Raw genomic sequence first — 65,200 nt, 5'->3', positions numbered from 1 at the left:
CGGGGTATTTATAGTGTGAAAGTCATGAAGAATTAAAGAAGAAAATAATTGAAAGTTTGATTTTTAATCAGCCACATAAGACTCCCTTTAGTTAAGGGATTCAAATTCAAACGGGTATAAAACCAACTAAGGAAAGAAATTAATCAAACTCTTTGTGCAAAGCATGCAATTGAGGGTAAATACATAAAAGGTTATTTTAAGGACAAGGTTTTCTGAAAGTACACGGTTGTATAATTAAGGAAAGAGAATCAATTGACAGCCACGAAATCACAAGTCCAAATATTTGGTGTGAAGAAAAAGGTTTTACTCAAGAAAAATTAGTACAATCAATTAAAGCCCCCAAAAAGATTCTGATTCAATTACTACTTGAAATCCTTTTAAAGAAAGATTCAACACACATATAAAAGCACACAGACATGCCTAAACACGAAAAATTTTGCCATGACCTTGTAAAATCAGTAGAAAGAATCGAATGCGGAGATGGAGAGGCAAGTAGTAAAAAACAGGCTTAGTGGCTTCTTTTAGAAGCTCATAAGAAAGCACGCAAACAAGTAGAAAGATCAAAGCAAACAGAGTGAGGAAACTAGTTTCGAAGCGTAGTGAGGGAACAACTGACAGTAGAAGAAACAAGTAGAAGAAACATACATGCTTATAGAGGATGAAGAGCATGGTAAAAAAAACGGGAATCATAGCGTAGAAAACACAGTAGGAGAATATTCCAGGACGGAGTATAGAAAACACAGCAAAAGAACATTCAATCACGGAGTATGAAACTCAGTAGAAGAACACCTAAGAACATAATAGAGCAAGTATAAGAACATAGTGGAAAGCGAGTGAGAACATGATACAGGAATACAATAAGAGAAACAATACAAATAATAAAGAAAGCAAAAATCATAAAAACACTTGAATACTTTCCAGAAACCCTAAATCAGAAAAGATGGGTTTTGAAAGCAATTTTCAAAGGAAAACTTAGGGAAATCGTTAAAAAATTCACGCATAGCATAGATACATAACAGGTCTAAAAGGAATCGGAGAAAACCTCGAATAGTTAGGGTTTCGAAAGAACCTTAGAGTGAGAAAGGCTTTAAAAAGATTTGATCTAAGTCGGATAAAGTCAGAACCAGACTCAGGAGACTAGAATATGCCGGAGCAAGGTCGGAAATGGCCGGAAACCTTGAGTCGGGGAAGATCTGAGTGAAGACCCTCGAATTCTGTCCTAGATGCTTCGAGCATCAGGCTCACAGGAGCAGTAGGAGGTGAGTATGAGGTTTCCATGGCCTGAGGAGCCATGGATTCCGGTGGGAATCGAAGGGGATTAGGGTTAGTTTGGGTGGCGGCGGCTAGGGTTTGAACGGGGTTGCAGAGAGGATTGGAGAGGAAAGGGATTCAAGGGCGGCGGGTAAAGGGGAAATGATTTAGGGTTGAGGGTGTTGGTGGATTAAAAAAGGAAAGGATGCGTGTGAGCCGTTGATCTGTTAGATCAACGGCTGGGATTAAAAGAAAAGGCCTGGGCGGGTTATTTGAGTGGGTCAGGGGCGGGTAATTTTGGAATTGGGTCACGTTTGAATCAAAAATAGGGCTGGGAAATTGGGGGTTTTATATTGGCTAAAATTGAAATGGTAATGGGCTATATATTAAATAGCCGATTTCTCCCTTTTTAATTTAATTAAAATAGTTAACTGAATTAATTAATAATATATAAACGTTAATCTAAAAATACTGGGAATAATTTTATAATTGTAACGCTATTAATCGTAATATAGGCTATAATTGTAATTTTATGCAATTTAGCTTACAAAATATCAAATAAATTTATAAAAATATGCAAAAATCACCTTAATTATATTGTGGTGTAAATATGAGGATGAAAATAAATTACTCACCAAAATGATAGTTTTGGGAATAGTTATTGGATTTTGTACTGCTAAAACAAATAATAAAATGATTTTAAAAAAGCTTTAAAAATTGGAAAAAATATCAAAATTCTTGGGCATGCTTATATATGCATGTACATGCTATTTTGAGAATATTCTGAGTATAAAAATATGTAGGAAAAAATTGGGTATCAACAGTATGTGAAGTACCTAATTGAGTGAAGGTTTCAATGGATCACTAAGGAGCTACTTGAAACCCTATTTAGATACTGTACAGTTCTTTAAGCATTTTCAAAGAGCTGTTGATGGTAAGCGTGCTAATGAAAGTAAGTCAATTTTGACTTGACCCAACGAATATCTGTCTTGAAGGTTAAGCTTCCTTTATTGATCCATGCGAGAGAATTATATACTGCAACCATATTTGATTTGTCCGAAAAAAAGTGGAAAAAGTCATTACTTGTCTCTATAAATAGCTTTCATGATGAAGGAGAATTTCTTAAATACAATGTTAGCACGCATGGAAGTCGCCGGGAGCATGTAGTGGTAGTGAAGTGCTCAACAAAGGTAGTCTCTTGCAGTTGCAAATTGTTCGAATTTTTGGGTGTACATGCTCTAAAGATTCTGGACACCTTAAATATCAAGGATACGATTCCTGACCATTATATACTAAAAAGGTGGACAAAAGTTGTTACCAACTTGGTTGCAATGGAGATTAAAATGTTTACTCAGGGAAGTTATCCAAAAATTGAAGTTAGTACAAGGTATAGACATTGATGTCAAACTCTTGTCCAAATTGCAAGTGAAGCTTCAGAATCCAGAGAAGGATATGAGTTAGTTGCACAGTATTCCAACGAGATAATTGCAAAGTTGAAGGAAGTAAAAATAAAAAATGAATGTCATGAAATTCCATCAGTTCCAAGCAAAGTTCTCCATAATGAGACAATATTTGCTGATAATGCAAATGTGACAAAGGTGATTGGGTTAAAGAAGAAGCAACCAACTCGTTGCTCCAACACACAACCAAAGAGTTTTGTGGAAAATATCAGGAAAAAGAATATGATTCAATCGCCAGTATCTCCTCCATTGCAAACTGTCCAACATGTAAGTCACCTTGCAGGCCTCCAGCACCATGTCCGCCATTGTCTAATGCCACAGCGAATACGGTATGTCATAATAACAATATTTTATTCCTTGTGTGGTATTATGTAAAAGCTTATTTTTCTCTTTATATGATAGGGATTGGGAGAAAAAAATTCTTACCCATGGTATTTTTCACAATTGTCTCAGCTAACATCTCATGGAAGTCTATCTGATTCCTAAGAGTTAGTACTTTTTTTTTTTGCGATTTTATGTCCTTATTTTTACTAGTAATACTTTTCATATGAATTATTTTACTGCAGGATATTTCATTTCATGATTTAAACAAGTACTCTCAAGGTTGATCGTCAATATCATGAAAGAACGAAGGTTTGCAGTAAAACATTGTCACCACAAAGATGATTTTAGAGCTTCATTTATTCCAAAAAAAAAATTAGTGACTATTTTTTAGCGTTGGAGTATAGTTTGGAAATGCTTCCATATTGAAAAATATAATTCTCTGTTATGACAAACATTAAAATTGCATTAGAATTGAGATAATTCATGGTTCTGTTTATTAATTATTATGAACTTGGTATTTCTTATTTGTGAATAAGCAAGGGGATTGATGACTTTTGTGTTGGTGAATTTATCTTGCTGCGCTCTTTCACTACTAAAGCAGCTGATCTAGATTTCCTTGAAATTATCTCTTGCTTAATTATTGGTGGTCTGGTGTTCACCTAGAAAATCAAAGGAGATGCATAGCCTAGAAAATCAAAGAAGACGCATAGCTTGTCAACTTTGTTATTGTAGGAAAGAACTGCTCAAGTCTTCCCCCTTATACAAAACTCTATGGTTTTCCGTGTTTTGTGTTTTCCCAAAAGACAATGCTGAACAATGATTCTAACAATTGTTTTTTTCATGCATTCTCTCTCTAGACTAGGGCTATCGGCCCAAGTTATGTAAACCTACACCGACGGAGGCAGCCATGGCTAAAGGGCTAGGAAGATCGAAGAAACAAGCAATTGTAATAGTGGGAAGCTCAGTCAGTGCTAGGGTGATAGCGAAAACCCTAGAAAATGAAAGTGAATAACGAGTGATTACACCATTAGCAACTCAATTTCCACCTCTGTTTCCGTTAATTTCGGCAAGCAAAATGACCACCGGAGCTAGGAAATTGAACATAGGTGAGCCTCTGCAACTGCAATTGACAAGAATCGCTGAAGAACAGCAACCAACGCATCTCAAACAACCAGATCTGAGGAAAACTGAGCAGACATCAAAGGGCCAAGCTCTAGATAAAACTTGGCCTGGGCTATTCAATCGAAATCGAGCAGCAACTAACGGTATGTCACTTGATTAGATACCTCCAGAATTGGTTGATGGAAGTTTAATGGTCAAGCTTGATAAGGAAGAAACAAACAGGGAAGCTGATAAGTGGAAGGCTACTTTAGTAGTTTATGTGATAGGTGACACACCAGGATATAACTATATGGCACGATATGTGGCTCAAAATTGGAATATAGTAGCTGAACTTGAAGTGTATTATCACGATGACTGATTTGAATGAAGTACAATATGCAGGCCTATATAGCATCAACAACAAACCTATGATCTTGAAACAATGGATCCTAAGTTTGATTTTAACGTTGAATTCCTTACAGAGCTGCCTTTGTGGGTTAAATTTCCTAGCCTACCTATGAGTTGCTGGAGCCGAGATTCATTGAGCAAGATAGCTAGTGCAATTGGAGTACCAAAGTATGCAGATGAATGCACAGCAAAGCAAACCAGAATATCATTTGCTAGAATGCTTATAGAGGTCAATGTCACCAAGCCATTACCAGATGAAATAATTGTACTTGACAATCATTTATATTTGAATGGAAGCCAGATTATTGTGAAGAATGTCTAATGATAGGACATAATTGTACAAAACAGGAAATGAAAGATGTGAAGAATGAGGAACAAAGGAATAACAACATTCAAAAGAGGAAGCAAGGTCCTAAGAAAATGGTGCACCACCTGGGTACTAAAGGAGGATGAAAGAGATGCAGTTGAAGCTAATGGTGAGAAGAAGGAAACTCAATATGCAGCAACCAATCAAAAAGCTCAAAAGCCAATAGAGAGAGTGGATACAGAGGAATTAAGCTCACAATCTAAAGAGAAGCAGTTATTAAAAGGGAAAGCGCTAAAAGAAATTAACGGCCGACCTGTGAATCAATTGATTGAAGCAGCTATTCCAGTGAGACATGAACTTGAGATCCTGCAGTGTGAAGATGATGTGATGACAAAACTCCTACCTACTGATATAGGTGGAGGATTTATATGTCATCAATAATGACATGGTTAGTATGGAATATAAGGGGTATAAATAAGAGATATAAGCAGAAAGAATTAGCTAAGTATCTCAAAGAAAATAGAATTAAAGTAGCAGGATTAATGGAGACAAGGGTGAAGGACCATAGAGCACAAGCAGTCTATAATAAAATTGTCCCAGGCTGGGGATTGAGAATAATTACAATCATGCACAGAATGGCAAGATTTGGTTGATCTGGGACACAAATGCTTAGAAAATTGCAGTTCTGAAGAAGGAAACACAGATTATCCATTGTTTAGTGGTGAGCAGGAGTCAACAAATAGATTGTGAAATGACAATAGTGTATGGATACAATACAGTGGAGCAGAGGAGAGATTTATGGCAGCAATTGAACAGTTTGTCTCAAACAACAACAAAACCATGGATCATTTGGGGGATTTCAACTCTATCTTAAGTTCACAAGATAGATTGAAAGGAGCAACAGTCACTAGCTATGAGATAAAAGATTTCACAGAATGCATTCAACAATTGATGCTGAATGAATTGCTATAGAAAGGAGATTATTATACTTGGACAAACAAGCAACAAGGGGGTGACAGAATATGGAGCAGAATAGATAGAGCCTTTGGAAATGCTGAATGGATGTTAAAATATGGCCATTTGCTTAATGAATATAAACTTCCACATATATTAGACCATTTTCCTATGACGATAACCACTAATGTGAGGGAGCCAAGGATCAGAACAGCATTCAAATTTTTCAATGTATGGGCAACTCATGAGAATTTTCTCCACCTAGTGGAGGAAAACTGGAAATAAATATATCACTCGCACAAGATGAGGAATATCTGCATTAAATAGAAGGAATTAAGGAAGAAGCTAAAAAGATTGAATGAAACTGAATTCAAGGGTGTAGCAGCAAGAATTATTCAAGCAAGAGAAGATCTTCAAGAAATACAACTCAAGATAAGGCACCAATACTTAGATGAATTAGCAATGGAAGAAAAGAAAATTATCTGTCAACTTGAAAAGTAGTCTATGATTGAAGAAAGTGCATTGCAACAAACATCCAGGGCAAGGTGGATCAAACTTGGAGATGCCAATGCAAGTTACTTTTCAGTTGTTATAAAAGATAGAAAATAGAAGAAACAAATACTAGAGCTAGAGTCTCAAGAGAGAGGCAGACTAACAGAAGCAAGAGATATCAAGCAAGAGATAATACAGTTTTATAAGTCACTTATGGGGTCAGCTTTGCACAATGTGACAACAGCTAACAAGACAATCATGAGAAGGGGGAGTGCACTGAGTCATACTCAACAGCTCCAACTATGTGAATAAGTGACAGAAGAGGAGATTTATTCAAGCCTTCAGTCTATAGGAGATGACAAAGCTCCAAGTGTGGATGGATATAATGTTGTATTCTATAAAAGAGCTTGGCCAGTCATTAAAAATGAAATCATTGAAGTTGTGCAAGATTTCTTTATAACAGGCAAAATGCATAAAGGAATTAACTGTAGAGCAGTCACCCTGATACCAAAGGTATTCAATCCTGCTACAATCAAGGAGTATATGCCAATTTCCTGTTGCACTGTTCTATACAAGATAATAGCAAAGATTCTTGCAGGCAGAATAGAGAAGGTGATCGCATCCATTATCACTGAAACTCAATCAGGATTTATCCCAAGAAGGAAAGTAGCAGATAATGTGATTATGGCTCATGAGTTGGAGAAGACATATACAAGAAAACATATATCACCCAGATGTATGATTAAATTGATATTCAGAAGGCATATGACACAGTGGATTGGATATTTTAGGAACAAATGTTGACAGAATTGCATTTCCCTAAAAAATGTATCAGATGAGTGATGGAGTGTGTTACTACTGTTAACTACTACATAGTTATAAATGGAGAGTCAACCCCACCCTTTGATGCTACCAAAGGACTTTGTCAAGGAGATCCAACTTCTCCCTTCCTATTTGATATTGTTATGGAGTATTTGAGCATAAGTCTCAGCACCTTAAAGGAATAGAAGCAGTTTATGTATCATCCAAATTGTTCTAAGCTAAACATCACACATCTGTGCTTTGTAGACGATCTTCTCATGTTTGCTAAAGGTGAAAAAATATCAGTGGGGCTCTTACATGAAAAGTTTGGTATATTTACAAATTCTTCAGGGTTACAGGCTAATCAATCCAAGAGTGCTATCTATTATGGTGGGATTTCAGAAGAAAGCAAGCAGGAAATCCAACAAGCAATTGGATATAGGCAAGGTGAATTACCATTTTGGTATCTAGGAATTCCACTAGCTACTAGAAAACCGAAATTGGTAGAATGGCAACCTCTAATAACAAAAATCACAGCAAGAATTTTAATCATGGATAGCTAAGAAGTTATAATATTATAACGATCCGAACGGTCGTTTGAGCTTTGTACTTCGCTTGCCAGTTTTCGGGCATGACTAGCCCTGTGTGATGTATTATAACTTATTCAAATCGTCAGTTTTGGTTTTCAGGGTAATCGGAAGGGTTTTCGAAGGACAGTTCTCAGTTTGAAGCTTAAATTTGAAAGGTTTGACCAAGTTTTCACTTTTTAGCATATGATCTCGGATAGGAATTTTTATGATTTGGTTAGCTCCGTTGATGATTTGGGACTTAGGAGTGTGATCGGAATGTGTTTTGAAGGTTCGGAGTAGATTTAGGCTTGAATTGGCGAAATTGAAATTTTGGCGTTTTTCGGTTGATAGGTGAGATTTTGATATAGGGGTCGGAATTCCGTAAGTTGCAGTAGGTTAGTTGTGTCAAATGTGACGTGTGTGCAAAATTTCAGGTCATTCAGACGACGTTTGGTAGACTTTTTGATCAAAAGCGGAATTCGGAAGTTTTTGGAACCTTAGTCTTGAATCCGATGTGATTTGGTTGATTCGATGTTGTTTGAGGTGTTTTGAATATTGGTATAAGTGTGGATAGTGGTATACGACTTATTTGTGCTTTTGGTTAAGGTCCCGGGGCCTCGGGGTAATTTCGGATGGTTGACGGGAGGTTTTGAGTTGGGATATGCAGCTGAAGTGCTAAGTTCCTGTCATAACCGCACCTGCGGCTAGGGGAACGCAGGTGCGGGCCGGCAGAAGCGCATTTTGGGACGCAGATGCAGAAATGGGCAAGAGGCGCCGGAACTGCAGATGCGGAAGATTGAGCGCACCTGCGATAGCGCAAGTGCGGGAGTGTGATCGCAGGTGCGGTTTGCGGTGCTTGAGTTATTTTGCGCAGAAGCGCACCTGGGACCGCAGGTTCGGGTCCGTAGGTGCGGTTTTGCTGGGTCAGAATATATAAATTTCACCTTCGCAATTTTGAGTGGATTTTCACCACATTTCAAATGGGAAGAAGCTTTGGAGAGCTAATTGAAGGGAGAATTCAAGAGGGCTTCTTAGAGGTAAGGTCCTTGGTCCCTAAACTCGTTTTTATGATGATTTTTGAGGTTGTAAGCTTGAAAATATGGGAAAAACAGTAGCAAATTGGAAGTTAGGGCTTGGAAATTGGAGACCTAAATCTAGGGATTTGAGGGGTCGTTTATGGTCGGATTTTGATGTATTTGATATGTATGAACTCTTGAGAGTGTAAGGATTCTAGTTTTGTGATTTGTATCGGATTCCGAGATGTGGGCCCGGGGGTCGGGTTTGGTCAATTTCGGGATTCTTGATGTAAATTGGTTATTTTCGAGTGGGCTTTGTTCCCTTAGCATATTTTGATGGTATGGTACTGTTTCTGGCTAGATTTGGAGCATCCGGAGGCCGAGTCGAGAGGCAAAGGCATCACGAGCTAGAGTTTGGACCAGATAGAGGTAAGTAATGATTGTAGATATTATCCTGAGGGTATGAAACCCCGGATTTCACATCGTTGTGCTACTTTAAGGTGACGCACACGCTAGATGACGAGCGTGGGGTCGTGTACCGTTGGGGATTGTGGCTTGGTTCATCCCGTACGACTGTTAAGTCGCATATTTTACTTGAAAACTATTTGATATTGTTATATTTTGGAAAATATTATTGTGTTTGGGGCTAAATGTCATGTCTGGGCCTTGTGCCGATTGTTTGGACCCTTAGGGGCTTTTACTACTATTTTTCCTCACTGTTTTGGTTTAATGTTTACACTCAGTCGTGTTATGTTCTTACTATTTTCATAACTCGGTTTTATTCACTCCTTTTGATTTCATAAATGATTTTGAGCCAAGTACCTGTTTTATTGTCAGCTTGAGGGGCTTGAGTGAGATCTAACTGAGTGAGGCCAAGGGCCTGTGTTGTGAGGATATCATGGGATCGGGCTGCGCGCCGCAGCATGTGGTACTGACTTGTGATTGATGAGAGGCCGAGGGCCTCATTTATTATGCCACGAGGTGGCTTTTGATTTATATGAGGCCGAGAGCCTGTTTGATTATGCCACGAGATGGCTTGTTATTGTGCTTGGGCCCTAAGGGGCCCCTCCCGGAGTTTGTACACCCCCAGTGAGCGCGGGTACCCAGTGTGAGTGATGTGATGTAGCCCGAGGGGCTGTTGTTGTTTCATGTTATTACCCGAGGGGCTGATACGAGTGATTATGAGATAGCCCGAGGGGCTGGTTCTGTTGATATTGTGCCTGAGGGGCGGTTCATGGTACATGTTTTGCCCGAGGGGCTGTTTACGTTTCTATCATTTTTACTCACTATTTTTATCACTCGTTTAAAACCATTGGAAGATGTTTTAAAAAGGAAAGGGTTTTTACTTAAACTGAGTTTGATTTACGAAATAAATGATTTCTGTACTGTTTTGGAAATGTACTGTATTTGCTGTAGCGTTATGACGTGGCTTACGTGTTTTCTTACTGCTCAGATTTCATTTACTTTTATTACTTACTGAGTTGGCGTACTCACATTACTCCCTGCACCTTGTATGCAGATTCAAGTATTTCTGAACCCGGTAGCGAGTGTTGATTGCTCAGTAGCAGAGTCATCGGAGTTAGCAAGGTAGCTGCCCGGCGTTCGCAGCACTGCTTTTCTCCCTTGTCTTCCTTAGACTGTATTTAGTACATTTTTAGACTCTTAGTTGTATTCAGACCTTAGTAGATGCTCGTGACTTGTGACACCCCGATGTTGGGCTGGTGTATTTATTCCACACTGTTCATTTAGACTTACATTATGAGATATATGATTAATTAAAGGCTTAAAAATGGTTGTTATTGATTAAAGGGTTAAATTCGGGAGTTGTGTCTGCTGGCCTAGTTTCACGATAGGCGCCATCACGACCGGGTCGATTTTAGGGTCGTGACAAGTTGGTATCAGAGCCTAGGTTACATAGGTCTCACAAGTCATGAGCAGGTTTAGTAGAGTCTCGCGGATCGGTATGGAGACGTCTGTACTTATCCTCGGGAGGCTGCAGAACCTTTAGGAAATTTCACCTTCTTGAATTCTTATCGTGCGTCCTTGATTCAGCTTGAAATGTAACTCTTTGAATTCCTTCCACGCATTCGTATGCGCGCATGAGCGCTCAGTACCAGATGTGCATCAATGGCTTGTGATTCCCTGATCGAGGGGCGAGATGTGATCTCTGTGTGTTGATGTTGGGCCAGTCGAGAAGACTTGAGGCCGGATTTTGCCTATAGCTTGAGCCCTAAGCTGTTGATCGCGCGAGCGCGTGTTTCTGGATCTATATGTTCTGTTGTGTCCCTATTAAGGGAAGTGATGATGGGATAGCTACGTGATGAGGGTGATGTGACTGCGAGATGTGTTCATATGAATTGAACGAGACGAGAAGGGTCTGCTTTGCGGCAGCAAGAACTATTTGGTATTTGATTTCCATCGTGATTTGACGTATAGCCCCGAGTTGTGGGTGTTACGAAGGATCTTTTCATGTTGCCTAGTTAGGAAGTGAAGTAGATTTCACGTTGTGATATGAGTTCAGACTCAGGAAGATTAAAGGACTGCGTAATGTTTATGATGGTGGAAGGGTATAAAGAGATGTTAGTTTGAGGCGAAGCAAGTGGGTCATCTCCTGCGGAGTTTTCTGATATTTATGTGATCCTTATGTTGTTGTTGGAAGATCTCCTTTACCAGTGAAGTATATGTGTTGCAATTTAAATTTGGGTCGCCTAGAGTGGACTTGACTGTTACGAGGGTGAATGCGAGATTTGTGAAAGATTTGAAGTACTAGATGGGCTGTGTTGCACGAGCTTATGAAGGATTGAGTTTAATCTCACTATGGTATTATGGCAGTAATAGAGTACATTCATTATGAGTCATTGTTTGTTTTGATCTATGGCTTCGAGCCAAGTGGGGGAGTCTGCTATTGATTAGTTGATTGCGCGGTTATGTGCTATGATGGTTCCAGTTTGAGGCATATCGGTGAATCAGCTGTGGCTTACGGAGGTTGAGATCGAGGATGGCTCTAGTAAAGGAAATTTCAATAGAGGTTATGGTATGCTTTATGGGTGTATAAAAATCATGGAATGACTTGAGTTGTTATCTGTAAAGGATGTGTGGTGCATAGATCATGAAGTTTCTTGGTTGCATTAAGGTGAGGTTACACTCTGTGGTGTTGGAGTGCTATTGGAGCACAGGTCGTCCGGTCCATTTGATCGGTCTAATTGCGGTTTGAGTAGAGTGGATGACTCTCGAGAATGGTTCAAATAGGTTCAAGATTTTACATGGAATAATTGGAGATTTTCAAGTTGTATATTTGGCTAGAAACTGAGGTTTGCCTTGGAGGGTGTCAAGACTCGTAGTATTTCTATATCATTATGGGATTCTATATATCAGTATTATGAAGGTAAAGGTAATGGCCTTGGATTCGCAGGAAGTCCCTTCAGGGTGGGTATTTTTAATGTGGTGCTTTTGGGAATGGTTAAGAGAGTATTCAGCGGCTTATGAGCCTTAGACGGTGTGGTTTTATGCTTAGGTCTCATATGGTGAGTCTGGTTTAAGGAATTGTGGTGTTATAGCAAGAAGGAGTATCAAGTTGAAGATAAATCAGAAGGAAACTTGGATAGATGGGATAGCTTGGTAGTAGGCTGGATCGGCATGGTAAGGATATGATTAGTTCTTTGGGTTCTTACGAGGTAATGAGTTTCTACAGGTGTTTCGCGGCAATGCTCTTGGGTTTTAGTGGCCTGCGTAGCTTGGTTGAGTTAGAAGGATTCAGTCTTGACGGTTTAGTTTTGTGCAAATGGAATTCGGAGAGTTCTTGATGGTTTCTACCACGGTTAGAGATGTATATTTGCTACGAGCGTGAGGAGCATGGGATGTGTAGTGATTTTCTTCTAGATGGGATCAATGGAAAGTTCTTGACTAGTTGAGTACGTAGCTGCTTGTGGCTCGGAAGGGATATGAAGTTCTCATGTTTATCCTAGGATGGTATGGTATAGGCGGTATGTTGTGTAGGATTGAGATTTGCATGTGTAAGGTCACGGTTCAGCTTTGAAAGGAAGGTCACAAATTCTTAGGTAGCATGGACAGTTCAGATGACTAGATAAATGAGATCATTGATTGGTGTGGCTTGATGAGGGTATACATTTGAGGAAGGGCGATGTGTTTGAGTTGAGGATACTTTATTAGTATTGCGGCGCTCTCATGCTGGATCGACTGCTGATATTCGAGTTTCTTGGTGGCACAGAAGAATTATAGGGGTACCTCTCATGGAATGATTGGGTATTAGAGGGGTGGTATGTATTCGGACGGCGGAATTGGGATCGGATATGGTGATTCGCGTGCTGTATGGAATTGGAGACTAGGAGTTCTCATAAACAGGTTAGGTCGTGGTTGTGGACCGCGTATATCGGTCTTGTGTGGTAACTATTGGAGGTTTGGAGACCCGAGTGGATCCTTTGATGCTTGGTATGTTGGATTTTGGATGTGATACTGGGCATAGACCGGTTGTCTCGGTGTCGTGTTATTCTGGATTGTTGCGCTAAGACGGCGACGTTGGCTACGCCGGGGATGCCACGGATTGAGTGGCAAGGTTCGACGGATTATGTTCCAGTAGGGTGATTCAATTTTGAAGACCCAGCGGATGGCTGGGAAAGGTTGCCTTTTCTTATTGGGCCTTTGTGATGGATGTCAGTGCAGAGACTCCTACCATTGATTCAGATCCGGTGGTGAGGGATTTTCTAGATGTGTTTCCTGCTTCCGGGCATGCCGCCGGATTTCGGTATTGATTTCGGTATTGATTTGGTGTCGGGCACCGTATCGTATGGCACCGGTGGAGGTAAAGGAGCAGCTTCAAGAACTCCTTGCTAAGGGGTTCATCGGTAGACCAATAGGGATGTGTGTTCTATATCGAGTCGGCTTGGTTGACTCCGAGTTTTATTGTTGAGGGATGTATTGATTTGATTGTTATTGAGCTTATTAGTGATATGGGGAGATCTATGAATTACCTTCCCGTGTTGCGAGGCGTTAGGATTTGTTGGTTATAGGCACATGTGGTGCGGTTTTTATTGGGTCTCTCAGTGGGATTCGAGCGGGAAGAGTATTGGGTATTGCTCAGCGGATGGCGTATCGATTGCGTCCTTTCGGGTTTGCGTAATATTATGTCAATTTCTTCGTCGTTGTTATGAAAGATGATTTGCTTGGGTACTAGATATCAAATTGTGCGTGGTTGTCGATTTTGAGCATAGTGACTGGAGGTGTCTCATGTGGGCCAGTATTCGGATAGGGTCGCGCATTGCAGCGAAGTTATGTGGAGATATGACCCTTTGGGTTGGATTCGTGTGTTCTGTTTCTACGACGTGTGATGGGTTCTCAGCATTGAGTTGTGGTGGTTCTGGTGAGCTTGCGGTACAGCTCTTTCATTTGAGTCGTTTTTCCTGATTTGAGTACGTTCGGATTGTTGCTTATTGGTGCGCGTATTGCACGAGTTATGGCTTTAGTTTGTATTGATGTGTCATATCACCAGATTAGTTGTGTAGGATTAGATGATATTGTTGGGATCTATAATGAATACAAACGGATTCGGTTTCAGTGTGTTGGAAGGATAATATCGATGTTCGGCTCAGAAATTTGCTATGGTCCTCGCCAAAGGAGAAGTGGCTTCACGAATGGTTAATCTGAGGAATGGTTATGACTTTCTACGTGTTTCATTTATCATTGGCAGTATACGGAAGTGTTGGAATGAGGCTTTGTTTGATAAGAGGTTTATTATCGATATTCGGTTGTTCTAAGCAACTGCTGTGATTAGAAGTTATCGCTACGACAGTTAGAGCTATGTGGTATATCATGTAATTGCATCTGAGACTGTAGGTATGGTTCGTTACAGCTTGTTCGGACTTATTCAAAGTATAGATGTGAGATTCTGATCATATAGATGATTTCAGAAGTGGAAATGTGATTCTAAGGTTTATGGGCTAGGTTGGATTGAGAAATTTCAGTTACATTGTGTTATCGGACCTATATGAGATAGGGTGACGTGGGATCACCCCCGGGTATGTGCATGGTAAGGTTACACAGCGATTTGATGGTTTTCAGAACAACTCTGGCACGTTCGAGGACGAAGTATGTTTAACAGGGGGGGATGTAACGACCCGACCGGTCATTTTGAGCTTTTGCACTTCGCTCACCAATTCTCGGGCATGACTAGCCCCGTGTGATGTATTATGACATATGCAAATCGTCGGTTGTGGTTTTCAGGGTAATCAGAAGGGTTTGGAAAGACAGTTCTCAGTTTGAAGCTTAAATTTGAAAGGTTTGACCAAGTTTTGACTTGTTAGCATATGATCTCAGATTGGAATTTTTATGATTTGGTTAGCTCCGTTTGGTGATTTGGGACTTAGGAGCATGATCGGAATGTGTTTTAGAGGTCCGGAGTAGATTTAGGCTTGAATTGGCGAAATTGAAATTTTGGCGTTTTTCGGTTGATAGGTGAGATTTTGATATAGGGGTAGAATGGAATTTCGGAAGTTGCAGTAGGTTTGTTGTGTCAAATGTTACGTGTGTGCAAAATTTCAAGTCATTCGGACGAGGTTTGGTAGACTTTTTGATCAAAAGCGGAATTCAGAAGTTTTTGGAACCTTATGCTTGAATCCGATGTGATTTGGTTGATTCGATGTTGTTTGAGGTGTTTTGAAGATTGGTATAAGTGTGTATAGTAGTATACGACTTATTTGTGCTTTTGGTTGAGGTCCCGGGGCCTCGTTGGAATTTCGGATGGTTGACGGGAGGTTTTGAGTTCGGATATGCAACTGAAGTGCTAGGTTCCTGTCATAACCGCACCAGCAGCTAGGAGAACGCAGGTGCGGGCCCGCAGAAGCGCATTTTGGGTCACAGATGCGGAAATGGGCAAGAGGCGCTGGAACCGCAGATGCGGAAGATTGAGCACACCTGCGATAGCGCAGGTGCGGGAGTGTGATCGCAGGTGCGGTCTGGGGCGCATAAGTGATTTGCGTAGAAGCGCACCTGGGACAGCAGGTGCGGGTCCGCAGGTGCGAGATTTTAACCGCATGTGCGGTTTTGCTGGGTCAGAATATATAAATTTCACCTTCGCGATTTTGAGTGGATTTTCACCACATTTCAAACGGGAAGAAGCTTTGGAGAGCTAATTGAAGGGAGAATTCAAGAGGGCTTCTTAGAGGTAAGGTCCTTGGTCCCTAAACTCGTTTTTATGATGATTTTTGAGGTTGTAAGCTTGAATTATATGGGAAAAATCAGTAGCAAATTGGAAGTTAGGGCTTGGAAATTGGAGACCTAAATCTAGGGATTTGAGGGGTCGTTTGAGGTCGGATTTTGATGTATTTTATATGTATGAACTCGTGAGAGTGAAAGGATTCTAGTTTTGTGATTTGTATCGGATTCTGAGACGTGGGCCCCGGGGTCAGGTTTGGTCAATTTCAGGATTCTTGATGTAAATTGGTTATTTTCGAGTGGGCTTTGTTCCCTTAGCATATTTTGATGGTATGGTACAGTTTCTGGCTAGATTTGGAGCATCTAGAGGCCGAGTCGAGAGGCAAAGGCATCGCGAGCTAGAGTTTGGACCGGATAGAGGTAAGTAATGATTGTAAATATTGTCCTGAGGGTATGAAACCCCGAATTTCACATCGTTGTGCTACTTTGAGGTGACGAACACGCTAGATGACGAGTGTGGGGTCGTGCACCATTGGGGATTGTGACTTGGTCCATCCCGTACGACTATTAAGTCGCGTATTTTACTTGAAAACTATTTGATATTGTTATATTTTGGAAAATATTATTGTGTTTGGGACTAAATGCCGTGTCTGGGCCTTGTGCCGATTGTTTGGACCCTTAGGGGCTTTTACTACTGTTTTTCCTCACTGTTTTGGTTTAATGTTAACACTCAATTATGCTATGTTCTTATTGTTTTCATAACTCGGTTTTATTCACTCCTTTGATTTCATAAATGATTTTGAGCCGAGTACCTGTTTTACTGTCAGCCCGAGGGGCTTGAGTGAGATCTGACTAAGTGAGGCTAAAGGCATGTGTTGGATCGGGCTGCGCGCCGCAGCATGTGGTACTGACTTGTGATTGATGAGAGGCCGAGGCCTGATTTATTATGCCACGAGGTGACTTGTGATTGATATGAGGCCGAGAGCATGTTTGATTATGCCACGAGATGGCTTGTTATTGTGCTTGGGTCGTAAGGGGCCCCTCCCGGAGTCTGTACATCCCCGGTGAGTGCGGGTACCCAGTGTGAGTGATGTGATGTAGCCCGAGGGGCTGTTGTTGTTTCATTTTGTTGCCCGAGGGGCTGATACGAGTTATTATGAGATAGCCCGAGGGGCTTGTTCTATTGATATTTTGCCCGAGGGGCGGTTCTTGATTTATGTTATGCCCGAGGGGCTGATTACGAGTGATTGTGAGGTAGCCCGAGGGGCTGATTCTGTCGATATTATGCCCGAGGGGCGGTTTATGGTACATGCTTTGCCCGAGGGGCTGTTTACGTTTCTATCATTTTTACTCACTGTTTTTTTCACTCGTTTGAAACCATTGAAAGATGTTTTAAAAAGGAAAGGGTTTTTACTGAAACTGAGTTTGATTTACGAAATAAACGATTTCTGTATTGTTTTGGAAATGTACTGTATTTGCTGTAGCATCATGATGTGGCTTACGTGTTTTCTTACTGCTCAGCTTTCGTTTATTTTTATTACTTACTGAGTTGGCGTACTCACATTACTCCCTGCACCTTGTGTGCAGATTCATGTATTTCTAAACCCGGTAGCGGGTGTTGATTGCTCAGTGGCAGAGTCATTGGAGTTAGCAAGGTAGCTGCCCGACGTTCGCAGCACTGCTTTTCTCCCTCTTGTCTTCCTTAGACTGTATTTAGTATATTTTTAGACTCTTAGTTGTATTCAGACCTTAGTAGATGCCCGTGACTTGTGACACCCCGATGTCGGGCTGGTGTATTTATTTTGCACTGTTCATTTAGACTTACATTACTAGATATAAATTAATTAATGGCTTAAAAATGATTGTTATTGACTAAAGGGTTGAATTCGGGAGTTGTGTCGGCTGGCCTAGTTTCACGATAGGTGCCATCACGACCGGATCAGGTTTTAGGGTCGTGACACATATGCAGGCAGAGTACAACTGGTAAAGTCAGTGCTTTTTGGTATTCAATCCTATTGGGCACAACTATTTATCATACCTGCTAAGGTGATGAAAGCCATAGAGGGATACTGCAGAAGCTTTATATGGTCAAGAACAAACGAAATTACCAGAAAGTCGCTAGTAGCTTGGAGTAGGATGTGCATGCCAAAGTCAGCAGGGGGATTAAATCTCACAAATCCTAAATTATGGAACAAAGCAGCCATAACAAAGATTTGTTGGGACTTGAAGACTAAGAAAGACACTTTGTGAATTAAGTGGATTCATGAATACTACATAAAAGCACAAACTTTGGAGAGTTTGACTATCCCCCAACAAGCTAGTTGGGTGTCAAAAAAATACTCAAAGCAAGAGCTGACTTGAGATATGTGCAACTAGAGTACTTGAAGAACAAAAGCATGATCAGAAGCATATATTTGAAAACGCTTGGGGAGTTACTTAAAGTTATATGGAAAAGCATCATGTGTGGCAATGAAGCAAGACGAAAAGCAGTGTTTATAACGTGGCTACAACAACAAGATAGGCTGCTAACTGCTGCAAGACTGGAAAGCTGGGCAATTCAAGTTGAAAATAACTGTGTAATGTCTAAAGAGGTAGCTGAAACCAGGGATCATCTGTTTGTGGAATGTGCAGTTGGAAGACAGGTTTAGAAGAAGCTAATGCAGTGGCTGCAAATCACTTGGGTGGATATAAGCACATGGAACCAGATGCAACAATGGATTGAGCAGAACATAAAAGGGAAAACTATGAAGGCAAAGTTAGTGAAGCTGGTGTTTACATAATATGTCTATGCAATATGGATAGAAAGGCACAACAGGCTCTTTGCTCATATGGATAATACATGTGAAACAATGGCTAGAGAGATTGCATATATTTGTCATGTTCGAGCCAATAGTACTACTAGGATACTAATTCAAAAGTATAGCTTTCCTAGGTAGGCAATAGATGCTGATAGCAAAGGCTTTTAGTGTTGAAGAGAATACTGATAGAAGAGATGAGAGAAGCGAACTGTGTTATAAATTCTGGCTGATTTGTACATAATACTTTTGGTTATTAATGAAAAGCTTATAATCACCAAAAAAAAAAAAACAATTGTTTTTCGTTGTTTCAGTGTTGTGAAAGCTAAAAATAGAGCTGAAAATTTTTCTTCTGTTGCTTCCCTCAAATTCCCCTTATTGTCCTCCTCTGTTTGAAGAAAAAAGTTTCTCTAAAATTTGTGCAAGATTGGAACGTACTTCTACTATTTGTACTGTTCTTTAATTATTATCAAATGTTGCTTACTTCTATTTCTTATTTTTTAATGAGAATGGAGAATTTAGTAGAAATGAAAAAAAAATAACTCACAGACAAAAAAAATTACTACGAGAAAAAGAGAAAGAATCTTAGATAGTGTGTAGCTAATTATCTATAATTGCGGGATTGCGAAAGATATTATTTGGGAATGAATAAAAGAAGGAATTAAATATTTTAACTATGGTTAGGGCTTTATTTTATTTAATTAAATCCCGTCCATTGATTTTTAACCATAACACGTGTCTCCCATCCAAGTAGGAAATTGGAGAAATGGAGAGATTAGGCCCCGTTTGGCCATATATTTTGCCAAGGTTTTTCAAAAAAAAATTGGCAAAACATATTTGTTTATAGATTTTATCCATGTTTTGGATCCCAAAACTAGCTCTAGACTAGTTTTTGGCAAAACATCACTGTTTGATTTTTTAATAATTTCAAAAATTACCTCAAACATTTGTATTTTATAAAAAGGTCCACTATCTATTATGACCCAACTAACCACCAGCTAATTACTATCAATTTCTTTTGGACTGATGGATCTTGTAATATTATTGCAATTTGACGAATTATAGTGGCTAGTAATTGTGTCATTAGCAATTGATATTAAAATATCAGGTTATCGTTGTTGCGTTTTTATTAAGGGGTGTGAATGGGAAATGGAAGAGGCACCTTTTAGATTGCACCTCTCCATATCACCCTTCCTTTGTCTATAAATTTAGAGGCTTGGCCTTATTTTTTAGACATGCAATCAGACATGGAAAATCTGAAATCTTCTCCCCTCTTTTCTACATTGTTGCATTATTTTCTAAATAAACATAAGTGTCAAGTGTGATTTGCTCCGTTTGTTGAGTTCGCTGAAGTTCTGTGATTTGAAGTGCCGCTATCACAGAATAGTTATTCCGTTCTATCCTGGGAGGAATTAATCCGTATACCTTGGGCAACAGTGAGGGGATTAAATTCCTTAAGGACACATTGTGCATTCAGTGGGCTCAGAATTATTTTACGTTTTGTTTATTGAACTAACGTTTGTTTACTTTTCTGATTTTGAACACAGTAATACCAACAATCTTAAGGAATTTAATTTTTGATGTGGCTGGTCGTCATAATTTTCTCAAGGTTTATTTTGGTGATTATAATAGAGGAGATTATAAACCTGACAGTCCTTGTGTCAACATGGCAAAGATTGCAGAGTGCAACAACACTTTAAGTTGGCAACAAAATTCGGGTTCTACTTTCTTGGCTCTATTTTATTATTATTATTATTATTATTATTATTATTATTAATATTATTATTATTATTATTATTATTATTATTATTATTATTATTTGCTCTATATGATTTATGAAATCGGCTTCCATAAATGTTAGGGCAAGTAATTTTATATGATTTTTGCATGTTATGATGATTAGAAATAACATATGATTAAAGGTTAATTTTGTAATTTCTTAACCAAATGGAATATATGTAATTTGGTAACATGCATGAACATATATGGGTATTATTTTCAAAGTTGTAAGACATGAATGAGGCTTACACTAATTTTTTTCGAAAATATTCTTGAGATCATGAAAGTAATATGTAAAGATGTACATATATTTATTTGATTAGAGCAAAAGATGACACTATTGAACTGTTTAAGTGTTATAATGGTTTAGTTGAAAATTATTTGGAAAGGGAATTAAAATTCTCATGATTTTCTACACTCGTTATAGAGAATAAAATCTTCGTGATTTTCTACTCATGCTTCGAGATCAAAATCTGCATGATTTTTTACTCATTCGTTGAGATTAGAGTCTTCGTGACTTTCTACTCATTTGTCGGAAATTAAAGTCTAAGTGACTTTATACTCTAATTTATTGTTCGGCTTGAAGATTAAAAACTTCATCGTTTATTAAATTTAATTGTGTCACATATTACTCGGTTTGAAGATTAAAAACTTCACCGTGTATTAGATCCGGTATCAGGTATTTCTCGGTTAGAAGATTAAAAACTTCACCGTTTATTAATTCTGATGGTGTCAGATTGGTTTGAAGATTAAAAAAACTTCACCATTTATTCTGGCTCTGTTAATGAGACAAACAACAGTTCATGTGGTTGGCTCTACAAAGCAATAGAGGCGGCGTTTGAAGAAATATGTTTGGAATATGGCATTATTCACCAAACGACTGTCCCTTCATTAGCGCAATCTAATGGAATTGCGGAAAGAATGAGTAGAACGTTAAAGGAGACGATGAATGCCTTGTTGATAAGTTCTGTTTTACCCCAGAACTTGTGGGGGGAAAGTTATTTTTCCAAATAACTGTATACTCAGTCAAGTTCCCCATAGCAAGACACATTCCATTCCATATAAAAAAATGGAAAAGAAGAAAATCCAACTTGAAATATTTCCAAGTGTGGGGGGTATTTGGGTAAAGTGCAAGTTCTTAAACCCAAAAGGATAAAAAATTGGATCGAAAACTGTTGATTCCGTTTTTATAATACATGCAAGAAATAGTAAGGCATATTGTTTTCCGATTCATAAATCGCAAAATTCCGGCATTCATATTAATACGGTTATCGAATCAGATAATGCTGAATTCTTTGAGAATATTTATCCGTATAAAAAGGAATGTGAGTCGTCTAGTGAAATATCTAAGCGAAATCGGGAAGAAGCAAAGGAATGTACGTTGAATTAGAAAATTCCAAGATGTAGTAAACGTGAAAGGATAACTACTTTCTTTGGACCATATTTTCTGACATTCTTGTTGGAAAATGAGCCTCAAACGTTTAAAGAAATATTGTCTTCCTCGGAAGCACAATATTGGAAGAGGCAGTCAATAGTGAGATAGAATCCATATTAAGTAATCATACTTAGAAATTGGTTGATCTTCCTCCAGGAAATAAACCTTTGCGTTCTAAGTGGATTTTCAAAAGGGAAATGAAAGCTGATGGTACTATTGACAAATAAATATAAGGTAAGATTAGTTGTCAAATGATTTAGACAACGAGAAGGTCTTGATTATTTTGATACATACTTGCCGGTAATGAGGATCACATCTACTCGGGTGTTAATAGCGTTAGCCGCCGTGTATGGCCTTGAAATCCATCAGATGGACTTAAAGACAACCTTCTTAAATGGAGATTGGAGGAAGAAATTTATATAGAACAACCTAAAGGGTTCATGGTTCTTGGAAAAGAAAAGAAGGTGTCTCGACTTGTTAAGTCACTTTACGGACTAAAACAAGCACCCAAACAATGGCATGTGGAATTTGACTAGAAAATATTGTCAAATGATTTCAAACTAGTGTATTTACATTAAGAATACTCTACATTATGTAGTCATTGTTTGTTTGTATATCGATTATATATTGATAGAAAAGACACATGAAATATTTGAAATGTGGGAGCGTTTAGCTTATGCATGACACAAGCGATGTTAGACGTAATGTCTAAATGATATAATTTTGAACCCCACCAATCCTTAGTGGATATTGATATGATAGTCGATGAATTCATTACTTGTTTAGTCTTAGTGATGACTCGTGATGAAACTACAAATTCGAAAGTTGTAATGATTTGTTCTTTCTTGAACATTTATAATGTTTAGCTCTTTTATGAAAGAGTGTCACCTGGAAGGATGTGACTTTTCATGAAAAGTGCGTTTATATGTTTTATATAAACATGACCGTTCATGAAAAATAATTAACACGTTGGTCTATAATGAGGTGAACCAACCTATGAACATGAACAAGATCTATTCCAAGTTGGATTTGTTTCATGAATGAAGGTGCTATAATTTGCATATCATATAGACGTATGAATAAATAACATACAAATGCTTGAAATTGCGGAATGATTGCGAAATGTGTTATATATTAAAAGGTTGTAGCCACAACTGATGCCAATCACTCCAGCTGTTGTTATAATAAACTATTACTACATTAAGTGTAGTCAATAATCTGATATGCAATCAAAAGTCAAGACGTATTAGTCTATGACATAAGAAAGTTTGCAGTGAACTTTCATGACAATGAAACGAGTTTTGAAGTATTTGAAATATACTCCAAATTATGCTTTCACTACAATAAGTATTCCGCGATAATAGAGGGGTATAGTGATGCAAATTAGATCACCGGGTCAACCGATTCTAAATAGTCGGTGGAGGAGCGATGTCTTGAAAATCGTCCAAACAAATGTGCATTGACCGCTCTACAGTGGAGGCTGAGTTTATAGCCTTAGACAAGGCCGGTGAAGAAGTTGAATGGCTCCGGAATTTCTTGAAAGATATTTCATTTTGGCCCAAACCTTTGGCACCTATGTGTATACATTGTGATAGTCAAGCGGTAATAGGCAGGGCAAGGAGCGTTATGTATAACGGAAAATCTCATCACATTCGACGGAGATACAATACCGTTAGACAACTACTCTCTAGTGGTGTTATCACGATTGACTACGTAAAGTCAAGAGATAACGTGTTGGATCCACTTACAAAAGGCCTATCTAGAGAGGCGGTTGAAATATTATAAAAGGGAATGGGGCTAAGGCCTAGGACAAGTCATCATGGCGGTAACTCTACCTAGCAGACTGGAGATCCCAAGAGCTAAGTTCAAAGAGATCAAACAGAGTTATGAATGACAGTTCAACATTGTCAAATAACTCAACCCATTCTTGTGATGAAGACAATGTTCAGAAATCAAGGTAAAGCATTAAGGCTTTTTGATGAGTCAATAAAGCTTAAAGCTTTTTAATGATTTTCTAAGTCTGGCAGGATATGACCAGATAGTGCGTCTATAGGATTACACGTTTAGAAATCACCTATGTGAGTGTTAAGTGTAAGACGCTTTAAGGGGAATGAAAGTAAAGGCCCATTCTCTAAGCACTCATGAAACCAGGCGGTGTTCATGGCTGAAACGAACACAATCGTGAGAACCAAAAACGGTTAAGGGTTAATTGTGTGACTTATGGTTGTCTAGGTATACACCAAAGTTCGACGATTCAAAGATATCAAATCTACCGATTGACCGAGTATATCCGACATAAGTTCACTACGGAAAGTTCAACGGGAAACCTACTTATCCAGATGCGATTAATCTTTATTTGTGAATCACACAGTATTTTCATGCATGTTTTTCCTCATATGACAATTCTCCATTTATGTGGGGGATTGTTGCGTTTTTATTAAGGAGTGTGAATGGGAAATGAAAGAGGCACCTTTTAGATTGCACCTCTCCATGTCACCCTTCCTTTGTCTATAAATTTAGAGGCCTGGCCTCATTTTTTAGACATGAAATCAGACATGTAAAATCTGAAATCTTTTCCCCTCTTTTCTACATTGTTGCATTATTTTCTAAATAAACATAAGTGTCAAGTGTGATTTGCTCCGTTTGTTGAGTTCGCTGAAGCTCTGTGATTTGAAGGGCCGCTATCACAGAATAGTTATTCCGTTCTATCCTGGGAGGAATTAATCCGTATACCTTGGGCAACAGTGAGGGGATTAAATTCCTTAAGAACACATTGTGCATTCAGTGGGCTCGAAATTATTTTACGTTTTGTTTATAGAACTAATGTTTGTTTACTTTTCTGATTTTGAACACAGTAATACCAACAATAACTTGAGAAATAATCCTACAAAATCTCTTTGTTATTCTAGTTAATATTTATGTGGCACATAGCAAACATAAAATGAGAATGGATCTCTTAACTTCAAGGAAAATTCTTTTATAGAGACAATTTATATGCTCTTCTTTCACTTAAGAATTTTGAAACCAAATAGTATTTTGGCCTGGTTATTTATTGATTGAGGTTAAGAAGTATGAAATAATTTTACAGAATAAGAATGAGGGTGGCTAGCGAGTTTGTTGCCTTATGATGGAGCCACGGAGGAAGTCTTTAAGTATCTCTTAGTGTCCCTGTGGAGAATAATATGTGTAAATTTTGTATGATTTTGTGGCGTGTAGGTGAGTGAATTTCAACCTCTGTGTAGAATTAATTTTGTGGTGAGAGCAGCGGAGGAAGGCGGTGGGTGATGGTGATGATGGTGGCGGGGGGAGAGAGGGAGAAGAAGAAGGAATTTTTTTGATAAAAAACAAAGCCTCACGTGCTCATACTTAGTGCATCATATACACTTTGCCATGTTAGCAATGTGTGTTTAATAGACACATTTAGGTTCAAATTCAAGTGTACAATAGGAACAACACTTAGTTTAGTGTTTAAATGAAAAAAAAGAGACAAGTTTGAGGGCCTGCATATGTATTTGGCCTTAGTACTATAATTATTAGCAAGTTATTCTTTCAACTTCACCAACTTGAACTAACACAATATTAATACCAACGAAAGAAACATGCCAAAGTCATGCATTTATTTTGAAGGACAATTATGTAATAAGCAAACCCCACCCTACTGCTATATGTAAATGTGTTTAGGACAATATTTTTTTACTAACTTACACAAAAAAAAAAAAAAACAACATTTGTTTTGAAGGAATATATTCTCCGTGAATTTTTTCCTTTTATACCAATCACTGAGGACTTATAAATAAATGTCTTGATCTTTGACATTGAAATTTAAGCTCCATAACAAAAAAAAGTATTCTTTATTTGTTGAAATTATTTTTTCTACATCATGTAAAGAGAGTACATGTTTTGTTGGAAATTTAAAATATTTTTCTTCATCATAAAAATAATTATTTTGTTGAATGAAAAAGAAAGTTCACTTAATAATATTTCTATTTAGGGTGGGGGATAAGGCAGGGGTTGGATGGGGGTAGGGTAGGGGGTGGAGTTGGGCAGAGTTGGGGTGGGGTGAGTAGGGTGGTTTGGGGGTGGGGGTGGGGTGAGTACGGTGGTTTGGGGGTGGAGGTGGGATGAGGGTGTGTTGGTGGGAATGGGAAAACTTTTTCTACATCATGTAAAGAAAGTACATGTGTTTGTTGAAATAAGAAAAAATATTTTTTCTACATAATCAAAAGAAAATATTCATTTTGTAGAAATAAAAAAGAAATTACTCTATCTACAACATGAAAAACAAGTTCTCTTAATAATATTTCTATCTTAAGGTGGGGGTAGGGTAGGGATGGGGGTTGGAGTAGGGTGGTTGGAGATGGGTTGGTGGGGGGTTGGTGGGAATGGGGAATAGGGCGGGGAAGGTTGTAAAAGAGTTTTGGAAAATATTTTTTCTTCTCTTGATAGGGAAAATATTTTCCTTCAATTGGAAGAAAATAAGTTAATGAGGAAAATATTTTCTATAACATGTAAGCCAACCAAACATGGAAAAATTAGAAAATATTTTTTGAAAAATGTTACCAAACACACCGTAAATCTGAAACATCCATAGAATTTGAGAAAATAGCAGAATTGAAGATCTTCTATTTTTACAAAATTTTTGTGTTATATTTTTCATGATCTTGTTTACCTCAAAAATATGTGTAACAATTAAATTTGATTTGTGGTTTCAAAGATATGTGATTAAATTAAATACCAATTAATAATCAAGAAATATGAAGTAGAAATGAAAGAAACAAGTGAATCAAACCAATGTTACTCAGCAGTGGCGACCTCGAGCTTAGTGACCTCGAGATGGACTAAGAGCAATAAAATAAGAAAAATAAATGTAAAGGGCAGTAAAGAACAATACTGAAGAACATTAAGAGAGAAAACTAAGATAGTATATTCTTGCCAATGATGAGATGATCTTACAAATGATTGGGGTCCCCTTTATATAATGGGGAACCCTAAATAAGGTATATTTCTATTTACAGTAAGGAATATTCTTGGTACAGTTGTCTAACCGCCTAGTATGGAATAGTACAATCCTATTTCGGAATTTGCGCTGTGATCTTGGTGACGTGGCAGGAATCTAGCCCATTTCGTTACAAGTCCACAACGGTACTATTCCGGGGTCGAGCATACTTGACCTCGGTATGTATCGTGCTCTGTTTTCGAACTCGGGTCTGGTCCCTTGAGCTCGAACTCGACCTTGCCTGAACTAGGACTTTGGACGACCTCTCGAGCATATAGATCGAAGGCATACGATCTCGACCGTATACAGATAGTCCTCGCGTTTCTTAGAGTAAGATGATAAGAAACGATTTGAACCTCGTTCCCCTGGAGTCTTTAGTGATGATGTCATTTCCGTGATGTAGGCGCTCGAAGTAACTGAAACGTCCCGTCGGTTCGCTTCCCCAAAACATTAAATGTACGCTAGTGCTGGTCGTCCATTAGTGCCGCCGAACCGTCGTCACCTTTATATAAATATGGGGCTACTTCTTTGAATAAAGGACTTTACTCTTTTATCACTTTCGCTCTGATTCTTCTTCATTTCTTTCCCTAATCATCTGTTTCCATTTCCCCTTTGAGCGCCGGAAAATGCCAAGTTCCCGTAAAACACCACGTTTTGCTACAGTCTGTATTCTTTAGCTTAAAATCATGGCTAAAACTTCCAAAACGGTCCCCAAAAAAGATAAAGTGTCGTCTTCTTCTACCTTTCAGCCGGCCAAACCGGTGGTGCCGCCCACTCTTGAAGGAATCACCCCCGGCCCTTGCGTGATTAAGAAGGACTTCAGTATTGAAAATTCGCCCAATGTCCCGGGCCGATGCGAGCATGCATCTCGATATCTTAGTTTGATATTAGAGAAGAAACTCAAAGCAATGAAGAGAGACTGCGGTTGGGGAGAGGAGGTCCTGGTTCAGATCCCAAGTACCGAGGAAAGCATTACTACCCACATGGAGGAATTTTTAAGTGTTTACACTTACCCCTTCACACTGGGTCCCCTCAATCCGGTGGTGATCGACTACTTCAAAACATATTACCCTCGGCCAGATTCACCCCTCCTTTTGGCGCATCGTGATCATGCTGTGCTACTTTTCTGAAAAGGCCAAGGGGTTGGAATTCACCCTCAACCACCTGATTCGATTGTATCGGCCCTAGCTGTTTCGAGGGCTTGTCAAGCTGCATCGTCGAGAAAAGAAAGCCTTCTTTGCTAGTAACGACGAAACCAAAGATCGAGGCTGGATGAGTCGGTTCATCAAAGTTAGGACTTCGGATGTCATTCCCAGGGACAAAATGCCGTTCCCGGAGAGATGGAATTTTAATCGTAAGTGGAGTTCTTCTTCCCAGTATCTATTCATATTTAGCTTTCACGCCTCATAATGCCTTTACCCTTTCTGCAGCCACTGCTTGGGCGCCTCATGCGGTCCCCGACCTCGAGGATTGGGTCCAAAAGTTAGCTGCCACCTCCTCCTACGATGTGCGCAAATGGCGTGAATTATCGAGGGGCAAGTGGGAGGCCAAACATCATGGTAAATTCCATTCCCAAGTTCCAGATATTTTTCATTCGCTGGTGGTGTCAACTTATTCACGTTTTGTGCAGGCATCGGAGATGTATCCAAAATGAGGCCTGCTCCGCCCGGGGAGAAGACTGTGCCCTCGACCCCGAACTTGGAGAAAGACAATAAAAGAAAAAGGGCTTCGAAGCCCGAAAATTCCCAATATGAGGCGACACCTGCCCGGAAGCCGAGGAGAAGACTCATTCATGTGGACTTGGATTCAGCCATTCAATACCTGGAAGATGAAGAGAACAATGGTGAAGAATCGGCGCTGGTACCTCGAACCAGAAAACCAATCGAAGCCGTCAATGCCTCCGAACCAGACGCCTTGCCACTCGATGAAGGAACTCCGAATAGAGACTCGGTAAAATCCCTCGAGTCCCCCAAGATTGAGATCGTACCTCCTTCTTCAACAAATACACCGAAGGGGAACAACACTGAGAGGGCCGAAACTAGCCAGAGCGTAGGGGTGTTCAAAACCGAATCGAAATCGAAAACTGAATTGAAATCGAAGCTTAATGGCTTATTGGTATCGGGTTAACGGTTTAAAGGATGGGGAATGGATTGAAAGTTTTTTATTAACGGCTTATCGGTTTGGGGGGGGGGGGATTATTCAATTTTCTTAAAGTATAATCCGTTAACCCGTTAAGAATATATATATATATATATAATTTATTTTTATCCATATTTATTTAATAATCAAAAACCCTTTCCAGTACTCTATCTCTAATGCCTAAATAATCAAAAACCCTAACGCCTAAATTTTTCAACCAGCAGCCACCAGCAGTACTCTATCTCGTTGACTTCCAGGTTCCATCACGTACTCTATCTCGTCGATAGAGTACTGCTGAAGCTTGTAGTTTCCAGCTAAGTGGATCCATTCCATCTACAGCTCAGTATTATCTTCCAATTTTGCAAGAGCTATCTTATCTTTTTGTCTTTTTCTTCTTATAGCAAACCATTCTTGAATCTTGAGACTTGTGGTTTTTTTTTTCTTTCTTTCTTTTTGGTCCGCACAACTTGTGATAAATATTTTACTACTAATAGGTTTTACCAATCAGCTGAGAACTTGAAGGAAGCGTCATTTGTACTTCCAGATCAGAGAGGACCTTTTTTGAATATCTTAATTAGTCTGAAATTAAGAACACATTTCTAAAAGGTAAGTTTCACATAGGCAAGTAAACAATAAAAGTGGGAATTCTGTTTTGAGATTTTCCTTCCTACTAATAATCTTGTAAACATTGAAGCAGGTCATAAGGTGGATTCACTTGTGTGTTCACAAAGATTTAGCAATCAGGAGCAACTTTTAATGCACCAAAAAACATAACAATAATAATACTAATTTGAAAAATAAATTTCCCACTTCAAAATGTATTATAAAGACCAGATTGACTTATCTGTAATTTTCTATTCTGAATTTGTATGCCAGGCGGTCAGCAAACAATTAATGCATGCAATATAGACTGAATTAGTCCGATAAACCGCCCGATAAGAGCTAAACCGATACCAATCCGATATCTTATCGGGTGGCTAGCAGATTAATACATTTAAAAGCCGATAACCGATAAGACAAACCGTTAAGAGTAAATAACAGCCCAATCCGCCCGATAAGTAGCCTTACCAGAGCACCCCGAGTGAGGAGCTCGGGGCCATGACGATGGGTCACTCACTTTCTCTTCCAGCTTACTCTGAGGAGACAATAAAGGATGCTCGGGCTTTGCAAACACCTGATCTGAGCAAGATCCTCGAAGAAGACTCCTTTCGGGATTGTTTCACTGGGGTTGGCGACGTTGTTGACCTTAACGATGCATCCACCCTTTTCGAGGAGGCTCAACGTCTTATTTCTTAGGTAAATGCTAACTTTCATTGTTGTAACTTCCTCTTCCCTTCCTTTACTTTAACTGACATATCTTCGTTTCATGTATAGGCCATCATCAGGTTTAGAGCTGAGCTGAGCCAATGTGAGGCCAAGCTCAAGAGGGTTTCGGGTGAAGAAAAGGCCCTGAGGCTTCTTTGCGGCCAGAAGGAGGAGGAGCTTAAGGACCTTTGGGCTGAGTTGGCCAAAGCTCGGAAAAATGAGGTCGAGCTGGATGAGCAGGTAACTGTGATTTTAACAGGTTATGGTCTTCTTGGCCTTACTTTGGAGGCTAATACTTCGACATCTCAGCTGCAGTAGAAGTTGGAGGTGATTAGGCAGCTTCGGAGCGAGGTTGATGAAGTTAAGGCTGATTGCCATAGGTGGAAAAAGAACATGGATCAGCTTGCTACCAATAAAGAAGCTGTTACAACCCAACTGACCTCGGCTGAAACTCAACTCCGAGGCATTAAAGCGAAGGGTCTGGCCCAGGCTAGGAAAATCAAGGAATTAGAGGCAGCGCTTGCTAGAGCCCGGGCTGAAGCTGCACAAGCTAAGGCTGAAGTTGAGAAAATGAAGGACACGGCTGACAAGACCATCGCCGTGTACTTAAAAGATGCTGCGGCTGTCAACCGGAGCTGATGGAGGCCTCCAACCGGGAAAGACGGAGCAATAATTTGGCCAAGTGTCAAGCCCGGAGGGAGACTCTCGACGAAATCCACGCCCGAGGGTTCGACCTTACTAAAGAGATAGTCGAAGCAAAGGCACGGGAAATCGACGCCAGGTTTCTTGTCTCTTCCGATGGCGAGGATGCTGTGAACGGCTCCGAGGGCGGGGAAGGTGAGGAAGGTGCTCCCGAGGAAGGGGAGGCTCTCGAAGATCAAGCTGCTGAGGGTGCAATTCCCGAGGAAGCTGCTTCCGGGGACGTAACCCCAAAATAGATTAGGTTCTCTTTTTCTTTTTTGTGTAAGGGCCCCTTGTGGGCGTTGCAAATATATTTTGTAAAACATCCCTCATGAATATAAAGTATCCTTTCGCTCTATCCTCGACTTGTGTTGAATTTTATTTTGTTCTCATTTGTGGAAGATTTCGATTGTATAGCTCAAATAATCAGCCCGAATATTGTTTCGGACTTAGAACATAATAAACCCTTAGGATACCCCTTAAGGTTTCGTTGATCCTCAAGCTAAGTTAAAATTGATTTGATGTGAGCTCGGGATGTTGGGATTCTCGAGTCCGAGTTAAGTGAGAACGGGGTCTCGAACTCTATATGTTTTGGCCCTTAAGCTTTTTGAAGTTGGCCCTTAGGCTCTTATATATCGGCCCTTAGGCTCTATAAGTTGGCCCTTAGGCTCTTTAAGTTGGCCCTTAGGCTCTTTAGTTGGGCCGATTCGGCCTCTAGAGTGGCTATATAATTTTTCCCTCTTTTCGGTTAAAAGACTTAGTGAAAATTTGATTATGCCTTAGCACGTGTTTTTCGTACCCATTGGGTTTTTCGAAGGTTCGACGAATCGGAACCTAATTAGTTTATGTAAACATAATCAAAAACCTCTTGAGGTTTTTTCAAAGGCTGATGTTATCGAAGCCTTTAGATTATTCGAGGGCTGAATTTATCGAAGCCATTTATATTTTGCTCTTGTCGAGGGTAGCCTGATTTAACCGGATTTTTTCAAAGTGTTTGAAGGCCTTTAATTTATGGCGGAAGTCGGACGTCTCTGAGCCGCATTATTTCGGTCGTAGCCTTTTATATGACCGTAGTCTTTGGGTATGTCACTTGGACTTGTTTCTCGATAACTTTTCAAACTTGTTCGAAAAGTTAGTCCCCGAGTATATTGGCCTTGGCCTTTGTTTCAAGGGGATGACTCTTTGAGGTCTTATGAGTTCGAGTTCTCGATGGCTCAGATGTGCTGACTGTCGATGACAGTCCCCGAGTATTCGGGGGTGCGTTTGTGCTTTGGCTATTGAGCCGTTTCCAATAGGATTATAAGTGTAGAGCTCGTATAATAGTAGACTTTTTTGAGACACAAAGTGTATTTGATATAAACAGAATGTTTCTTCAAATAATTGATACATGCGTACATGTTTCACCGTCGGGGCTCGACTATTCTATATAGACACGGTTCATTTGACCATTTGGCCCATTACAAAATTTTCCTATCAAGGCCCTCTTAGGCTTGTAGTACTTTCTTAAAAAATATGGCCTCCGAGGGTGATGCCCCCCAAGTATTCGAGGTTGATTGAAAAGAAGCCTTGGATACTGTTCGAGTTTTCCTTAGGTAGCATATAGTTATTGCCTCGTTAAAAACCTTGCCGGTAAAACCCATTTGGGACAAAATCCGGTCTAAGGGAAAAAGAGTGCAACGCATGCTTTAAAACCTAAGGCATTCGTGTAAAAAGGGGTGTCCTTAACAGCTTCGATTGGGAAACTGCACTGAGTTAGCTTTAAGCTTAAATGAACAAAAGGATAGAGTCATACCTTAGCAGTAGTATCGTTTGAGTAATGATACGTTCCAATTGTTTGGTAGTTGTTCACCTTCCATCGTGCTAAGTTTGTAAGATCCTTTACCGATAATTTTGAGGACTCGGTACGGTCCTTCCCAATTCGGGCCCAATTTTCCTTCATTCGGGTCTCGAGTATTGAGGGTGACTTTCCGAAGGACTAAGTCTCGATTCCGAAGTGTCGAAGATTGGTCCTTCTATTGTAGTACTTTCGATCCTTTGCTTCTGTGCGGCCATCCGAACAAGCGCTGCTTCTCGTTTTTTATCTAGTAGCTCGAGGCTAGTATTCATGGCCTCGTGATTCGACTCCTCCGATGCATGTCGAAACCTGGCGCTGGGTTCTCCGACCTTGACAGGGATAAGGGCCTCGGAGCCATATACCAAAGAAAATGGGGTAGCCCCCGTGCTAGACTTTGATGTTGTGCGATATGCCCAAAGGACCTCGGGTAGAACTTCTCTCCATTTCCCCTTTGCATCGTCCAATCTTTTCTTCAAGTTTTGAATGATAGTTTTATTTATTGACTCGGCCTCTCCATTTCCGGTTGGGTGGTACGGTGTCAATAAAATCCTCTTTATTTTATGTGCTTCGAGAAACTCCGTCACCTTGCTGCCGATGAATTGTTTTCCATTGTCACATACAATATCGGTAGGTATCCCGAATAATGAAGTCAATAACTACTTTTTCTCGGACCTTCTCTAAGGCCTATGCTTCCACCCACTTAGAAAAATAATCAGTAATAAACAAAATAAACTTAGCTTTACCTGGGGCCGTTGGCAGGGGTCCGACTATGTCCATTCCCCATTTCATAAAAGGCCACGGGGATAGGACCGAATGGAGTTGTTCTCCGGGCTGATGGATCATTGGAGCAAATCGTTGGCACTTATCACATTTTTTGACAAATTCCTTAGTATCTTTTTCCATACTGTCCTAGTAATATCCTGCTCTGATGATTTTGCGAATCAAGGACTCGGCGCCGGAGTGATTCCCACAAGTGCCTTTGTGGATTTCTCGTAGAACATAATCGGTGTCCCCCGGCCCCAAACATACCGCAAGTGGCCCATCAAATGTTCTCCGGTACAATGTTCCATCTTTATCTAATGCAAACCTAGCAACTTTGGTTCGTAGGGTCCTCGATTCTCTATGGTCCGATGGGAGTTTTCCACTCTTCAAATAGTCGATGTACTTATTTCTCCAGTCCCATGTCAAACTTGTTGAATTTATCTCGGCATGACCCTCTTCAACCGTAGACCTCGATAACTAGACGATAGTCCCTGGGATGATGTCGTCTTCTTCAACTGAGGATACCAGATTAGCAAGTGCATCAGCCTCGCTATTTTGTTCCTGAGGCACATGATCCAGTGTCCATTCCTTGAAGTGGTGCAAAGTTACTTGTAGTTTATCCAAGTACCATTGCATTCTATCCTCCCAAACTTTGAAACTTTTGTTTACCACTAATAGAGAATCACACTTAGCTTCGATGACTTCTGCTCCCAAGATTTTAGCTAGCTAGAGACCTACAATCATGGCCTCATAATAGGCCTCATTGTTAGTCAATCTAGAAGTTTTAATAGATTGTCTAATGGTATCACCCGTGGGTGGCTTCAAGATAATGCCAAGCCCGGACCCTTTCACATTCGAGGCACCATCCGTGAAAAGGGTCCATACCCCCGACGATGTATCCGAACTTAGCAGGAGTTCTTTCTCCACTTTGGGAATGAGGGTTGGCGTAAAATCAACAATGAAGTCAGCCAAGATTTGAGACTTGATGGCGGTACGGGGTTGATATTCGATATCATACCCGCTAAGTTCGACGACCCATTTGGCCAGCCGGCCCGACAGCTCGGGCTTATGCAAAACATTCCGAAGGGGGTAGGTGGTTAATACACATATGGGATGACATTGAAAATATGGCTTTAGCTTTCCAGATGTGCTTATCAATGCAAGAGCTAATTTTCTAAGTGAGGGTATCTAGTTTCAACATCCAGCTTACATAATAAACAGGGAATTGCGTACCTTGCTCTTCTCGAACTAGTACCCCACTTACCGCTATCTAGTACACCGCCAAGTATAGGTAAAGTTTTTCATCTACCTTCAGGGTGTGAAGCAAAGGCGGGCTCGACAAATATCGCTTTAATTCTTCTAAGGCTTGCTGGCATTCGGGGGTCCATGCGAAATCCTTTTTCTTTTTGAGCAAGGAAAAGAACTGGTGACTTCGATCCGATGACCTCGAAATGAATCGACCCAAAGTGTCTATTCGCCCTGTTAGCCTTTGCACGACCTTCACGCTATCCACGATTGTGATATCCTCGATAGCCTTGATCTTATCGGGGTTAATCTCGATACCCCGATTTGACACCATGAAGTCGAGGAACTTAACCGAGCCGACTTCGAAGGCACATTTCTCTGGGTTAAGCTTCATGTTGCATTTCCTCAAGATTTCGAATGTTTCCTACAAATGAGCTAAATGGTTCTCTGCGCGCAGGGACTTAACCAACATATCATCAATATAAACTTCCATTATTTTACCTATTTGTTCTTCGAACATTTTGTTAACTAGGCATTAGTATGTAGCTCTTGCATTTTTTAGCCCGAAGGGAATTACGTTGTAACAATAAGTTCCAAATTAAGTAATAAATGATGTATTTTCCTGGTCCTCTAGGTTTATTTGGATCTGATTGTACCCGGAGTAGGCATCAAGAAAAGTTAGGGTCTCGTGGCCAGCCGTGGCATCGATCACATGATCGATGTTTGGCAAAGGGAAAGAATCTTTCGGACATTCTTTGTTCAAGTCCTTATAATCTACGCACATTCTAAGTTTGTTTCCATTTTTGGGAACAACAACTATGTTAGCTAACCACTCGGGGTAATTTACCTCCCGAATAGATCCTATTTTAAGAAGTTTGGTTACCTCGTCTTTTATGAAATCGTGCTTTACCTCGGACTGAGGCCTCCTTTTTTGCATCAACGGTTTGAACCTGGGATCGGTGCTTAGCCGATGTGTGGTGACTTCTGGTGGAATCCCTGTCATATCTAAATGGGACTAAGCAAAGCAATCCATATTATCTATAAGAAATTGATTGAGTTCGGGGGTCAATCCCGTTCCCAGGTATACCTTTCTCTTGGGCAAGTATTCGATCAAAATGACCTGCTCCAGCTCCTTGACAGTTGATTTGGTTGCATCGGACTCTTCGGGAACGACGAAGGTTCGAGGAGTAAGGAAATCCTCATCTTCGTCTTCGATTACTTATTGCTCTGATTCCGTCGAGGCTGGAGGCGGTGATTGCTATTTGGCCGCCCGTTTATCTTCGATGCTCAATTTCTCTGAGGTCGAAGGCTCTGGTATCGGAACTACTTCCTCGATTGCAAACATCTCCTTTGCAGCATGTTGCTCTCCGTAGACTGTTTTCACTCCTTCTTCTGTTGGGAATTTCATCATCTGGTGAAGAGTTGAGGGCACTGCCCTCATGTTGTGTATCCATGGTCTCCCAAGGAGTGTGTTATACCTCATGTCACTTTTGATGACATGGAATTTAGTGTCTTGTATGGTCCCGACTACGTTTACTGGCAAGATAATCTCGCCTTTTGTTGTTTCGCATGCCATGTTGAAGCCATTCAGGACCCGGGATGCAGGTACAATCTGATCTTGCAGCCCGAGTTTCTCTACGACCCTTGATCTGATTATGTTCGTTGAGCTACCTGGATCCACTAAAACACGTTGAACTTGAAATTTATTTAAAAGGATAGAGATTATCAGGGCGTCGTTGTGTTGCTGAGATATGCCTTCTGCTTCTTCATCATAGAACGATAAGGCATCCTCGAGCACATAGATCCGAGTCCGTTTTTCTCTGGTAATTGATACCTTGGTGCATTCAAATATAGGTCGTTGAGGGACATCGACTCCGCCGATGATCATGTGGATTACATGTTGTGGTTCTTCTTGCTCATTTTTCCTTGCATCTCTCTCCTTGAAGTGATTCCTGGCTTGATCGCTTAAAAATTCTTGAAGATGGCCCTCGTTGAACAATTGAGCCACTTCTTCTCTTAGCTGCCTACAATTTTCTGTTCTATGACCATGTGTGCCATGATACATGCACATTAAGTTCGGGTTCCTTTGAGAAGGATCAGTTTGTATAGGCCTGGGCCATTTGGTGTCTTTGATTCTCCCAATAGCTGATACGATCCCCGATGCATCTATGCTGAAGTTGTACTCCGACAATCGGAGTGCCTCAACAGGGTCAGTATGCTTATCGAACCCGCTCTTACTCATGAGTCCTCGATAACCTTGCCTTCGATTGTTTCTCCGATTTTTCCGAGGAGTGCTCCGGCCTGAACCTTTGTTTCTCCGATCTACATATGGCTGATACCGTTCCCCGTTCGATCTTGATTCCCTGTCTGTATCCCTCGGTGGCTTGATTATGAATCTGTTAGGATGAACGGAACCCGAGGGGGCTCCCAACTGGTCATCCTGGACCCTGAATTTTGACTGGTAACAGTTGTGTACGTCCGACTGTCGCACCCCCTTTTTCCTTGCGGAGTCCGGGTTTTGATATTCATTGGGAACACCTCCTTTCCTTTTGGGAATTGGGTATTTGACTTTGAAGAGTCTCCACCTAACGGATTAAGGTGCGTTAGGGTACCTAGAGCAAATAACTCATGAAACCGGTTTGCATTACCAGAGACTTGGGTAAGGGCTCGAAATAACCTTGAGGGGAAGGTGTTAGGCACCCCTCGCGGTCCACAATGGTGGGTCCCAGCCGAACTCAAATTATGTGAATTAGTTATTAAAGAAACAAAACCGCATAAATACATAAAGTTTATTTAAACGGGGTAAAGGGGGTCCTAGGTTTGTTGGCCTATAGGATGACATCTGTACAATACCCGGTAAGCCTTCCTCAAATAGAGTGGTTACACGTGACATTAGCGCACATGTCATCATATCCTTTACTACCCAATTACCCTGCCCTTGGTCATAGCCTAAAGCGTTCTAACAATCTTAAGATGTATCCTATGCGTGCATTACTCGTCCCTTTACTTATATAGTCCCGGAGGTATTTAGGACTATTAGTTAAGGTGGATCTAGACTCTCCTACAGTAATTAAAAGGAGAAAATTCTGGGCGATAAAGAAAACACGTAGGACTGGACCAAAGATAGAACAGTTAAAAGGCTAACATATTACCTCCACAAATAGAGCAAGCAAGTGCACGTCTCAAACGAAAATTTTTAGATGTTTCAGAGAAGTCCTAGAACATGATATCTAGATGGGCATGACAAGCAGGGAATATGCAGCATTGAGTTAAGGCCAAGCGTTAAAGACCTAATCAGTTTGCCTACTGATTTTAGAATCTGCTGAATCTGGGCAGTTAACAAATAAGAACAGCATAGTTTCCAGTTTTTATAAGATTTTAATTACCTACAGGCTTGCCTAGGCGGAGATACCCTATAAACATGCTGTCTAAAATGTAATCAGGATCAATTTTAAAACAAACAGTTTTGAACTTATTAAGTCCTATAGGTATGTTGGTCTAGGTGCTGAACATTACAGAGCTGGTTTACATACACTTAATCCTAGAACATGCTATCTAGGTGTCAAGATTGCTTTTAAATAGGATAGTTACTAATTTATGCGATGTAGACATGGTTTTAACGCGAATGCAACAACAATCCTAAAGCAGGATCTCTAATGCACATAACGAATGGACGTTTTTGTTAAGTAGGATTGTAATAGTAATTTAATAACAGATCTTCTAGGTGATCATGATGAGCCTACAACATGTTTTCTAGTATGCCAAACAATCCTAAAAGCATGGTTTCTAAAGCAAGTAAACATAATAAACCTAAGGCATAATTTCTAACGCAAGTAAACATAACAGACCTAAGGCATGATTTCTAATGCAAGTAAGCATAGTAAACCTAAATGCATGATTTTTACCCGATTTCCCTCACAAAAATCATATAATAATCCCCTTCCCTTTTACTAATTTCCCCAATTTCTATTTACAAGGATTATTATTACAGACTATAAATGAATTACATAATCAATAAAAGCTATACTATAGGGAGCCTGAAATAAGCCCAAAAGATAAACCTGGCAGACCAGACTCTCAACCAGTTCACAAATGCCATAATCTCATAGTGCATCCATCAGGACCCTGGTGTGTCAAAGTTCCAAGGGCCTCAGGGACCCCGGGCAATGTTGACACCACAAAACTTTCAAAGTAACCCTTTGTGAGCAAGTTTAGAAAGCCAACTCCAGGGTATCAAAGTTCAGAGGAGCCTCGTGGGCTCCTAAGCAATGCTTACACCAGAGGGGCAAGACCCTTGGTGTTCTAAGAGTAGGAGTTGAAAATGGTGCTTGAAAATATAAATAGTTTTAAGAAAAAAAGTTTAGAAGTAAAACAGTTTAGAAGTGAAACAAGAGTAGAAGTGAAACAGGAGTAAACAGAGTCATTGCAGCCCTCTGTGTTAAAACAATCAAGCAAGGCCAAAACATGCTCACAACCATTACAAACAAGCTTCAGATTGCCTAGATTCAACTCAATCCATTAGTTATCACTAGGCGGGGCACATAGAATGCTGGGAGTAGAATAATAATAGACAGAAAAACCATACAAAGAAGAGTAGCAAGGGTTGGGAACATAGAAGTCATTAGTCAGGAACACATAAAACATGTCAGGAAGGAAAACATGGCAGTTAACACAAAGCAAGTTGACAACCAGATTCCATAACACTCAATAAGGGGTAGACATGCTGATCAGAAGCAAAAAAAAAAGGAAGCACATAAACTTAATAACCAGACTACATAATACAGGATAGGACATAACAAAAGAAGTAATCATGCTGATTTAAAGCAACAGACATGAAAGACACAGAGCTAAATACACAAGTAGTCATGCCGATTGGGAACAAGGAAAATATAGGTTCAATTACACAGAAGTAGCCATTCTAATTGAAGTCCATAAGTAATCATGCTAATTGAAATACAGAAAAGTCATGGATTCAACAGAAGTAAAGCAACAGAGAAGAAAGCACATAGGTTTAAGCTTCATAACATAATGAATGGCATTAGGAATGGAAACATACCAGTTAAAGATAGCAAAACAAAAGGTGAAAGTGTGCAGATCTCAGTGATCTAGCCTTGGCTTTCAGCCGGCTAGATAATGTAGTGAACACAAGTAGCAGAAAGGTTTTAGTGAGAGCAAAATTTGTGTGTGTGTGTTTCTGAACTATTGTTCGTCTGTTTGAGAAGTAGAACAAGAGTGTATAAATAGGAGTCGAATAGTGTAAGTAAATAAGGCAAGGCAGGTAAATATTGTAAATAAGGTAAGGGAGGTAATAAAATAATCAATCAAGCTTGATAGGGAAAGAAAATTAGGGGATTGTAACCATAAATAACTCTGATTGAGTTTCAAATAAGGCAAGAAGCAGGTTTAATAGCCAATTAGGGTTAGAACCCATAAATCAAGCACTCAATCACATGAATAAGGCAATCAGAGGTAATTAGAGACCAATCAAAGGTCAATCAACCCATAAATAGGCAAGAGACGCCAATTAGGAACCTCTGGATTAAGGAAAGCAAGTAGAAATCAGTAAATTATTTCAGCAAACAATGAAACCCTAAATAATTTAGCTAATCGGTCAATTATTCAAACAATAACGAACAAAAATGTTGAAATACAACAATGAACAGTCAAGCAATCAAGCCTCGAACATAGTCATTATAGAATGATTAAACAAACATGAGAAATTTCAGAAAACCCTTTGCAAAAATAGACGAAGCAGAAACCCTACTTTTAAAAAATACTTAGAGTTGATTAACAGTAGTGAATCAGAAAATACTTAAGGAAAACGGTCAAGGAAACTTGAAAACACTTCAGATATACAGAGATTCGACCAACAAATAACGAGAAAACCAAACCCTAATATAACAAAGCGTTTAAAAATTGATTAACGGTAAAGAAGTAAGAGAAATTTTAAAGAAAAGTTGTTGACGGACTCAGAATCGCTTTAGATCTACAGAGATCTGGATGGGTTCATGTCCAAAATTAGGGTTTTGAAGAAAAAGGAAAGGGGTAAAGATAATCTGTCCTTTAACCAGAGATTTGAACCACAAACGTCGAGATAGTAACACTCACAGACCATAGGCGGACCCTCGAAGAGTCTTGAACAAGATCTGGCTAGATTTCTTCGCGATCTTTCCATGAAATAACAAATCGGGCAACCAGGTGAAGTAGGAGACCAGTAGAAGTTTCAAACAACCATAGAAATCCATGGAACGGGTAGGAATCGAAGACATTAGGGCTGATTTTGGGTGGCGGCGGCTAGGGTTAGAGTTTGGTCTCAGAGAGAACTAGAGAAGAGAGGGTTTCAGGGGCGGCGTGTGTAACAAATGAATTAGGGTTAGGGGTCATTGGAGATAAAAAAGAAAAGGGGTAATGGTGGCCGTTGATCTCTGTGATCAACGACCATGATTAAAAGGGTTTGAGGCCGGGTAGAGGTCATAGGTTTGGGCTGGGGTGGATTTGGGCTTGGTTTTGATTTAATTGGGTTGGGGGAATTGAAATTGGTCTGTTTAATTAGGCTAGGTCCGAAATAAAAAAGGGCTGTTTGTTAAATACCCCTTTAATTGATAAAAATAATTTTTTAAAAATAAAATAATTAACAGATTATAAAAATGGTTTCCATGCCTAGAAATATTTTAATATAATTACTTAGTATTTAAAATATAAAAAGCTATTTTCTGGTAAAATAATGTAATAATGCATGCATGGGCTATAATTGCAAAGTTATTGCAATTGTAACCCAAAAATATAAATGTGGCTATTTGTGCAATAACTAAAATTTAGTGCAAATATAAATGATAAAATTAAACCACTAAATTATTATAAAATTATTTGTGGTGTAATTAGTAACTGTTTGCATAATAAAAATACTGGAGTAATTTATTAAAACCCTTAGAAATGCAGAAATTATGTAAAAATATTAATTGATGCTAATGCATGGTTTTGGAGGTATATATGCATTTTTAAAAAAAATATTATAGGGAAAAATTGGGTATCAACACCGACCACATCATAACTGGATACTCGATCAGGTTTTACTTTAATTGTTGAGACGCAACTGAACCCCTTTCATTCAAACTCTGCATAAAGGCTTGTACTGCCCAGTCATCGGAGACCGGCGGGTAATTCCATTCTTTCCATCTGAAACCTGGACACGAACTCCCTTAACATCTCGTCGTTTCTTCGCTTTATTTTGAAGACATCCAATTTTCTCGTGGCCACCTTTATGGCCCTGTCGTGTGCTTTCATGAAGGCATCTGCTAACATAGCAAACGAGTCAATAGAGTTAGGAGCTAAGTTGTGATACCATATCATAGCTCATTTCGACAATGTTTCTCCAAACTTTTTCAACAAGACTGATTCGATCTCGTCGTCATTCAAATCATTTCCTTTGATCCCGCAAATGTATGAAGTAATATGCTTGTTGGGGTCGGTCGTTCCGTTATATTTGGGTATATCGGGCATGCAAAATTTCTTAGGAATAGGCATCGGAGCCGCACTTTGGGGGAATGGTTTTTGTATGAACTTTTTGGCATCTAATCCTTTCAAAACTGGAGGAGCTCCAGGTATTTGGTCAACATGGGAATTATAAGTTTCCACATTTTTGTCATTATCTTCAATATTCTTTTCTCTGGACTCGATCCTCTTGGTGAGCTCTTCGAGCATCCTCATAATAGTGGGGTCAGTCCCCAAGTCATTTCCATTTGACCTTTCTGGCGCTGGCTCAGCACGTCAATTGTCTTCATATTCAGCTACACTCAGAGTCTTATTTTTACTTTGAAGTTGAGCAATGGCGATTTGTGGAGCTTGCAGCATCTCGAATATCACTTGGAGGCTGACCCCCATCATCCACTCCTTATGTTCCTTGGCCACCAGGTCGGGCTTCCCTGCGTACACTCCCTCCGGGGTCTGTGGCTAAATCTGCGTTCAGAGCAATGTGTGAACTAACATCAACTGGTTCTATGTTTGGCACTTCCCCAGGGTTTATTGGTGGTACACCGATCCCCATATTGTTGTTTTCACCAAGACCTTTGTTGTCATGAACAGGTGCATTTTGTGAGCTAGACATGTTTCAGCCTGAGAATCAAAAATCTTTGACAAAAAAAAGTGTAAAAATAACGTGTGTAATGAGAATCAGTAAAGAAGCAATCACTATTATCTTTAGCCCCACGGTGGGCGCCAAACGATTTACCTCGAAAATACGAGTAACAATCAAATTTGATTTGTGATTTTAAAGATATGTGATTAGATTCAATACCGATTAATGATCAAGAAATATGAAGTATAAATGAAAGAAACAGGTGAATCAAACCAATGTTACTCAACAGTGGTGACCTCGAACTTAGTGACCTCGAGATGGACTAAGAGCAATAAAATAAGAACAGTAAATGTAAAGGGCAGTAAAGAACAATTCTGATGAACAGAAGGAGAGAAAAGTAAGATAGTATATTCTTGCCAATGATGAGATGATCTTACAAATGATTGGGGTCCCCTTTATATAATAGGGGAACCCTAAATAAGGTATATTTCTATTTACAGTAAGGAATATTCTTGGTACAGCTATCTAACCGCCTAGTACGGAATAGTACAATCCTATTCCGGGATTTGCGCCGTGATCTTGGGGACGTGGCAAGAATCTAGCCCATCCGTTACAAGTCCACAACGGTACTATTCCGAGGTCGAGCATACTCGACCTCGATATGTATCGTGCTCTGTCTTCGAACTCAGGTCTGGTCCCTCGAGCTCGAACTCGACCTTGCCTGAACTAGGACTTTGGACGACCTCTCGAGCATATAGATCGAAGGCATACGATCTCGACCGTATACAGATCTCTTATGAGAAAAGTTCATATAACTAAAATAGCATTTGTAGTAGACACAAAACTAAGTAGGCGCTTGTACATAATAATTGTAATTTTTGAAAAAAATAAATAGTAGTTGGAGTTAAGCAGAAAAATGGTATTTGAAATTTGAAGTATGTTTGGACATGAATTTCACTCGAAAAAATATTGCAGTTTTGTGATTGGAAAAAAAAAGTTTTTGTGATATTTTTTCAAAAGTGGTCAAAAACCACTTTTTGGTTTTTGTAAAACTCATTTTAGAAAAATTTCTAAAAGCTTGTAAAATTTCATGGACAAACACATAGTATAAAAAAAAAGAATAATTTTTTATTGGTAGATCAACGCTAATAATTGTGGAGTATTATTAAATGGTTATAAAAAATAATTAGATTCCTCATTTCCTTTGCCTCTTTGCGTCTTTACTTTGCGTGAAGTTACAACAACTCTCTCTTCTACATATGTTGGAACCCGTATGATATGAGACTCATCCCAGCTTTCTTTATTCATTCTTAAAATCTGATCTGCTAGCAACAGCAACCAGTTCAGCATTACTCGCCCTTAACTGACAGTAAGGGTACCAAAATTAATCCACGAAAATATCCATCGAGATTTGGCTAAATTAATGTGTGATTTTGGAAAATAGTCACTTTTAACACTGCTATTAGTGTTTTGATAATATTTAAAAAGTTATTATCATTTAGCCACTCCTTCAACAGAGAAAAATATTTGGACAAAAATACTCTTATCTAAAACATGAAATATGTTTACTTGTGAAGTTCCAGCACACTATATTGTGCTGGCGTTAGAGAAATTTCCTGTGGGATTTTAGTGGGAACGTTGTTGTTTGTTGTTGTTGTTAGAAAAATTTCCTGTATGTGAAATTCCAACTCCAGCATAGCATATACTGAAGTTTCAAACATTTTCTGATTCGCATGAAAACTTCGTCGTACCATACTGGAGTTTGAGAAATTGAAACCCATCACATACATGCAGAGCATGTACTTTTTGGCGAATCAAATGGATGGTGATTTTTCTGTTTGCACTATCAGATATTCTGCTTTCCACTCGATATTGTTGCCATAGATTGTGTAATATGGTCAATATTTTGACTAGTGGAGTCCATCACATAGGCAAGTAGACTTTGCTGACAATATTTTTACTTGGGGCCAAAGCAGTGGCGGATCCCGAATTTTAATGTTATGGGTGCTCACCGATAAAAATTCTAATAGAAGAGGAAAAAGAAGTTTAGTTGTGGGTGCTCACTCAATATTTATCCAAATATTTTTATAATTGCTTATGTAAATTTACTAAATCTGGTTAGTGATAATGGATGCTTGAGCACCCATAGGCCAAAGTATTGCATTGTGTGATGAATGTCATTTACAAAAGTTTTATCTTTTCTTTTTTGCAGCTCGGAGGCCCAGGCTTCTTGCCTATTGAATGAAAGGCCATTCGTTCAGTTTCTACACACCAAAAAGCTTTCAAGAGCTTCTTTAATCTCTTGTTGTTCTTCTCCTTTTATTATAGAGTATTTTATAAGAGAGTGTGTATTGTGAAATACTTGTGTGAACTTTTCGTTGGAGTGATCTTGTGAGGTTATTCTTTTGGGGTATTTGGGACTAATTAGAGTATTTACTCTAATTTTGTACTCTTGTTGATATAGTGAAACTGCTTCTCTCCGCTTGTGGAGGTAGGTCACCTTGACTGAACTACGTTAAATTTGTGCCTTCTTTATTTGCTTTAATTAGCGTTATTATCAACTTGCATTGTCTTTGTTATAGTTATTATAACATTGTTACCTGGGTTTTCGATCCTAACAGATTGCTTATAGAGTTTAAAGATTAATTTTTACTTGTCAAAAGTTCGAACTCCAATATCAATTACTCAGAGTTGTTTTGTAGGGTCAATGGCTAATTTCTCAATATAATTCAAAAGTTGGCTAAACTCTAATAGCTGGCCGAAAATGTGACTACGTCAATCTATTTTCAACAATATTTGCGCTAATGTTGCAACATATCTTCACCAAGATCCCAGATTTGAAACTCAAGATCCGGAAAAAGTCTTAGACTAAACCGTAACAATCAATTTGAGAAAAAACAAGAAATCATCAAGAACCATCTATGTGTGTTTCAAATTACCAAAAATTGTTTTCCGATTTCTTACTCAAGTCTATCAAAATTCGTGATAAACTTGTGCTCTGATTTGCTTCATGTTTGACATAGTTAGATAATAAAAGAAATTTGTTTTTAGTTAGTTTGATTTGGCAATTAAATAAAGGGGAAAGGGACAAATATACTTCTCTACTTTCGGATTGTGTCCATATTTAACCTCCGTTATACTATCCATCAAAATTTATCCCTAGTATTATGCTATCCGGCCAAATTTACCTCTACCATCAGCAAGCTTTTAAAAATTACCCCTTGATTTGTTAGTTAATCCAAAATCTTCCAATTTCTTTTTATCGAAATCACTTGTTCTTCTTGCTCCACTATTTTCAGAAATTACTATTGAAGTGAATATTAAAGGTACTGTATTATATAAATTATTCATGAATATTTTTAATTACCATTGCACCCACTTTTCTTCTTGTGGTAATGGATTTGGAATTGGTTTAAAATTTGATTTATTTTTCAACCATATACACACCGTAAAATTTAGTGGGTCTATTTATTATGTAATATTAGCAGATGCTAATCATGTATGTACATGTATATTCGAATATATTTTGTTGTCGTCTGGTTAGTATAGAGTTCGATTGACTAACTTAAGAGTGCACAATGCTTAAACATTTGATTAAAGCAAAGTTGAATTCGATAATATAAAGTCTCTCAGGAACTTCAACTTCTATCACAAATACTTGCAAGTTTCCATACCTTTGGTGTAAAGAATTCATTAAAGTTGGGATGTTGTAAATACTTTTGGAATTTAGACAAGCTACCTAATTTAGATTCTTCAATTTACTATACTTTTTTCACTAACTGTTGTATTATTTTAATATTCCTTTCTCTTATTTTTTCAATTTAAAAGGCATGTAAATGGCAACTCTTTCAAAAATAATGGATCAAGAAGAAGAATAAGTGACTTTATTATAATGATCTGGGAGATTCTGGGTCACCTGACGGACTGAGAGGTAATTTTTAAAAGTTTACTGGTGGTAGGGATAAATTTGCAGAATAGTATAACGTTGGTATAATAGAGATTTGACGTAGACAATATTCGAGAACAGAGGGATAAATTTAGACCTTTTCCCATAAGAACAAACAAACAAATGAAAAATTACTTTGAGTTGGACGCGTTGATGGCCATCATTGACAAATTAAATTAATGATTGAGTTTGTTATTTATGATATTTTAAAAATTATATTTTAAACTTGAGCTCATTTAGAGTATATTTGGTCACCAAATCATGTGTTAGATTGTTAAAATTTGAAAAAAATATTTCGGCTTATGAAAAAGAGATTCAGCTAAACATCTGAACTTCAGACGAAAACTCTTAAGTTCATGCAAAAAATTAACTGCAGTTTAACATATACGTTTTAAGCGAAATTTTTGTGTAACGATCCGGCCGATCATGTTGAATATGTTAGCCCCGGTCCCTTATTCATCGCCTCCTCTATGTTATATTGTGGTTATGTGACTTGTGGGGGTGTTCAGTTTTAGTTTCGGGTGAGTTTCGGAGTGAAATGGGGCACATAGTTCCTAAGTTGGAGGCTTAAGTTGAAAGAGTTGACCGTAGTTTGGCTTTTATGTAGATGACTCCGGAGTGAGGTTTTGATGATTCCAATAGCTCCGTATGGTGATTTTGGACTTAGGAGTATGTTCGGATGTTGATTTGGAGGTCTGTAAGTCGTTTCGACTTGAATTGGTGAAAGATAGAAAATTGAAGGTTTGGATGGTTGAGAAGTTTGACTGGGAGTTGACTTTATTGATATCGGAGTCGGATTTCCATTACGGAAGTTGGAAGAGGTCCGTCATGTCATTTATGACTTGTGTACAAACTTTGAGGTTAATCGGAGTTGATTTGGTATGGTTCGGCGTTAGTTTTGGAAGTCGGAATCTTCATTGTTTCAGTAGGCTTGAATTGGGTTGCAATTCATTGAATCGATGTTGAATGATGCGATTCTTGGCCTCGAGTAGGTCCGTTATGTGTTTTGAAACTTGTTCGTATATTCAGGCGCATACTTTCCTTCCACAGAAGCGGAATTTGGGAAAGCTTGTAAAGGACAGTATGTGCGATTGATTTCTCCGCAGAAGCACACTTGCAAGTGCGAGCAAGTGGTCCGCAGAAGCGGAATCTCAGGACTTAAGCTAGAAAAGCAGAAGTATTTTTCGCAGGTGCGACTGTGGCCTCGTAGAAGCGAGAATTGCTAGGCAGAAAAGGCCTAATTGAGGGTTTCATCTCATTTTTCAGTTTTGGAACTAGAGAGCTCGGTTTGTGGCGATTTTTCGAGGAATTTTCAAGGAAATCGTCGGGGTACGAGATTATAACTCGCTTTTGGCTATATTACGTGAAGCCACTGTTATTTTAATCATTTAATTAGTGGTGTGAGTTGAAAATTCTTAGACTAAATTTTGGGGATTTGTAAGGTGTTTCGAAGTAGGATTTGAGTAATTCTTGTATGGTTGGACTCGTTATCGAATGGGTGTTCCGATTTTATAATTTTGGCCGAGTTCCAAGGCGCATACCCAGGGTTGACCTATTGAGTTGACTTTTTATTTCACTTAAAAGATCATAACTTTATTGTTTGAAATAGTTTCCTATAGTTATATTTATGGTATGAAGTTGTTTTGTCTTGATTCGAGCCGTTCGGAGATGGATAATCGAGGGAAAGGCTTAGTAGTGGATTGAGTAGCGTGTTTTGAGTTAAGTGTCTTGCCTAACTTTGTGTGGGGGAATTACCCCTCAGGATTGGTGTTGTTTTATGTTAATTGTGATATGTGGAAGCCGTGTATGAAAGGTGACGAGTGTGTACACGAGCTAAATATCGTAATTGACAGGTTTTAGCTATGCAGATTCCCTTGATGCCTTAATTGAGTTATCATAACATGTTATATTCATCATCATTAGCCTATTTTCACATGCTCTACTTATCCTATCTCTTACTTGTTAATTGTTATTACATGTTTAGTTGAAGTTATTGTTTCCTCTATTCCTATTTCATTATTTAATCGTTGAGTTCATTTTTTGAAGTTGTTATTCTTGAAATATCTTGTTTTTGAAATTGGTATTGACTTATAAAGGCCGTGATTCACATTGAGGAAAATTTGTTAAGTTATGAAATACTAGTTTTGTTGAGTTATTTTCTTCCAGTTGTTATTGTTGAGACTGTTGTGCATATTGTTCTTGAGCCATGGGCTATTTATTGTGTGTTATTGTTGAGGTGCGATTTGTAATATGTTTTGATATTGTACGCATGCGGTGGTATAAGGATTTGGGGTTGAAATGCATGCCGTTGAGATAAGGTGGGCTTGATACGCGCGTTACTAGTAGAGGAACTACTTGAAGCCATGTGGTGTGATAAGGTGAGCTAAATGCAGGAAGCTATTTCAGAAAAAATAATTTTCAAAACTAAATGCAAGGCTCCTGCGGTGATATAAGGGAAGATTGTGATTGTTTTGTATTTGAGACTACAAGGCGATACCTCGGTAGTGATTCTGTTGATACTTTTCTATTACTTGTCGCGCCCCCTTTCTCTCGCAAAATCGGGTTCATGACATTTGGAAGGACAAATCGTTCCCTTTTGGGAATTGGGTTTACGAGAATTGAAGAGTCGCCACCTAATGATTAAAGTGCATTAGGACACTAAGAAGGGTTTTGTTTGGGTAACCAGAGATTGGGTAAGGGCTTGAAATTATTCCAAGGGGAAGGTATTAGGCACCCCTCAGAATCCACTAGTGTGGTTCCCGGCCAAGCTATTGTTGTGACTTTAAGTATAAATAACAGGTAAGCAAGTAGGACTTTTAAATAAGAAGGGATTTCACATAATAGTTGCAAATAGATGGAGTGAAAAGAAACGAAAGAAAAGCTGAATTTTGAGAAAAAATAGTTTGAGAAATTTGAAATTAAACAATGAAATAAACAAGTAAAAGAGAGGGGGGGGGGTCCTAGGTTTATAAATAATATGGATCACCCAACACAACACCCGGTAATCACTTATACACGTGGTGTTATCGCGTGGTCATCATATCCATATCTACCCTTTCCCACCCCGTTAAGGTATTAAACGCGGAATGGCCTCATTTCACTTATTGCATGCTATTACCCGCCCCAATCCTATTAGTCCCGGAGGCATTTGGGACTACTAATCCTAAAGGGAAAGGGTATGAGGTTTTATAGTTTTAAAAGGACAAAATTCTAGGGCGACAATCAAAACACAAAGAGCAAATATGGGAAAGCATTCAAACACATAAGGCTTAAACAGACCTCCTCAGATCAGAGAAAGCATATAGTTTAGCATGTCTTGCACGTATTAGGGTCTGATTAAACTTAAAAGTTAAAGCAGGCTGATTTATCACATATTTTCAGATAAGAAGTCCGAATTAGACCTGTCCGCTGGTTGTAATTAATAAAGACTGTTGCAGTTTATAACTTTTACCCTAAGGCTTGCCTAAGTGATAGACGAAAACCTATAGGCATGACGTCTACAGATTTCAGAAATAAGAAAAATAAACTGATTATATGCTGATTTAAAGGGAAGTTGCCAGTTAAAAACGAATTTTAGAAAAAACGAGTTCTGCTATTGGTAACGCATTATTATTGCTAATTTTAGGCGAGTGAGGCTATTCAGATTTGAGTTAGAACCCCTATAGGCATGCTTTCTATGTGTTTGCCAACTTAGAACATTGTTATAGACATAGAAGAGTGCAGAAATCCTATAACATGATATCTAGGTGTTGCATTATTTTATTTAAGGCCTATAAACACGTTTGCCTAGTGACAAAGGCGTATGCAAGATTCAAAATGGCCTATGGACATGTTTTCTAAATGCATATGCAAGATTCAGAATTTTGAGTAATTACAGACATAGTATCATATGAGAGTGCAGAATTTCTTATAGGCATGGTATCTACGTATAAAATATAGAATCCCTATAGCCATAGTAGCTAGATGAGATGCAGAGGTTCTTATAGACTTGGTATCTTCATATGTAAGTGCAGAATTCTTATAGGCATGGTAACTAAATGAGGAATGCAAGAGTCTTATAGGCATGGTAACTACATGGAAAATATTAAAATTAGAGATTCCTATAGTCAATGTCTACCCATATACATGCAGTTATTCCCTCCCTTTTTCACTAGCCATCCCCAATAGTTATTACAGCCCAGAATGGAATAAGAAAAGCAAAATTACATCAGAAATTAAAAGTACAACCAAGGGGAATCTAATTCAGGCTCCTTGTCTGAAACATGAGATGAACCAACTCCAAAGATCCGATTTCAAAAGCCTTTCTCTCATTTGGGGTGTGTCACAGTTCCCTAAGAGCCTCATGTGGACTCCGGGTAGTGCTCACACCCAAATACATTACAGGATTAAGACATAGTGCAGTGTGGAAGGGCCAGCCCTCAAGTGTCCAAGTTCAAAGGGAACTCAAGGTCCCAAGGCAAGGCTCACAATAGAAGGGCAGAACTTAGAGACTAGGAGAGAGTGTAAGTGCAGAAGGAGAAATCTGAAAGGGGAGAGGGAAAAGGGAATAACTTAAAATCAGTGCACATAGGGGTATAGGGAAGTGGGGAATTTGCAAGAACACAAGAAGAGCAGGCTGATGGGCATACCTAGCAATGGGATGTGCTGGCATACCCTCCAGCCTGTTTTAGAGGTTAAGACCTCATTGATTCAGAACCCAGTTCATGGACAACAACTGCTGTTGCCATGCCCTAAGTCACTACTCACAAACACGTAGGGGTAATGGGATAGGGAGCAAAGATTCACAGTAGAAACAGGCAATAGAACATAGGCATTCTAAATTAAATATTGAACTCTCATAGACAGTAAAGTAGACATGGATATAAAGAATGTAAGTAAACACATTGGGGTGATGCTAAAACTAAAATTAGAACATATCAGTTTCAAGGAAACAAGTAAGAAGAGCAGTAGTCTTGTCAAAGCCAAAGTGCAGACAGGAAGGCAGAATACTTTTAAGCGAGAGTTCAGAAGAGATTGTGAAATTTGTGTAGTTTGAAGTGTGTTCAATCATGTGCGTTTTGTGAAAAGAGGGATCGTGTATTTATAGTGTGGAAGTCATGAGGAAATAAGGTAAGAAAATAATTAAAGACTGATTGTAAATCAATCGCATAAGACTCCCTTTAATTAAGGGATTCAAATTCAAACGGGTATAAAACAATTAAGGAAAGAAATTAATCAAACACTTGTGTAAAGCATGCAATTGAGGGTAAATACATAAAGGTTATTTAAAGACAAGGTCTCTGAAATACACGGTTGTACAATTTAAGGAAAGAAAATCAATTAACAACCAAGAAGTCACAAGGTCTGAGATTTGGTATGAATGAACCAAGTCAGAAAGATGGAAAAGGTTTTAACTTAAGGAAAATCAGCAAACAATCAATTAGACCTATTAAAAAGGAATTCTAAGTCAATCACTAGTTTGATAACCTTTTTGAAGAAGGATTCATCACATATAAATCATACAGACACGTTAAACATGAAAGAAACTTGTCATAAAATCAGTAAAAATTCCAATATAGGAGAGTTCAGCAAAAATTCAGAATTGTATGAAAACAGAGATGTTCAAACTTGGTTTAGAGACCCAAAGTTAGTCTGAAAGAAGTAGGGGGTCTTTTGAGCAAACCCTAAAGCAAGGATGAGAGGGCAGGAAACTGAATCGAAATCATGTTTAGAAGCTTCAGAACTCATGAGAAACATGATAGGAAAGTAACATGCAATCACAACAGAAGGATTCAAAGAATATAATGGTAAATACTGATAAGAACAGTAGAAAAAACATGCTTAGAAGAAACTTAAACAGGGCTTAGTAGAAGGCAAACAAAGAAACTTAAAACTTAGCAGGAAAATACAGTAGAAGGGCACAAGAACACCGGAAAAGTATAGCAGAAAGCATGTAGGAAAACACAGTAAGATAAACATATCAGAACATGGTAAAAAATACAGTAGAGAAGCATATCAGAACATAGTGGAAGAAAATAGCAGAACAAAGCATAGAAAACACAGTAGAAGGACGAACAGAATATAGAAAGCAGTAGAGGAACACACGTGGTAGAAGGAAAACATAAGAACACAGCAGAAAAGCATACGAAACCATAATATAGGAAAACATAGTAAGAGAAGCATATAGGAACATGCTACAAGAACACAGTAGAGACAAATACACATAAATAACAAAGAAAAATCATAAAAACATTTAAACGTTTTCAGAAAACCCTAGATCGAAAAAGAAAGATTTTTGAAAGTGATTTTGAAAGGAAAGTCGGGAGAATCGTTTAAAAACTTCAAGTAAAGCACAGATACACAATGGATTTAAGAAGATCGGAGAAGAAAACCTCGAAGGGTTAGGGTTTTAGAAGAACCCTAAAATGAGAAAGGCTTTGAAAATGTCACCGATCGGAGTCGGAGAAGGTCGGAATTAGACTCAATCAACTATAGCACGCCGGAGCAAGGCCGGAGATGGCCGGAAACCTCGAGTCGGCGAAGGTCTGAGTGAAGACCTTCGAGGTCTGGCCTCGAATATTCAAGCATCAAGCACAGAGGAGTAGTAGGAGGTGAGTATAGGACCCTCATGGCCTGAGAAGCCATGGTTTTCGGTGGGTTTCACGGTTGAAGACGGTGGGAGTCGATTAGGGTTCTAGGAATGTTCGAGAGAGTTTGAGAGACGAAGGGATTCAAAGGCGGCTGATTAGGTGAAAGTGATTAGGGTTAGGGGTGTTTGGGACATTAAAAAAGGAAAGGGGAATTATGGCCCTTGATCAAAATGATCAACGGCCTGGATTAAAAGGGGAGCCGGGCGGGTTTTTTTAATTGGGTTATGGGCGGGTAAATTTAGGACTTGGGTCCGGTCCATTTGAAATTGCAATTGAAGTTTAATGAGGGGTCAATTTGGGCTAAAATTGAAATGAAATAGGGCTAACTTTTAAATAGCCACTTTTTCCCTTTTTATTTTATAAAATAGCAAAATGATTTCTGAAAATAAATTAATGGTGCTAAATTAATTAATAGTATATAAATATTAGATTAGACTGGAATCAAATTTGTAATTATAAACGCAATTAGTTTTTAAAATAGGCTAGTATTGCAATTAAGTGCAATTTAGCTTTAAAAATACCCAATCAATTTATAAAAAATGTGCAAAAATTACGAGCTATATTTTGGTATAAATATGAGGATAAAATAAGTGAATCACCAAAAATGATAATCTTGGGAATAACTATCGGTTTTGTACTGTTAAAATAGGGCAATAAATTGGTTTAAAAATCTTTTAAAAAATTGGAAAAAAATAAAACACTTGGACATGCTTATATATGCATATATATACTATTTTGAAATTATTTTGCATATAAAAAATATACGAGGAAAAGTTGGGTATCAACAACTGCCCCTCTTTACCCGGGAAGGATGAAAGAGTTGTCGGGTAAAGATATGATGGCCAATTTGACCGAACGGAATAGTTTGAAGAATTTGACCGCATCTGGTTCCTGAGCTGCCTACATATCCCTGGTTTTACAGGAATCAGGCCATATGTAGTTCAGGATCCGACGACGGAACATGCCGATGGGGATCTTTCAAGAACGGACGCGATATTTAGGTTGGGATGGATGGTTAAAGTCTGCCAGGGCTGCGGGAACTGGAGAGGGATCGCTCCTGCTGAGACGGCCGGTTCTAGCCAATTTACCTGCAAACAAGAATACAAGCGTATATCGTGCGGAAAAATTAAACGTGATGCAAATTCCCGTCGGACCATGAATGTTGTCTTCGGACGGTTAGGATGACGTCCTTAGACCATGATGTCCTGGGCCATCAAGCATATAATAAAGAATTCGCAGGCTATGAAATGATGCTCTCGGGCTATGAGAATGATGCCTCCGAACTATGATGCCTTTGAATAATGATATGCAAGAGATTAAAAGGGGTCCTCAGGCCATGGCATGGCGTTCTCGGGCTATGCGAATGGTGCCTCCGAACAATGACGCCTTTGGACAAATTTGGCGATCTTTCAGCCCATGCAATGTGATAGGTGGCGATATTTCAGCCCATGAAAGCTTAAATAAAGTGGCGATATTTCAGCCGATGCAAGACATAAATAAAGATGGCGATATTTCAGTCGATGCAAGACATAAATAAAGATGGCGATCTTTCAGCCGATGCAGGACATAAATAAAGGTGGCGATCTTTCAGCCGATGCAGGACACAAATAATGGTGGCGATATTTCAGCCATGTAGATGGAGGTAGAGCTTAACCTCGAAAGGCAGAACGGTAGCCTTATGTAATGCATAAAATGGAGATGGAGGTAGAGCTTAACCTCGGAAGGCAGAATGGTAGCCTTATGCAATGCAGAAATGCAGGTGGAGACAGTGCTTAGTCTCGGAAGGTAGAATGGTAGCCTTATGCAATGCAGAAATGCAGGTGGAGACAGTGCTTAGTCTCGAAAGGCAGAATGGTAGCCTTATGCAATGCAGAAATGCAGATGGAGATAGAGCTTAGCCTCGGAAGGCGGAATAGTTGCCTTATGCAATGCAGAAATGCAGATGGAGACAGTGCTTAGTCTCGAAAGGCAGAATGGTAGCCTTATGCAATGCAGAAATAAAAGATGAATAGTAATAAAATTTCTTAGCTGATAGCTAATAGCCGATTGCGATATCGTGGCTGCTGGGGGTACTATATGCGGATCGAAACTGTGAATAGGTGTGTCAGTTCTGAGAGTTGTATTCCTGAGCAGTATGAGTGTATAATATATGGTTTCGTGACTTGGGTGCCTGCATCCAAAGAAAAATCGTGAGTTTTGTAAAGGGGAAAGGTTAGTTCGTGTCCCCGCTGACTTTGCTTGCCCTGTTCGGCTTTGATCTGATGACACAGTATGTATCATAGGGGTAGCATTGTTGAACAAAGCGATTTCGATAATAAATATGCATGAGTTTGTTATAGATATGACATAAGTATATATTTAAGAAATAGTTTTTAGATGAACCGACGATTGTGACGTGGTTCAGGACATTGCAACCTCTCTTGCTTTGGAATTTTGAGGGTCCTCCTCAAAATTCTGTCACAGTTTACTGGGTTGCTGCTTCTGACGGCTGCTTGCGATGATCGGCTGAAGTTACTTCGGAATTTTGAGGGTCCTCCTCAAAATTCTGCCCCAGTTTCCAATTGCGGGGGGAAATGAAAATTTATTGAATTGTGACCGAACCCATAAGGGTTCCTCTTGTCAGAACCCGATGAACCATGTATGGACCCTGTCAATTGGGAGAGAATTTTCCTTTGGCCTCATCTTGATGCGGGAAAATTTTCTTTATCACTAGCTGCCCTGGTGTGAACTGTCTTGGCTTGACCCTCTTGTTGAAAGCTCTGGACATTCTGTTCTGATAAAGCTGAACGTGGCAAACTGCATTCATTCTCTTCCCATCTATAAGAGCCAGCTGCTCGTAGCGGCTTCTCACCCATTCTGCATCGTCGAGCTCAGCTTCTTGTATGATCCTTAAGGAAGGAATTTCTACTTCGGCGGGAATGACGGCTTCCGTACCATAAACCAGCATATAAGGAGTTGCCCCAGTTGATGTTCAGACTGTGGTGCGATATCCCAATAGAGCGAACGATAGCTTTCCGTGCCACTGCTTATGCTTCTCTAACCGTTTTCTTAGTATCTTCTTAATGTTTTTGTTGGCGGCTTCTACGGCTCCATTCATTTGGGGCCTGTAGGCTGTGGAATTCTTGTGTCGGATCTTGAAGGTGTCACACATAGCTTTCATTAAGTCACTGTTGAGGTTGGAACCGTTATCAGTAATGATTGACTCCGGGATCCCTTCGACCCATTTGGTAAAGTAGTCAATTGCCACGAGGATGAATCTGTGCCCGTTGGAAGCGACATGCTCGATTGGTCCAATAACATCCATTCCCAAAGCGGCGAATGGCCATGGTGAGCTTGTTGTATTAAGCTCATTTGGAGGTACCTTTATCATGTCTGCATGTAACTGACAGCGGTGGCATTTCCGAACATACTGGATGCAGTCTGTTTCCATGGTCATCCAAAAGTAACCAGCACGGAGGATCTTCTTTGCTAAGACAAAACCGTTCATATACGGTCCACAGGTTCTGGCATGCATTTCCTCTAGCAGTTTGGACGCTTCCCTTGCGTCGACACACCTTAGTAATCCTAGATCCGGAGTCCTCCTATACAGGATTCCTCCACTGTGAAAGAAATTGTTGGATAACCTTCGAAGTGTACGCTTTTGAGTAGGGTTTGCAAATTCCGGGTATTCTCCTTTCGCCAAGTATTCCTTGATATCATGAAACCAGGGCTTTCCATCTGCTTCTTCTTCGACATGAGCACAGTAAGCTGGCTGATCATGGATATTCACCGGAATAGGATTAATGAAGTTCTTATCTGGATGCTATATCATGGATGATAGGGTAGCTAATGTATCGGCAAACTCATTCTGGACTCTGGGAACATGCTGGAACTCTGTCTTTGTGAACCTCTTTCTCAATCCCTGCACATAGTGCAGATATGGGAGTATCTTGGAATTCTTGGTCGCCCATTCTCCTCGGACCTGATGTATGAGTAGGTGTGAGTCCCCAATTACCAGCAACTCTTAGATGTTCATGTCAATGGCCATTTTGAGCCCTAAGATGCAGGCTTCGTACTCGGCCATGTTGTTGGTGCACGGGAATCTGAGTTTGGCAGACACCGGATAATGCTGGCCAGTTTGTGATACTAGGACTGTTCCTATGCCAACTCCTTTGAAATTCGCTGCTCCATCAAAGAACATCCTCCAACCATCATAGGATTCTGCAATATCTTCTCCTATGAATGATACCTCTTCATCTGGAAAATACGTTTTCAGGGGTTCATGTTCTCTGTCTACAGGGTTTTCAGCAAGGTGATCTGCTAGTGCATGTCCCTTGATTGCTTTCTGAGTTACGTAGACAATGTCGAATTCACTCAACAGGATCTGCCATTTGGCGAGCTTGCCAGTGGGCATGGGCTTCTGGAAGATGTATTTCAAAGGATCCATCCTTGATATGAGATATGTAGTATAGGCACAGAAGTAGTGCCTCAGCTTCTGGGCTACCCAAGTTAAAGCACGGCAGGTGTGTTCCAATAGAGAATACCGGGCCTCGTATGGAGTGAACTTTTTGCTGAGGTAGTAAGTGGCCTGTTCTTTCTTTCCTGTCTCATCATGCTGCCCCTGGACGCAACCGAAGGCACCATCTAACACTGTGATGTAGAGTAGCAAAGGTCTACCTGGCTCAGGCAGGACTAAGACTGGCGGCGTTGACAAGTATTCCTTGATTCTGTCGAACGCTTTCTGGCAGTCATCAGTCCATTCGGTGGCGGCATCCTTCTTCAAAATCTTGAAGATCGGCTCATAAATAACTGTAGATTGTGCTATGAACCGGCTGATGTAGTTAAGTCTCCCCAAGAAGCTCATCACGTCTTTCTTGTTCCTTGGTGGTGGAAATTCTTGGATGGCTTTGATCTTCGATGGATCCAGTTCTATTCCTCGGCGACTCACAATGAACCCAAGCAATTTTCCAGCTGGAACCCCGAATGCACACTTTGCGGGATTCAGTTTCAGGTTGTACCTTCTCAGTCTGTTGAAAAACTTCCTCAGATCTTCCATGTGATCAATGGCTTTCTTGGACTTGATGATGATATCATCCACGTATACTTCGAACTCCTTGTGTATCATGTCATGAAAAATGGTAGTCATGGCCCTCATGTAGGTGGCCCCTGCATTCTTTAACCCGAATGGCATCATCTCTTAGCAATACATTCCCCACGGCGTAATGAAAGCCGTTTTCTCAGCATCTTCTTCATCCATCCAGATCTGATGGTACCCCGCGAAACAATCTACAAATGATTGCAACTCGTGCTTGGCGCAATTGTCAATCAGGATGTGTATGTTTGGCAAGGAGAAGTCATCTTTCAGACTGGCCCGGTTGAGATCCCGGTAGTTGACACAGACTCTAACCTTCCCGTCCTTCTTCAGTACTAGCACAATGTTGGCTAACCACGTTGGATATTCCACTACCCTGAGAACCTTAGCTTTGACCTGCTTAGTGACTTCTTCCTTGATTTTCAAACTCATGTCTGGCTTGAACTTTCTGAGCTTCTGTTTGACTGGCGGACATGCTGGATAGGTTGGCAATTTGTGAGCCACAATAGATGTACTCAGACCAGTCATGTCGTCGTACGACCGGGCGAATATGTCTTCATATTCTCGTAGAAACTCTGTGTATTCTTTCTTTTCGGATGGTGACAAATGAACGCTGATTCGTGTTTCTTTGATGTTTTCTGCATCTCCAAGGTTAATAATCTCAGTCTCGTCCAGGTTGGACTTAGGTCTGTTCTCAAAATTCTCAACTTCTTTAACAATCTCTTCTGGTATATCATCTTCCACTGAATCTATGTCCGTTTATTGCGTTGTCTCGTTGCATGTCACAGTCATTGGTTCATCAAGATAAGTAATAGTAATGCTGTATAAGTAAAGTAATGAGAGAAAATAATAAGAGTAAGCTTTATAAGAAAACTAAAATGCTTTGATAAATTTCATAACTGTTTCTGAACATCGGAGCTCTTTCTTGCAAAAAATAAAATGCGAAAGGAAAGTAAACTAGTAAAATAAAATAGTGCATGATGCTTGTTCAGCCTTGCTACCCCGAGGCTCGCCAAGCTCCGGTGGTTCTGATAGTCCAGTTATTGAGGCATGCTCCTCTGCTTACAGCCTGTATGGAAGGTCCTTCCTCCCCCTCCTCCTCGAAAATGACACAACAGTCCATATTATCGTCTTCTAAGAATAAATTCCTTACTGCTGCCAGTGCTTCCTCTTCTTCTGACCCATAGAGAACTTCGGCCGGTTGCAAAGTCTGTTCCAAGCGTGGTATTGGCTGCTCCAATGGATAGTAAGGACCGCGCCATGGTGGCGACTAGTGGTTGAATTCCTCCCAAGTATACTCGCATCATAATCCGAAGTTAGTGCCATGTTTCTTGAGCTTGATGGGATTAGCGATGCCTTGGAGGTTCTTGCCAAGTCCCTTACCAGGTTCATACCCGCTCCAGTTCAATATGCTTTCAATCTTGCTATCCCACTATTTGTTTTTATCAACGACGTTGACTCGCTCGATGTGGTGGTAAGTTTCCCCGCCTATCCTTCTTCTGCCTCCAATTGCTGGAATGGTTTGGCGACTGTATATGGGATTGCTGCCATCGCCGTGAATGATCACCTCTTGGTGATTCCACTCAAACTTCACTACCTGGAATAGTGTCGGTGCCACGACCCCAGCGGCATGTATCCATGGTCGTCCCAACAACAGATTGTAAGATGCCGGCACGTCTATCACTTGAAAATCAACATCAAATCAAGTAGGCCCCATTTGTAAACACAAGCTAATTTCCCCAATAGTAGACCTTTGAGAACCGTCGAAAGCTTTGATGCTGATGGCCCCGTCCTTGATCTCATGCAGCTCTTTTCTCAATGTCCTGAGTGTTACCAACGGACAAATGTTGAGACTGGACCCTCCATCGACCAGGATCCTGGTGATAAAATAATCTTCGCACTGCACGGTGATGTGCAATGCCTTGTTATGACTCAACCCCTCTGGCGGCAGCTCATCTTCGTGAAAAGTGATTTTGTGACTTTCTAACACCTGCCCTACCATGTTAGCCATTTCTCTGCCGGTGATATTACTTGGTACATACGCCTTACTTAGCACCCTTAACAGGGCATTCTTGTGTGCATCAGAACTTTGTAGCAAAGCAAAGATAGAAATCTGTGCCGGTGTTTTGTTCAGCTAATCAATGACTGAGTATTCTTTGGCTTGTATCTTTCTCCAGAGATCGTCGGGCCCAGTTTCAGTGATGGTTGGCCTACCAGAGGCCTGCTTGCATGTCCCAGCCAAGTGCTCCGGGGTATAAACCCTGCCGGTTCTTGTCATACCCTGAGCCGCAACGGCTTCCCCAAACTTGACCTTCCCCTTTCTTCTGGCCTCAGCTGTGTAGTCCCATGGTATAGCCTTCGTATGGAATGGTGTTATGGCTGACATTGCCACTGGAATTGGCGTGGCTATCTTTACTCCGAACGGAGCACGATTCTCAGGTGGTAAGATCGCAACTTCAAAGGGTGTAGGTGTGTTTGCTGGTGACATAAACTCAACCTCAATCGGTGCTGGCGTCTTTGCAGATGATGGTGCTTCAAACTCGAGTGGCATGGACATGTTTACTTTGGCGTCCCCAGAATGCTGAATCTGGACCACAATCGGATTAAGGGTGACTACTGGCTTCTTTGGATCTTTACCTTCTGTGATTAAACCGATTGATCCCTTGGGGTCCTAGTCATCCTCTATCTCAATCATGTGAACACCTCCACCTTTGTGGTCTGGCAGAGGGTTATTGCGGACATTTGGAGCAGGCTCCTTTGCTACAATGATCTTATTGTCAATCAAAGTTTGAATCTTATCCTTCAGAGAGCGGCATTCATCAATGGTATGTCCTTTCATGCCGGAACGGTATGCACAGGATTTATTTGGATTGATCCACTGAGAAGGGTTTTCAGGTGTTATAGCGGGGATAGGGGTGACATAACTAGCAGCTTTGAGCCTTTCGTATAGCTGGTCAATTGGTTCAGCAATGGCGGTATACTGTTTGGGAAGTCTGCTGTCAAAATTTGGTCGTGGTCTAGGGAAGGTTTGACATGGGGGAGGTGATTGATAGTGGGATGGTTGGGTGTTGTAGGCTTGGTAAACATGTGCTGGTTAGGAGTATTTGGGTGAAGTGGGCTGATATGTGGGAGATGACTGATAAGTGGGTGGTAGAGTTTGATAAGTGGGTGGGGGTGCTTGGTAATTTGGAGTAGGTTGATATGTGGGTGGAGGCATTGGATAGGTTTGGTATTTGATAGGGGATTTGGTTCTCTGTGCAACCATTACAGCGCCTACGTTCCTTTTCTTGGACGCACCACCAGATTGTAACGCCTTATTGGTAGCCTGCAAGGCTTCAAAGTTCGTAACCATACCACTCTTGATGCCTTCCTCGATCCTTTCTCCTAGCTTGATGATGTCAGAAAACTTGTGATTCTCAATCAGCATCAGCCTCTCATAATACTATGGGTCCTGAGCCCGGACAAAAAACTTGTTTATCTGCTCTTCTTCCAAAGCAGGCCTAACCTTAGTAGCTTTTGATCTCCAGCGAGTAGCATACTCACGGAAGGTTTCTGTGGGTTTCTTCTTCAAGTTTTGGATATAGAACACATCTGGTGCATTCTCTGTGTTTAACCTGAATCTATCCATGAAATCAGACGCCATGCTTACCCAGCTCGACCACTTCTTTGGATCCTGGCTAATGTACCAAGATAAGTCATCTCCTTTCAAGCTCCTCATGAAAAGCTTCATGCGGATTTTCTCATCTCTTCCTACTCCGACAAACTTGTCACAGTATGTTCTCAAGTGAACCCTGGGATCCCCTGTGCCATCAAACATTTCGAACTTGGGAGGTTTGTACCCCTCGGGCAGTTCGACATCGGGCTGTATGCACAGAACTTCATAGTTTAGCCCCTCAATTCCCTTACCGCCTTCAACGCCTTGAATTCTGCTAGTCAACTTTTTAAGCTCTTCGGCCAAATTTCTGATGAGCGAGTCCTTATCATTGGACTCGGGTGTGCTTGAGATGGGCTGGGTGGAGTGTGGCATAGTCTCCACGTAGATGGGGGTATTGTGTTGGGTGTAGCAGTGGTCATTTGTGGGGTTCAAAGGTTCCGGGATGAGCAGAGTATTGTTGGAGGTGTGACAAGTATTGCAGTGGTGGAGAGGAGAGGGATGGTTTTGTGGTTTTGGGATGTTTTGTGGAGGTGTGGGGTTCTGAGTGCTTGGAAAATTGACATCTGGGGTGGTAAGGGAGAATGACAAGCTTGCCAAGTTCCGAACTCGATCAAGTTCCTCCTGAAATTTCAACAGTTTCTGCTCGAGTTGGGACGCACTTTCCTTAGAAACCTGAGTACCCTGAGTGATCTCTACCCGTTCAACTGAGTTTTCTTTTCTGGTGTTGCTCAAATCTTCCATCTTTCTTTGTTCCTGTTTCTGATAGGACTAGGAGGAGAAGTGGGTGGAGGGCCCTTGGATCTTGTGAAATATGATAACGATGCCAGAGTGCATGACTAACCTTTGGGGAGGGGGATAAACAAAAGCAAAAACAAAAAGGTAACAAGTTAGTGAGGATCATAAGAAAAAATGTCGCAATATTTAAACACGTAGTGCTTGAAATATAAAGCGCGTCCTAATTTTTGGGGACCTCGTTATGCTCGAGGTAGGCCTAGCGACAAGTTAATTTGGAGAACTTAGAATGCTAAATGCCTTATTTTATTGATAAAAAGGTAGACGAATCCCAAAACGACACTAAATAACAAGAAAAATAAAAATCACTAATGGCCATTGGCCTTATTACATCTTATAAAGCGAAAATGGAAATTCCTATCTATTTGGTCCCGGAAGGACCTTCCCCAGACTCGACATTGTTAGCTCCCTCGAACAGCTCTCCTAGCTCGCGCAGTCCTAGTAGCAAGTAAGCTCTGGCCAGATATCCACCTTCATTTCCTTCAGCAATTCGGCAGTCTTCGACCCTCTTCAGAAACTTCTTTTCCAATTCCACTATACCCCGCTCCAAACGAACCAGTCGTTTGTTGGCGCTGACAGCCATGTCCTTCCATTCTTCAATTAGTTTTTGATTGGCTTCTTGTATTTCACGGTGCTCATTTTCGCATTCTTGAATCCTCTTGCGCAGCTGGTTGTAGTTGACCTGTGCCTCAGCCTTTTCATCGATGATCCTGTGACCTCGAACAAACCCGGGTTGACCCAAGCCGTTGTGATTGTCCTCCAGCCAGCCTGAATAATGTGGGGTACAACCAGTATGGTATCTGTCTGGTTCAATGGTGTCCTTTCCCAAGACAATTTTGCAATGCCACATATGCTGAGCCTGGCACCTGTGCGGACTGTCGTCATTCTGGAAGTCAGCTCGGAAGTGACTCATCTTGTCGACCCTTGGTATAACCTGCTTCCTGCTAGCCTGTCTCATAACTCGGAGAGGGACATAAGTGTGGGTCCCCCTCAAACCGATCAGTATCAGAAATGGCGCATCCTTGGATCGAACGATGAATTCTTCAGTAGGGAACCACTCGAACATCCATTGTGCCAGTCTTCAGTCAAATTATCAAAGAGTTCGACCCATTATCTAGCATTCTCCGGTTGAGCGAACATGTTGGGCATGTAATTCATTCGCTTTGGGTGATGAAAAGCGATATGATCATCCCAGTCCCTTCGATGGATTTTCTGTCGGTACTCACCCCTCTGGAGATGTTCCATGAGCCAAAGTTGAAGTAGCAGATTACAACCCTCGAAGTGTTTGGCCCTTTGTTGACACCTTTCTAGGGCTCAGTACATTTCTGCAATGATCATTGGCACAAGACTGAATGGTTGTCCGTCAATTCCTTCCATTAGAGTTTTGGTGACCATGGCTAGCCTGGTATGGGTTCTTGCTTTCTTCATTGGAAACACTATCATCCCCAAGAAACAGAACATGAAGACAAAGACCCTTCGATGAATATGCCCCACTGATGTAAGGGCGAACTCGTCAGGATAAGTACGGTAAGATTTGCTGTGACCGTACCTCTCGTACAAGTAGTCAAAGGGAATGTATGACTCCTTTAAACATGTCAAGTCTGGATTTTTCTTTAGACCCATCATCTTGAGAAAACCTCTACCCTCGCAATTTTCTGGCATGAATAAACCCGGAGTTTCCCACAGTATACCAGCCAGTCCTCCTATTTCCTCGAGCAGGGGTGTCATCTCAATGTCTCCGAAGCAGAACACAGACCTATCACAATCCCAGAATAGGGTGGCAGCTTCCATGATTTTGTTGTTGGGTTGAATTTCCAAGAGAGAAGGTAGGTTTCCCAGGTATTTCCGGACAAGAGTCTGATCGCTGGAATGAAGATCCTTCCACCAGCTTAGCAATTTGGGGTGGATGTGGGTGACCATGCCGAATTTGGGGACTTCATGCCTCATATTTCTGCAAGACAAAAAAGGTTAGGCCCTTACCCCCACCAGACTCGACTATTTAGTATCAACAATTGGCATAAAAGCATTTTAGTTCTCCAAATAAATGCACAAAACGTGGTAGTGTCCGTTTGGGTTTTGGGAAAACCCAGTGGACTTTGGACAAGGCTATCTTAAAGAGTCATCATGCGGATAACATAATTGACTCGACTAGGTTTGACCATGATGCATGAACAATTAAACAGAGTAAGGTTTCTGTGGGGTATTAGACTGG

The 65,200-nt window shown here is 40.0% G+C and overlaps 1 protein-coding gene across 1 annotated transcript; it reads left to right on the top strand.

The window, feature by feature from the left end:
- Positions 1-4,911: 4,911 nt before the first annotated feature.
- Positions 4,912-18,572, top strand: LOC109237691. Its single transcript, XM_019404025.1, has 5 exons — positions 4,912-5,266; positions 5,535-5,666; positions 6,761-7,033; positions 7,450-7,561; positions 18,482-18,572. The coding sequence occupies exons 1-5, from the start codon at positions 4,912-4,914 to the stop codon at positions 18,570-18,572; spliced, it is 963 nt and encodes a 320-aa protein (XP_019259570.1).
- Positions 18,573-65,200: the final 46,628 nt, after the last annotated feature.

This window comes from Nicotiana attenuata, unplaced genomic scaffold (genome assembly GCF_001879085.1).
Source record: "Nicotiana attenuata strain UT unplaced genomic scaffold, NIATTr2, whole genome shotgun sequence".
NCBI lineage: Eukaryota > Viridiplantae > Streptophyta > Magnoliopsida > Solanales > Solanaceae > Nicotiana > Nicotiana attenuata.
The sequence above is the reverse complement of the archived record's forward strand: the minus strand, read 5'-3'. Positions and strand labels throughout refer to the sequence as shown.

What these genes read in the sequence shown, in the direction of transcription:
- LOC109237691 (XM_019404025.1), top strand. Translation starts at nt 4,912, where the DNA reads ATGAGGAACAAAGGAATAACAACATTCAAAAGAGGAAGCAAGGTCCTA. An exon ending in TTTATGGCAGCAATTGAACA is followed by an intron (nt 5,667 to 6,760) that starts GTTTGTCTCAAA and finishes TCTTTATAACAG; the next exon opens with GCAAAATGCATAAAGGAATT. An exon ending in AAAACATATATCACCCAGAT is followed by an intron (nt 7,034 to 7,449) that starts GTATGATTAAAT and finishes CAAATTCTTCAG; the next exon opens with GGTTACAGGCTAATCAATCC.